The sequence below is a fragment of the Oryzias latipes genome, chromosome 17, assembly GCF_002234675.1.
Source record: "Oryzias latipes chromosome 17, ASM223467v1".
Lineage (NCBI taxonomy): Eukaryota > Metazoa > Chordata > Actinopteri > Beloniformes > Adrianichthyidae > Oryzias > Oryzias latipes.
Window position 1 is genome coordinate 2,222,029 of NC_019875.2, and position 72,089 is coordinate 2,294,117.

Here is a 72,089-nt window from a genome sequence, read left to right on the forward strand (position 1 = left end):
CAAACTCAAAACCATGACAGCCTGAATATTGAGCCCCTTGGTTGTACTGTTCATGGCACTGTTTTGTGTATCGTTTCTGATAATCATGCTGCTCATTCATTAGCTGGCTGTCCAGTGTTTCAGAGTAGGCTATGTGTGTAGATTGTGCAAAGAAACACACAACCAGATTCAGTCTCTTGATGTTTTCCAGGGCGACTTTAGTCCCAGGAGAAAACCCACCCATGACAGAGATGTACAGGATGTGATGTGGGGTAATCATTCCAGTCTGTGTGGTGTTAAAGGGGACTGTATTTTGCGAAGCACTCTTGATTATTTTCATCCAGTCACTGGCTTCCCACCTGATGCCCTCGATCTTTTAGAGGGCATACTGCCAGTAGAATTGGCCCTCTGTATTGATCGGATGAAAACCCTTTTAACACTTCAAAATGTGAAAATGATGATGAAAAAATGTAAAACAAAACAACCTTTTCTGTGAGAAGTGCTTGACACAGCAAAACACACATCACATGAAGAAAATAAATGCAAAGCAAAAAGAAAAAGGAATACTGATATGCTGGTCTTGAACCCTGTACCTCATGATGCACATTTCACTGACTTCTCCACTGAGCTATCCCTACTGCAACTGGTGTGCAGTGCCATTGTAGATTCATTGAAATATTTTTTGTCATACTTAACGTTCATAAAGTATTGTTTTATTAGGAGAAATCGATTTGAAACGATCCTGAGCCACAGTACGTTTTTTTTACAAGGAGTCATGGTAAAGTGCAATGAACTGAAGCTGATTCCGATGCAGGGGAAAAAATAGAACTGGTCGGGAAACGTTCGGGATTCATTTCATATTCCTAGAGAATAGTGCACCCAACTGCTTGAGAATCGAACACAAGTGACATCTGAACCGTGGTTCGACCAAACAGCACATTTGGCGCTTCACACGCCATCAATCACGTGATCTGCGCTGGTTGACACACGCCCCGAAACATTGTGCCGAACCACTCTGTTTTATGAAGGTGAAACGCGCGCCGAAGCATCGTGTCAAACGGACCATCCCTCCGCCTCATTGTGTGAGGACTTTGCAGACCACTTCAGGAGCAAGATCAATTCTGTCAGATCTAACATCATAAATGGACAGAAAAGCCTTTTTATTGGTAATGATGGCTTGATTTTACCTGAGGAAGCACTGGACAGTTTAGATCTGGTTGAAGCTGCAACACTTGGTCGAGTTTTCTCCTAAGTTAATCCAACAACCTGTTTTTTAGATCCCATCCACACATCACTTTTTAAATAATTTTACGGATCTTTTGAGAGTGAGATCTTAAATGTCATGAACTCCTCTCTACAGACGGGTATTTTTCCTGCTGCCTTTAACCCTTGTGCTATCTTAGGCACTTTAACATTGGGAGTTGGGTCATCTAGACCTACTAGACAGTGCTCTGAACCTTTTTTCTTCAATGATTTGTGATCTTCAATGGTGTCCATGGATCACATGAAATCTTTCCACCTTTATCCACCTTTGTCATGGTAGGGAGAACACGTCAATACAAGGGTGGGGTCATCTAAGATATATAGGAAATGTATGTTTTTATGTCTTATACATTATTAGGTTGCAGCTTAATCTTTAGTGTGAAGTGAACTCATTTTGAACTCTTAAGACTTATACTCCTGTGACATTCCTTTATGCTTTATGGTTGCAGCAGTAAACTTTCCTCCTGCAAACCCCTGTGAAGAAATAGGATGTTCTTTGTGCAAATCTAGGAGTTATCCAGAGAAGCAATAAATATGCCATGGACTACATTTCTACCATCTGGGTTGAACATCTTATCCTTGGGAAAGTGTTCAAATTCGTGTTCTCATGTGGAGTTTGGAGTTGACCTTTGCTCTGGATGCCGGTAATGGAACCTAACGTTATCCAGGAATGAATGATGGGGACTCTTTTCATCGTTGAACCGAGTGCACCCTCGTATGTGGTGCGACGGCAGGGCGGAACGAATCCAGAGGCTGATACTCCACTAATTGGCCAGAGGAAGCAGGCGGGCTATCGGCTGACGAATCAAAGCAACCAGAGGAGGAGATTCAACACACATGTTAAAAGGACTGTTTTGATAGTTTTCCATTGTTCTCAGAAATACCCCACGAGTAATTCGCATGCAACTTATGCGTCTGTAGGTCTTTTAACTTGAGAATCCAGATATCTTTTAATCTGTGTTAGAACTGTTGTCAGATCAATAAACTTTGTGTATTTTTAATCCGGTTGAATCCTTGGTTGCTTTACCACTCTCGAATACCGAACACGCATTGATGGAAAGAACTGAAAAGCGGAAGATTTCTTTCCTACAGATAGCACAAGGTTTACAACGGCAGTGATGAAACCATTACTCAAGAAAACAAATTTAGACCGTTCAGTTTTTAATAACTACAGACCTGTGTCCAACTTGCCATTTTTAAGCAAGGTTTTAGAAAAACTTGTTTTTATTCAACTGAATGAGCTTCTCTTACAAAACAACATTTTTGAGATAAACCAGTCTGGCTTTAGAACGAACCACAGTACTGAGACAGCCTTGTTAAAAATTGTTAATGATGTCAGGTGTGCCTTGGATTCAGGTCAGATGTCAGTACTATTTCTACTAGATCTAAGTGCTGCTTTTGATACTGTTGATCACATGATTCTTGTAAACAGACTTAAATGTCTTGGCCTTTCAGAGACTGTTCTCAAGTGCATCGAATCTTATCTCAAGGAGAGAAAATATATGGTAAGCATGGACACACACTTTTCTGGGGTCCATGAAATTAATTGTAGTGTGCCTCAAGGTTCCATTCTTGGCCCCTTGCTATTTAACCATTTCCATGCTTCCACTCGGGAATGTCATCAGAAGCCACAACATCAGCTTTCATAGCTATGCTGATGATACCCAGCTGTACATAGCTATGTCTCCTGATGACACAAGACCAATAAAAGCACACTTTACCTGTATTTCAGATGTGAAATTATGGATGGCAAACAATTTTCTGCTGCTCAACCAGGAAAAAACAATAATTTTAGTTATCGGACCTGAAGCCCAGAGAGAGAGAAAAAGTTTCTGAAGCTAAAAGAACTTTCATTAAGCTATTCAGAAACAGTTAGTGTCAGGTACTGGGGCCAGGGCGGTTTGGTTAGGCTTTTGTTTTTGCACTTCCGGGTTTACTGGGCTTTATTTTGACGTTTCCGGTTTTCGTGCTGTTCTCGTTTTGCTGTCTTTACGTTCTTTCATTATTTACACCTGTGGCAAATTACGCTGAAAGTATTTAACCTGTGTTTCCCCTGTCCTCATCACGGGATTGTTCTGCTTACTTTGTTAGTGATTTGTTCAGCTACGAGCATTAAAACAATTTTGTCTATGATCTCCTGCGTCCTGCGCTTGTGTCCTCACCTGCAAGTCCTGACAGTCAGAAAGCTGAGTGTTATCTTCGACTTTCAGATAACTTTTTTCCCTCATATAAAAACAGGTGGTCAAAACAGGTTTTTATCATTTATCAATATGGAGATGCTAATGCACGCTTTTATCATGAGTAAAACTGATTACTTCAACGCTTTGCTTGCTTGTCTTCCAAAAGATAACATTAAGAACCTTCAGCTCAGCGCTTTTCAAGATGGGTTTCAGCAACTCAGACATTTGTCAGCACTGTGACAGTAATCTACCCGACAATTACATGCATGCACTATGGTTCTGCACGCCTGTCCAGGCTCTCTGGCAGCAGGTATGTGCCGATCTATCAGTCTGGCTTAAGGTTTCAATCACGGCTTCACCGTCACTTTGTGTGCTTGGTGACATGAGTGCCATCGATGTAGAAGGAGGATTAGGCTCTATCATTTTCATTTCTCTTTGCATTGCTAAAAAAACTATTTTAATAAATTGGAAAAGCAAGAAAAATATAAATATAAGTCAACACAGAAATCTGCGGCTTGATCATATCAGCTTGGGAAAAAAAATGTCAGCCCAAGGTTCAAGTAACTTTGAAAGAATTCGGTCTCTCTGGTCTCCCATAGCTAACTCCATGACTTAGGGGGTGGGGGGGCCTGGTCGTCGTTGCTCCTTGCCCTTCTGCCGTGGGCCGGGGTGGGGGCCGGGGCCTCCGGTGCCTGGCGGGGGGTGGTGGGGGCTCTGTTGGTCGGGGGGTCGGGTCCGGCGCCTGGGTGGGGCGGGCTGGAGTGCTGCGTGGTCCTCTGGGCTTGGGTGTGGGGGGGTGGTCCCTTTGCCTGTGCTGGGGGGGTTGGCGGGGGGCCCTGCTCGGGGGGGGCCCAGCGGCGCCGGATGGGCTGTCCATCTACACCTGGGGCTGGGATCGGCCCTTCCCTGGCTCTGGGGCGGGACGGGACAGCCCTCTTGGGGCCCCCGGTTGCTCTGGGTGTCATCCGCTTCGGCTGCGGGGTCTGGGGTGGGGTGGGGGGGGGGTCTTGTCGGCCCTGTCCTGTGGGGGGGCATTCTGGGGGCGGGGCACTATTGGTACGGGGCAGGGGGGGTTGACGGGTCGGGGTCTCCGCTGAGGCCATCGGCGGTTTCCCCGGCCGGTTGGCTGCCTCGGTCCCGTCGAGGCCTGACCAGAGCTCTTCTAAGGCCGGCGCTTGGGGGTGGGGGCCTGGGCTTGCTCCGGGGGGGGGGGCGACGCTTTCTGGCTCCTCTCTCTCTGTGTGGGGTGGGTGGTGCTGGGCCTGGGGTGTCGGCGCCTCCGGGGGTGGGTTGTTCCCTGCCGGTTCCCGTGTGGCGTTGAGGGGATTCCGGCTGCCGCTGCTGCTGCGGTGGGGGTCTTGGGGTGGGGATGGCTGGGCACTCTCCCTCCTTCTTGTCACGTTCCACCATCCATTTTAGAAGAACATAAACACTCACCTGAGCACAGGTGTTAGCTCACCTTTGCACTAACAGTTTGCATGATTGAATGACTGACATATTTCACACTAGTTGGTTTTAAAGGCATAAGTATGCGTGTGAACACTATCTGTTTTGTGTACATGTCGACAGGTGGACATTTTTGCAGCTAGCAGGCCTATTTATGGACTGCTCACCCTCCATCCGACATCAGTCCGTCTGCTCTCAGCGGTAGAGTATTGACCCACGCTAAACTCTAGACAACGTCTAAGACAAGTTCTATGCCTGTGCCAAGAACCCTAATCCACTGTTTGTCTGCTCCTTCAGAAATTGCCTCTAGCGTCATCCTCACCGTTGATCTCATCTGCTCTCCAGGATCAGGACACAAAGCAAGACACCACAAGACTTCCCAGTCGTTACAAACCCCCTCAAGACCAGTCGATCTTCATTCCTTCAGACGTCCAAGCCACAAACTGTCAAAGCCAGAACTCTCCACCACCACTGGGACTAAATAAAGACACTTTCCCTTCAACCTTCTCTGTTCTGTCCTGCTTCTGGGTCCAGCCTCATTAATTCTGACAGAACGGACTGACCAAATATGGACCCAGCAGGCTCAGACCCCATTAACCAGACTCTGTCTACCCATGCCTCCACCCTGGACCAACAAGGACAGATGATTAACGCTCTGTCTAACAATCAACAGACCATCTCCCAGCAATTAGCTCAACTCCAGTCCCTGCTTCAAACAATCGCTGACGCCACGCACCTACCTACGTCTTCAGCTGGTCCTCCTCCTCAGCCGACTCCTGTGAGTTCCTCACCCGTCCATGAAGCACGTTTTCCTAACCCAGATCTATATTCCGGAACAACCGATCACTGTCATGTTTTTCTTCTGCAATGTACTCTGGTCTTCTCGCAACAGTCTGCCATGTATTCCTCGGATGAAGCCAAGATTGCCTTTGTAGTTGGATTATTGCGCGGTCGGGCTCTAGAATGGGCAGAACCCTTCTTTGCTAATCGCAGCTCCGCTCCATTGTATTTTCAAGCCTTTTCGGGGCATTTCAAACAAGTGTTTGAAACACCAGAAAAGTACCACGGCTCCTCCCGGAAACTGCTCAATCTCCGATAGGAGAGGCGCTGTTACGTCTGTGGCCGTATTTGGTTTTGTTTTGTTTGTTTGTTCTGTGTTTTGCGTGTTATTTCTGTATCAGAGTGGGACTTGTGTTTTTTGTGGATCTTTGTTTGTATGTCTATGATTATTTGCAGGTGTGGTGCATGAAAGTGTGTGGCCTCCATTTGGACAAGCTGATGGAGGCAGACTTTAAAGCACTACTTGGAACTCCAGTCTGTGAGAAGGAAGCCTTGCAGCAACAGTCTCCACTGCAGCTTGACCCTCTTCTCCATTTTGTTTTGTAATTCACCACCTGTTTAGTTGTGTTGAACTTTAGTGTTGTGGTTAAGTATTTTGTATTAGTTCTTTGTAGTTTTTGTGGTTTTGTGCCCACTCTGTTTAGTCTTTTGGTTTATAGTTATATTAAGTGAAGCTGTAGGGGCCAACTGCCATTTTCTTTTTTCTTTTTTTCCCCGGGTTGCCCCCCTCCTGGGCGGGGGCGGCGGGCCCCTGCGTTGCTCCTCCCTGGACCAACCGTGGGCCGGGTGGGTGGCTGCCTGGAGTGCGGAGCGGGTCTCCCTTGGGGGGTCCTGGCTCGTACCTGGGGTTGGGGCGGGGGAATGCCCGGAACTCCTGGGTGGTGATGGGGCGCTCGTCTGGGGCTGTGGGCGCCCTTCTCTGGTGGGGCCCTGCGTTGGGCTCTCCTTCCTTCTTTTCACATTCCTCCATCCACTTTAGAAGAACATAAACATTCACCTGAGCACAGATGTTAGCTCACCTTTGCACTAATAGTTTGCATGATTGAATGAATGAAATATTTCACACTAGTTGGTTTTAAGGCATAAGTATGTGTGTGAACACTATCTGTTTTGTGTACATGTTGACATGTGGACATTTTTGCAGCTAGCAGGTGTGTTGATAACATTTGAGTGTGTGTGTGGACAGGCCCCGCCCTTGGAGATTTGTACTACACTTGAACCTTACCGTAATGATAAACAACCAGTAAACTTGTTGCTTTATGCTGCTTCATGGTTTCACCCCCCTTCCCCTCCTATTATCACCCTCCTACCCCCCCCCCCCCCCCCTCTTTAACATCCCTCTCTCTTCTTCCCTTCTTTCCTTTTCCATTCGGTCCAACACCAAAGATTTTCAAACATGATTGAAATTAAAAAAGTTTGGCCTCAATTACAAAAGGGGTTTATTCAGACATAACTTTGGTTTGTCTGAAGATTAATAACCCCTGTTGCTAAAGCAAAATATGTCCAACACAAGAGGCCCTCAGTTCTCATCTGCCTGCCCAGCTGTTGGTCAGGACAAGTAAAAAAAAAAAAAAAAGAAACTCCACCAGTTTCTGGGGTTTGCAAACTTTTAAAGATGCTTTATCCGGGGCTTCAGCTCCATTGCTGCGCCCCTCCATGCCCTCACGTCTCCATGTGTGCAGTTCCAATGGACGCCTGCGGCCGAGGCCGCTTTCCGAACTTCCGAGCTTCATATCGGCTCCGCTGCTCACTGTGCCTGACCTGCACCGTCAGTTCATTGTGGAGCCTGTCTCCACGGCAATTACGAAATCTGCAACCGGGAGCTGCTAGCGGTCAAGGTGGCTCTGGAGACGTGGCGGCACTAGTTGGAGGGGTCAGAGCACCCCTTTATCGTCTGGACGGACCATAAAAATCTTGAGTAAATCCGGAACACGAAGAGACTTAATTCTCGCCAGGCCCGTTGGCGACTGTTTTTTGATCGTTTTTCTTTTACCCTCTCTTACAGGCAGGGGTCCAAGAACATCGAGCCGGATGCCCTGTCTTGTTGGTACGACCCCACGCCTGTTGCCAAAGAACCGGTACCCATCCTCCCGCTGACTTGTGTGGTTGGAGCAGTATCTTGGCAGATTGAATCAGAGGTAAAGCGGGCTAACAGTGGGGTGCAGACGCCCAGTGGGTGCCCGAGGAATCGCCTGTTCGTTCCTCCGAACCTACGCTCAAGAGTGATTCACTTGGCCCACGCTTCACTTCTTTCCTGTCTTCCGGGAGTGCAGCGGACTATGCATGCCATCTCCCAGAGGTTCTGGTGGCCACGTATGGAGCAGGAGGTCCGGGAGTACGTTTCCGCTTGTTCAGTCTGTGCCCGGAACAAGTCATCAATCAGACGTCGCATGGGACTCCTACAACCCCTTCCCATCCCTTCCAGATTGTGGGCTGACGTCTCCATGGACTTCATCACAGGCCTTCGTCACAGGCCTTCCCGTCTCACGTGGTCACACCACTGTTTTAACGGTCGCAGACAGGTTCTCGAAGATGATCAGGTTCATCGCCCTGCCTAGACTACCTTCAGCCAAGGCCACGGCTGACATAATCCTGAACCAAATAGTGAGATACCAAGGTTTCCTGAAGGACATTGTGTCGGACCGGGGCCCACAGTTCGTGTCCCGGTTCTGGAAGAAGTTTTGTCGGCTCATCGGTGCTAAGGTCAGCCTGACCTCAGGCTACCATTGGGAATCCAAAGGCTAAACTGAACGCCTCAACCAATAGCTGGAAACTGGCCTCCAGTGCTTGGTCTCCCAGAACCCTTCAACATTGAAACAGGCACCTGGTTTGGGTGGAGTGCGCCCACAACACCTTACCCACCTCGGCCACGGGCTTCTCGCCCTCTACGGCTATGAGCCTCCTCTGTTTGCTGCTCTGGAACCTGAGGTCGCCATCCCATCTGCTCACGGCCTTGTCCGTCGCTGCCATCGCATCTGGGCGGGCGCTCGACAGGTCCTGGTTCGACAGCAGGACAGGGTCAAAATGGCTGCTGACCGCCGTCCCGGTCAGAAGGTCTGGCTCTCGGCGAGGGACCTCAAACTGCATGTCCCGTGTAGGAACCTGGCTCCGCGGTTTGTGGGTCTTCGTCTGCCCCGGTCCCTCCGAGTCCATCCCAAGTTCCATGTCAGCAAAATTAAGCCGGTGGTGGACAGTTCCCTGGTGCCTCCCTCGGAGCCTCCTCCTCGGCCCAGAATGGTGGGGGGTGGTCCAGTGTACACTGTGCGGAAGATACTGGCTGTCAGGAAGCAGGGGCGGGGTCGCCAGTTCCTGGTGGACTGGAAGGGTTACAGTCCGGAGGAGCGGCAGTGGATTCCGGAACGCTTCAACGTGGATAGGTCTCCCCTGACGGACTTCTTCGGGTCCGGGGCTCCTGGACTGTCAGGGCAGGGGTCGGTCCTCAGGGGGTGGAGTTCTGTCATGTCTCGTCACGTTCCTGTCCGTCACTTGTGTTTTCTCATGTGGTACTTCCTGTTTTATTCTGAAGGTTTAACCCACCTCTCGTCCTTCCTCTTCCTGCCCTTGTCTGTTTCCCCACAGCTGAGACTGCCTCATCATCCCTGATCGTTCCTACCTGTGCTTCCCCTCCTTATGTTTTTATAGCCTGAGTTTCCCTTTGTCCTGTGCCTGTTTGTCATGTGTCATCACTTGTCAAAAGCCAACTTCTTGAATCCGAGAATTTAAATAATCTTTAACTCTGCGTCTGAGTCCAGTCCTGTGTTCTGCCTTGTCAGTATCGAGTGATTTGTTGGATGATTTGGACTTCAGGGCCACCGCACATATTTTTCCCTGCTTGTTGTTCCACATCGTCCAGTCTTTTCTCCAGAATGTCGACCCGGTTGTCTTTTTGCTCGTTTTGAGCTCGGAATCTTCAGAATTCATTCATTTGCTAATGAATGATGAAATACCTTCTGCAATTCACAAGTTGTATTTGCAAAAAGGTGACCTTCTTTCCCTTCAGCTGCTTGTGTCATTAGTCGCGGTTCCATGTTCAAAACGTTTTAATTGAATCAAAGATCAGATGGGCCCAGAAAAACTTTTTCCGATTATAACAAACGTTTACATGGGCCACACTTTGGGTCGGAATAAATCATTTGGGCATGCGCAGTACTCTTTAAAATACCAGAAGAGGAATGAGTTCCACTGTAAACAAGCCGAGCTGCCACATACATACATGCAGATATGTGGCAGCACCGTAATATATGAGATGATCTTCTAAATGTGTCAGGAACTGATGGTGGAGAACCCAAAACTGCAGGAGACCAGGCTTGGTGACAGGAAATAAAACATTTAATAAACAAACTGAAACATGACAAAACTATGAGGAGAACCAAACTGGTGACACAGAGCAGATGACCTGACAAAGATGAACAGAAACCAAGACACTTAAATAGGCTGAGGGTAATTAACTGAACAAAAGACAGCTGTGGATCATGAACCTGAAGGTGAAGTGACTGACAATAGAAAACCAAAAACATGACTAAGAACAAAACCAAACAACTGAATCCTTGCAAAATGTGCTTTTATTAATGTTATGGTTATTATGAAGTGCCTGTTCGCTCATATTATTTTTAATGCCTGTGGTCAGTGCTTTTCTGTGGTGGAACAGAGCTGGGAGAAGGGTTAGGAAAAGGCTAAAAGGGGCTAACAACATTAGTCTTGGATGAACATAAAATTCATGGTGGAAATCCTGCAATGTGCATCTGGGTTGCACGTAAATATGGTGGAATAACCTCAGCCTTTATTTTGTCGGGACACGACTGGAAACAAAAATCCACGTTTATTGTTTGTACGACATTTCTGCTTTGAAAGACTCACACACTGCCCCCAAAGGTGGCGGTCCGAGCTCTGCTCGGAGACACAGTTCTGCCAGGAGACACGGTTCTCCTGAGTTCGGCAGCTCGTTCACCTAGAGCTGCTGGAAGGATCTCAGTCCGAAGCCTCCAACACATAGCGCACACGTAACAAAGCATCCTCCCTTCCCCTCAAACACAAAGCTATAAGTCCGGCTGCTCTGCTGAGAGACACAGATCGCTCGGTCCACCGGCAGCTGCGCCCAGACCGCGCAGGGTCCGGTGTCGTGGTGAATACTAGTGAATACTAGGTAAGCGCCTGGACCTGATGGAACAGTGCATTTTTGTCCACTCAGTGCAGCAGTTGTGGTGGAAGATGAGGTTGATGTAAATCGCCTGACCGTCCTGGGGGAGGATCCCTCCTTCATGTGGCCACCCCTGAGGTTTCTTCGTTTTTTCCGGAATCCGTTTTTTTAGGAGTTTTTCCTTACCGCGAAGGGGGGTCTAAGGGCAGGGATGCCAGTATAGCTTAGTCAGTTTGTTAGTTCATTTTAGTATTTTCCTATTGAACTTTATGTATTCACGATCCTTTTGAGTTCATGTTTCATTTCGAAGCCCATCGAGATGACTGTTGTTGTGATTTTGGGCTATACAAATAAAATTGAATTGAATCAATTGTGACCCCAAGAAATTTATTTTCATAAATTCTTTCAAGTTTCACCCCATTTATGTGCATGTCAATGTTAAAATTTTAACCTTATGGTGACCAAATAACATCATTTTTGTTTTACTTAAATTTAGTGAAACATCAAACCACATCTTCAGTTTTTCCATCTCCTTCTTAACAATTTCTATGAGTTGCTGCAAGTCATCCCACTCACAAAAGATATTTGTATCGTCACCAAATAAAACTAGCTGTAATTTGTTAAAAACCTTAAATAAAATCATTTATAAATAAAATGAATAATATTGGTCCCAGAACCGACTCCTGAGGGACACTACAATGTCCAAACATTGGGAACAAGCACTTTCAACCTTTATAAACTGCTTTTTGTTGCTCAAATAGCTTCTGATCCAGTCTAATACTAACCACCTAATGCCATACCGTTCCAATTTATTAATAATATACCGTGGTTAATTGTGTCGAAAGCTTTTTTTAAATCAATAAATACCCAGATTACACGTTTTTCATTATCAATTGCATTTGTTATATTTTCTATTACATTCATCAGGGCAAGTGATGTTGATCGATTTGACCTGAACCCATACTGTCCTTCGTCTAGTATCATGTGCTTTTCGATGAAAGAGTTCCATCTAGTTATGAACATTTTTTCCAGTATCTTTGATAACTGTGGTAACATAGAAACTGTCCTATGTTTGTGAAGTGATGTTTGTTCCCGGTTTTGTACAATGGTATAACTTTTGCTATTTTCATTGGATTTGGAAATGAACCTGTTTGGAATAATGAATTAAAAACATATTCTAATAGTTTCAGAATTCCATTGATTATTGTTTTCACCAAAGCCATATCAATGCCATTAACATCAGTAGAGAATTTACCCTTCATTCCTCTTACCGTTTTTAATATTCCATTTTCAGTTACTGGCTTAAGAACCATTGAACTTGGATTTCTGTCAAGTAATATTTGCCCTTTCTTTCCAAATGTTCCTGGATCCCCGATTTGATTTTTAATTCAGGTCCCAGGTTTACAAAAAATTTTCCTTTTCCACTTAACTGTTGAAAATACTGTTATCCAAAGTCCTGCAGACATAAAGGCATCTATTACTGTTTCCATAGCCCAACATTTGAGAGGACTGAGACCAATTACTCACTGATGGCTGTTTAAAATGATGGGCATTATGGTGAGAGTTAGTTTGTAAAGAAAACACAATTTATTTGAACTATTGGAATTAAAATCAGAAGGAAAATGACAGAAAACTCTTAAAAAGACTCAAAGCTTATGTGATTTTTTTTTTTAAATGTGGGAAATCTCATTTTTTGCTCAGGCATCTTGTAAAATAGAAAACAAACTTCCTAAATGAAAAGTTTAGCTGTCAAACACATCAATAATCAAGACAATTAGAATGATATTTATATTAAAAGTCATAATTATTTAGACTTTGATTAAATCTATAATTTTCCATTCTTCTGCACAGGATCACAGCTCACATGACTTTTGAGGAACTCCTGGATCTTCTTCCACATGTGAACTTCAGCTGCTGCATGGGCCATTGATTCTCCCCCCCACAGAGCTGGCTTTTTTAAAAACCTGTTTAAGCTGGAGGAGCAGAACGGTCCATAAGGGGGCTCCAGAAAGTGTCCAGCTTTAGGATAACACACACTCTCAAAGTTTTTCTTCCCATGATGCTTCAGCCTCTCCTCCATCTCGATCATGTAAATGTTGCTGTCCCAATTAAGGTCGTCCTCTGGGGCCACAAAGAGGAAATGTGTGTTTGCTTGTTCAATGGGGATTAAAGTGGCTCTGTTCTCCTCTTTTAGAGGATCATGCATGGCGTACTTTGCAATGAAAGCTCCTGACTGTGTAGGAATGAGTTTCTTGGCCTCCACACCTGGGACAAAAGCAGCGAGAGAAAGGGCAACATCTGCTGCCTTTGATTTTGAAACAATACCAATCCGTTTACTGCCCACCTGCAATCACAGTAGAAGATAAGATACATAAGTGATGATAAAACTTTATACAATTGTAAAAACATAGAAAGATTCTTTTAAGCAGGACTATCCAACTGAATCCAGTCTGTGGGTCAGTTGGTTCCAGAAAATTATATACTATGTTATTTAGACCCTTAGGCACACTAGATTACAAGGGTCAATTTTAACAAACAGAGAATAAAACGGCTTTTTACATATATAAGGTGCACCTCATTCTGGGGCACATTGAGCAAAACAAAACATTCTCGTAATGTTTAGATGTCCAAAAGGCAGGCAAAAAAGCATTTTTAAGAAGGATTGATGGAAAGATTTGTGAGAGAGCTGTTATTCGTTTGAACCTCTTATATCTCCCTAACCAGCCTTTGCAGAAGGAGCACACACGTTACTTTCATAAATGAAACTTTAAAGAAATTGAGTTTAAAAAAGAACAATTTCCATCTCAATATCAACTAACTGGATAAATAGGAAAACTTTTAAAGGAAGAAGATGTCAAGTCCAGATGCCTTGACTTAACTTCAAGACATCACCTGAATAATCTTCATTGACAAACAAATATATCATACTTTACTTACAACTACCACTGTAATAAAGTTGCTGGATTCCCATTTAGCAATATACTACATTTTTGAGATGATTGTATTTATTTTGTTGGTATTGCCTGCCACACCTAAAAACTTACTTGACATGTAATGTGCAATAAAGGTTTCTGAACTGATGTAATTTCTTTTGAAGATAAACCAACACTTCTATGTTACTTGATATCATTATGAATTGATTTTACTAAATAATCTGCACTTGGACTCCTAAAGTGTAAAAAACATTTAATAAAACGCTGGGTATCGCAGCAAAAAATGGTAACTGTACAAACAAAAGAACTCTGCTAATAAAAAGAAATATTGTTGCTAATAAAAGAAATGCTACAACTAAAATGAAATGCAGCAAAAAATGCTTCAAATAAATAAGCAAACTTCACATCCATCCATATAACCAGTGTTACCCACACCTTAGATTGTTGTTGGCATGAGTATAAAGGATAAAAACAATTACAACCACAGCGTTCAGCTGCCAGAAAAATTTAACAGTCAGTTTTTTCCACTCTGATGTATTTTTGTTCCAGGCTCTCAGTACCTGTGAGTTGTGTTTGTCTGGGCTAACCAAATAACACATTAAAAATTACACAAACATCAAACACCAACATCTACACTTACTTTGTTTTTCATTTTACAATTCATTCTCCTGTTCTTTTTCTCCTTCTCACAGTCAGACATGGGTAAATACCATCCCCGATGATCATCTGCTTTGGCTTTTTTATTTGCATGATTATTTATTTTGGAGCAGCATTTCTTTGTATTTGTAGTGTTTCTTTTGGAAACTGGAAAATGGAAATGTCGTGCGTGTGGTAAATTTCTCATGAAGTATCCAAAAATACTTTAAGTTACATGCGCTTAAAGCATTCGGGTCATGCTGTTGTATGGTGCCCTTCTGTCATTATGTCATTAGCAGGGTGCAATACCAGTCCCGTTCTGACTGCGGGCAAATGCTGCACACTCAGGATGTGCCTGTGATTTGCTACTACCTGTCGGACGCCTGTAGGATACCCACACAAACTACGCCCTGATTGTCTGTTTTCATAAGTTTTGACAGGCTGCTTAAACCCATCTGTACACAAGCAAGGAGTAATAGGAACATTACAGCACTGAGAAGAAACAAGAGGCTACCAACTATTTCCAAAGGAGCCAATAAAGAGCCACATCAACTGAGCCAAAGAAAGAAGGAGAAGTGACAGAGAAACAACCAAGTCCTCTCGTACGAGTCAGTTGCATGCAGGAAACTCGAAAGGATCTTCAACTTACAACATCCCCTTTGATTTTAAACCACACATTGAGGAACACAACTAGCCTTTCATGTTTTTTTTAATATTTAGAATGTATAGTATTGAGGGTCTAAAAACTAGTTACCAAATATATTTCAAGTTAATGACATTTATAATTGTATATAACTCAAATATTTCCAAGATCACACTGTTCCTCATTAGTTTGAATTATTTTTTAAGATGTTACTCATTATTAGAGGAAATTTGTTACCTTTGGTTGCTGCAGTAAAAAAGTAATCGCTTCCTCAAAAGGGTCCAGGTGCAACATTTTCACGTTAACTGACTCTTCATTGATGACTGGAACTGTGAGAACCACAAATCCTTTATCTGCCAGCAGAGCTGCTCTTTTCTCTGACATGACGGTGGACAGATCCAACACAGCAGGGAATGGACCTTTTCCTGCAAAAGATAAAAATGTTCTTTGAAAATAGTTTTGCCTTTATTTTGGTAAAATGTACACTGTCTTTATGCGTCTGTCTTCAAGTTTCATGTTTTTTTTTCCATGTGGCACACTCTTGTTAAATTCCTGTTTTCCACATCCCTGTGCAACTGGTATTCCTATTTTACCTATTTTAATTATTATATCTATATAAATTGCCTAATAAACCCAGTAGGGTATTCCCGCAAAAACGCTGAATCTGCGAATGTGGAGAATCCCCCAGCAGGCATAGAATGTCCGTCACTGATCCTTACTAATAAAAACCCTTCTGAAACATTTATTAAAGAACATTGGAATATTGCTCAACAAAAATAGGATTTTATTTTATTCATAGCAATTGACTGTGTCACTCTGTGCCTTAAAACCAGGAGCCTGTGCTTCCTCCTCCATCAGTTAATTGCAATAGGGCATCTTCTTCCAGAAGAGGCTGGTTTCATCCATATTACCGTAAATTCCGGACTACAAAGCGCACCCGATTACAAGCCGCACCCACCCATTTTTACGTGTTTAATTAATTTTATACATACACAAGCCGCGTCAGAGTACAAGCCGCGCATGTGTTAGGCGATATTGTCATCCTGACAGATCACGGCCAGCATCCCAGAGTGAGTGCAGTTCATTAGTATGTTGTGGGTGTAGCCAGCTTTGCCTCTGACCCATGCATTTGAGTGTATCGACATCTGTCAAACAGCATGGACCTGTATTCTGTTCACAAGTTCCTCAGTTATGGTGTTTTTATTTCATTCTTTTTTTTTTTTTTTTTACTTATTGACAATCTAGGTATCATACATAAAATTACAAACAGTAACCATATAATCAACATTACATCCCTCAGTTATGATGAGGAAATTTACATCCGCGATTCCACATTTCCCATGAGTCTTAGGGGCTAAAGGCGGGGCCAACGCCCGGCTCGCCATACTGTTGTTCGTGTTTAAGAATGAGCAAGTATCAGCAGTGCATGGAGGGGTGAACGGGAAAAGCTCTCCTTCCGCTTGTGTCGCGGCAGCGTTATGGGAGTAACAGGACTGGTTAAAAAACACACCGGTAAAATAAAGCAGCGGCGACTGAAAAGCGCGCGCCTCAGTGCGGCGCGTGCGTCAGAATTCAGAAGCCTCTGCACTCCGTGGACACCTCTGCGCTCCGCGCTCCCGCGCGCTCCTTGTCTCCCCTTCCTATCTACTCCGACACCTCTGGCCAGGGCGGCTTCAAGGAGGAGCACTTCGTCCCCGTTGCGCCGGTGGAAGAAGCAAATCGTGTCTGTGCAAAGCAATCGGACTTAATACTGTACGTTTTGTGTATGAGGGGCGGATGCGTTGTTACGTGTGGGAGCCATCAGACTGTCATCGGCCCCGCAGCTCTATAAGAGCAGCAGGAGAAGATGTCTCCAACTCACACGGAGGCTGTGAGCTTTTAAAAGCAAAATTCCGCTTTTACGGTTTCCTTAGAAACCGTAAATGGAGTGTACATTCACTCCATGCGCTGTTCTCTCCGTCACGCAGCAAACCGGCTTTTCCAAACCCGTTGGTGATGGTGGACTTTTTTACGCTGCTTTTAACGATTGCTTTTAACTTAAAAGCTTCATCATATTGTAGCGGCGATCACGTGCACGTTGGGTCTAATGGCCCCAAAGGATTCTGGGATGCGGCCGGGCATGCGTGTTTCATTTTGTTGAACCACGACTGAAGTGTCTAAGACCTAAAGCCAAGTCCATGCTGTTTGGCTGCCAAGAGGTGTGTTGAAAAGAAATGCCTTGTGCTTGGAGTTGGATAGAGAGTTCAAACTATTCACTGAGTTCAAAAGTACGTACACGGTGGCTGTCAATGAAATCCATAAATTAGCCGCGTCACTGAAAAAGCCGCAGGGCTGTAAGCGCAGGAAAAAAGTAGCGGCTTGTAGTCCGGAAATTACGGTAATCACCTGCTCATGATAATTATTCTCTGCAATGATCTTCCTCATCATATCAGGATATTTTCTGGCTGCTTCTGAGTCAGCTGATGCCATTTCTGTGTGCAGGGGCACAGACTTCAGTTAAAGGATTCAGGAACCTGTGGAACCAGCTGTGAAATATTCTTCAGCATCCGGTGTTCGGTGTTCTTCATCTCCGCTCCTCTCCTCAGAAATTCCCACAGCTCCTCCCTCAAATGCCCAGCATGTAAGATGTAATCCATTTTTAAATCATCACAACCACTAAACACCAAACCAGGGGGGTATTCCAGAAAGCATGTTTAAACTACCCTGACTTTAACTCTGAACTCTGTCTGAAATCCGCCTGAACTTGCTTACTCTGAGTTAGAGGTAAGGAAATTCGGGTCGGGGACTAAAATGACAATTACGTTCGGGTCGGGCTTCTCTCTCGCTGACTTTTTTAATAAATATATGTTTATAAAATACTAAAACGATGTGTGGATACTAAACTAAGGAATACTTGTTATAAATAAATAATTTGGTTAAAACAGAGAAGGCACTGTAGGTAATTGGTATATAACTACTACTAAACAGGAAGTGCAGACGCAGGGCTGCAGTATTTCTTCGTCTAATTAAGCGAGTGTGGATCAAGATCTCTCTTTCACTATCTTTGTCAGGCCTCTTATTCTGTGTTCCAGCGTTATTTCGTTGTGCAAATGCATTTATCATGATCATAAAAATTTTAACCTTAAGAAATCTTGCGTTTTTTTCTGCCAAGAATACTATGGGATAAATTGAAATTTTGGGTTTGCTTCGGGCTTGGGCCTGCAAATCAAGTTAATTGGTCGGGCTCGGGCTGGGTTGGGCTTTAATGCCCACAGGCCTGGGTCGGGTCGGGCTGGATTTTTTAGGCCCGATCTTACCTCTACTCTGAGCATGTCTGTTCCAAAAGACCGGATAGGAGTTAGCGTAATTACGCTCGACTTGGTAACCCTGGGTTAATGCACGTGCACGACAAGAACATAAAGACATTCTCAATGGATCGCCGATTTCCAGAGTCACCATGGAAACACATGGAGAAAAAAAGAGAGCACTGTACTTGAGTGAGAAGGAGTCTGACAGCGGATGAAGATTATATGCCCATCAAGTAAGGGTTAATGGCCGACGAAGTATGCATTGTCACTTTTTAACGCACGCCGTGGAAGCCTGAACCGTCCAAAGCAAATATTAACCAGTTTTTAAGTCCTTAATTCTTGTTTTTTCTGATTTGGATCGCTTTTCTCACAAAAATCAGACTATTTTTTACGTGCTGCAGTCAGGATTGGGCAATATAAAGCGATATATATATGCTGATCTTATTCCGATGGGTTGAATAAAGCATCAGTTCAGAGAGAAAGTTCACCTCTTACCGCTTGTTTTTGTCCAAATGATGAAGCAAAAGGTTGTTTTAAAGAAGCCAGCTCGGTGATACGAAACATTTAAGCTAGGTGACTGGAACTTCTTTTTTCACCATGCGGTTATTATTCTCCCGGACCATGGTATAAAAAAGTCATACAGCTGCATCAGCAAAACAAAAGAAAAAGAGTTTCTGCTTGGAGAAAAATAACGGACAGAGTAATCGCATGAGTTTCTGTTCTAATTTCCAAATACATTGTGATGTTTATATATACAACTTATAAAACTTAATGAATTGATTCAATTGGTAACAAATAATTGAGTTAAATTTATTAAACCTAATTTCTTACGTCTATCCAACTCAATAGTTGTTTATAGAACTCAAATTTACATATTTATCTTACTAAATGTCATTTTACTCCAATTCAATTAACTGTTTTTCTATATTAATTTATTGCATTTCTTGAACTCTCATATGTGTACTGCTCCAAGGCCTTTGAAGCTTGCATCGACATGCAGTTCATAGGGCTTTGTAGTGTTGGCGAAGGCTAGTACTGGTGCATGGGTCAAGCAGTGAATGATCTGGTTGAAGGCTTGAGAACAGGCATCATCCCACCTCTCACCAAAGGGTTTAGACTCTTTCAAGTAAGTCTTAGAGGGATCTGGGCATTTTTTCTGCTCTTTTGAGTTGAGGCATAGCCTTTGGTCAGCTCTGTGAGTGGTCTCACAATAGCGGCATAACTGGTTATGAACCTCCGGTAATACCCACAGAAACCCAAGAAAGATCTCAGAGTCTTTAAATCTTTGGGCTGAGGCCAGGTGGTAACCGCCTCGCTTTTCTGAGGATCAGGAGAGACACCTTGAGCAGACACAATATGCCCGAGGTACTTCACCTGTGGTTGAAAAAACTGGCATTTGTCCCGGGAAATTTTTAGGCCAGCCTCTTCAAGTCGATCTAAGACTTTGAGGAGTCTTTCCTCGTGTTCCTCCAGCGACTTTCCAAAAACAATCAAGTCATCAAGGTAAACCAGGACCTCCAGAAGGTTCATGTCTCCGACTGTCTTTTCCATTAGCCTTTGGAAAGTCGCTGGTGGACCTGTTATTCCTTGAGGCATTCTCTCAAATTGGAAAAAACCAAGTGGGCAAATGAATGCCGTTTTCTATTTGTCCTCCTCTGCCATGGCTATCTGATAGTAGCCACTACGTAAGTCCAATACAGAGAACCACTTGCTTCCAGACAAAGAGTCGAGAGCTTCTTCTATGCAGGGGGTTGTGTACTGGTCTGGCACTGTCCGACTGTTTAGCAACCTGTAGTCTATGCACATCCGTATTGCTACATTCTTCTTGCGAACTATGACAATGGGAGATGCATAGGGGCTACGGGACTCTTTGATGATGCCAGCACCCAGTAGTTCTTGCATATGTTTCTCACATCCTCTATGTCTGCAGGAGCCAGTCGTCGTGATCTTTGACGGAAAGGACTTGGGTCCGATAGACGGATGGTGTGCTCTACATCCTTGGCTAGGCCTACGTCCCACTTTTGTACTGAGAAGACTTGGGAATGGGTAACCAGTTTTCGTCTAAGCCGATCTTTCCATTCCTTTGGAATAGGGGATTCACCAAAGTCGATCTGACAGCTATCAAACCTTGGGGATTCTAGATTTTGGATGGGCATGGAGATTACACTTTCAGTGAGATACACATGAGCCATGACAGCTCCCACTGGAACAATGGTCTCTTTGATAGACTGGTTTTGCACTAAGATTCTGAAATTGTTGACCTGTACGTATCGAATTACATAAATGCCAAAAATTGAAAGGGCGTAAAGACAACTGAGCGGGCGTATTTAGAAACTGAGTGAGTGAACCTTAAAACTGTGATGGCGCAATTCTAACCAAGCGACCCCGTATTTTACAACTGAACGGCTGAAATCCTAACTGAGCAGGGATCCTGCTCGGTCAGTTCTCCTTTGCGCCCTCACCTGGATTTACGCTCAGTGATAAGGGGGCGTTTTTGTCACTTGGGGGCGGCATTCAGGGGTGTGTTTGTCACTTAGGGGCAGGAACCTTTCTGGTTGATCTGATTGGCTGAAATTTGCATGTCAAGCAGCGGGGCGGGACTTTAATTTCAAATAATAATCCTCAATAGCTCTGAAGATGCCAGATTTTTTTTTTGCAAAATCTTTATTTTAGTAGGAAAATATAATATAATAAAATAAAATAAGGTCATGATTAATCAGTACAGGAAGTTTTGTGTCAGTAACTACAGCATCTTCAAAGCCATTGAGCATTTTTGACCATATCTGGTCAATATTTAAATATGAAAAATTCCTAACAATAAACAACGTGAATTATGACATAATCTTTGTTGCAGTAGGACAATGAGGTCATGATTACTCAGTACAGGAGGTTTGGTGACAGAAGCTTTAGTATCTTCAGAGCTATTGAGTATTTATGTTATGATTCATATCTCTATTAAATTATAAAAACTATAAGCAATAAAATGGAGGTTGACTTTCTAACAAAATTTAGTATAATAAATAATAATGTACCATGACTATGCTGACGAGTCTTCATTACCAGTTCATATAAATATAGACATTTATTCGCTTTTTAAAAGTTCACTGATTTTTACAGAATGGTGTTTCACAGAGGTTGCACTTTATTGACGGTCCCTTAGCAGCCGGCTCGCTGCTCTGTTTGCATTCACAGCTTGAAACGAACAATTCTGATTAAAAGGCAATAAAAACGAATTTTTTTCTTTAAAAATGCTTTTGTAGTTCACTCTCTGTGTTAATACAAAATGAGTGAGATACTTGCTGACACATTTGAACGTTTATCAGAAGAGTTATTGAAGCAGGAAGTCCGTCTGTGAAGATCTAATTTAACCGAACTGCAGCTGCTCTATTCCCGTGTTCCTCCGCGTAGCTGATAGCTGCAGTTTAAACTATGCCTCATAATCGTGTCTCTTTGCATTTCCAGGGTTTCCAAACGAAGTTGTTCTGCATTATTCACATATCTGCTCCTTTGTACTATGGGGGGGGGGGGGTGTCTTCTTTCACGGCCTTATGGTTGTGAAAGTAGTGAATATAGAAAATATGATAAAAGGCAGAGAGCCGCACGCAGCTCAAGAGCCGCCTGTTAAACCCCCCCCCCCCCCCCCCCCCGCACTGAAAATGAAGGTCCCGCCCCTCTGCCTCGCCGATAGGCCATGCAAATTTCAGCCAATCAGATCAACCAGAAAGGTTCCTGCCCCAAAAGTGACAAAAACGCCCCCTTAATACTGAGCGTAAATCCACATGAGCGCGCAAAAAGGAATTGACCGCGAAGATCACTTCTCAGTTAGAATTGCGCCTGCGCGGTTTTAAGCTTCACTCACTCAGTTCCTAAATACGCCTGCTTAGTTGTCTTTGCGCCCTTTCACTTATTGGCAGATTTGTAATTCCATATGTACGGCATTGGCTGGTACCACCATGGGCTGTAAAAGTACATCTCCTGGCAGAGGTGCCAATGGAGATGTGTCCACCATCAGAATCTCTTTGTCTACTGCTTTTTTGAGGTCAACTTTACAGGAAACTTGCAGGTCTTTTCCAGGAGGCAGAATCAAATGGCTCGGACCCTTCCATATCACACTGCCCACCTTATCACTTGAGGCTAAAGACACCGAGCCTGCCAGCGTGTGTGTCTTGTCACAATGGGCTTGGATACCTAGGGTCTTAGTAATATCCAACCCCTTGCTCTTTACATTGCGTTACCAGGTCACGTACATGCCTGGTATTTGTGCCCACAATGACTGGGATCTGATCTTCTTTTGGACTGGGGCAGATTAATGCAAGAACTGTCGCAGTGTGGCTGGTGCCCATTACTGCAGCTGAATACTCAACATCAACCACCACACAACCATGATAGGGGTAACTAAAACTGGGCTCACTTAAACCCCAGAGGCCAAGACCAGCCACAGGATGCACCGGGACCGAGGAAAGGTGCTTCTTGTACCATGGTTCAAAGATAATGGTGACCTTAGAGCTGCTGTCAAACAGTGCATCACAGGATTGTCCATTAATTTTTAAAGGCACAACACTTGGCGGTCCAATCAAACCTTCAGGGATTCCAGCTGGAGTTGGGGAAGTCAGTAGACCTTGTTTGACCTGACAGTTTGTGTCTGAGGTAGAATTGGTGTCTGTACTTTGACTCCCTTTCATCATCTTTACTGATTGAATGAGCTTTCTGATCACTTTGGTTTGGTTCTCACTATTGCGACACTTTGCCATGAAATGACCTTTCTCGCCGCATCGATAGCAAAACTGCTCGTCTGATTGTTGTCTATTTCGGCTAGGAGGGTTAGTTTTTTGCTTAACCTCCATGGCAGTGACAGACGTTGGTTTGGGCGAGGTCTCTGGAACCATCTCTCTCTGAGCCACTTTTTGTTGTAGTCTTTTGACTTGTTTTTTCAAAGCAGCGAGCTCAGTGTCACCACTGTGTTCATTTGATAATATTGTGGACACAGAAGTAGCACTATAACTCTTCTCTTTCACATCTTGAGAACTTGTCATGCAGGATGCTAACTTGGTCTTGAGTTCTTTAACTTCAGCTTTAAGACTTTGTATTTCTGTCGGGCTGACATCTATTGATTGCTTTGGTTGTATGGAGTGGACTGAAGTGTTTAGTCTTCTCCTTGAAGCCTCATACTCTTCTTCTGTACGGATTTCTCTTAAGAGCTGCAGGAAAGTAGGGGGTGCATTCTTTCTTTCTCGGAGATTAGCATGAGATCTGAAGCAACCGCCCCTCTCAGAAGCTGTTCTAAGCGAGCTCTCTCTTTGTAGTCAGCTGAGAACCCTCCCCTCTGTACAACTTTAGAGAGCGCTCTTTCCAGCCGTCTCAGAAAATCAGACAGTTTTTCTGTTGGTTGCTGTTGCATTAGCCGAAATGCAAAGTAGAGGTCATCCCCTGATTCAGCTGTGCCAAATGAGCTCTCTAGCGCCTCCAGGTAGACAGTGGGCTTTGCTTCAGGGTCTGCCTCTCTAATCGACTTTGCAATTCCCAGTGCGGGCCCCTTTGGCTTTCCATCAACCTGCGTCTTTTTCCTTCTCCGTGCCTTCACTTTCCTCCACCATGAGCCATGCCTGCTCAAGCCACTGGTCAAACAGCTCCTCATAAGGTGGGACCGGCATGTTCCCAGAGAAAAAACGTAACCGTCGTTATCCACCTTCAGACTGCGGCTTGTGAGCCTTTTGCAGGAAATCACCAACTGCTTGCAACATAGACTCCGTGGCGCTGACTTGTGGAACCAATTCTGGTAATAACCTTTTAATGTCATTCATAGTCTTTCCCTCAGCATCCATCAAAGCTTTCAACTTGAAACTGAAATCACTTGGGACTGGAGCTTCACTTAGGGTTATTATTGGCCAACTTGTCTCACTTCCTGCATGAAAAACTTCAGGTGGTACATTTTCATTGCAATCCTCTTTGCATTCACACAAAACCATCACACAGTTCTGGGTAGGATGGAACATTTGCCCTCTGGCACAGACTTGGCCCAAGCATTTAACAGTCTGTATGGTTTCCTCTATTTCAGCTGTTTCCACTTCTTCAGGAACCATGATCATGAGAGCTTTAACTTCTTCCAAACCTTCTCCCCTACACCACCTCTTCAGTTCTTCAGCCAGTTGGGAACGATCTGCCATCGTCTTACTGTCTTGCAATATTGGAAAATTTCAAAATCATTCACCTTATGAAAACTTTAAAGCTAAGCTATTGCCCCTTTAAATTTATTTATAACGACCCAAAATATCCCAGCGGTGCCTCCATTTTATGTAGCCCTTTTGTACTCGTAGATTAAATGAGTGGGCTCTGGGTTCTTATTCTCTGATCAATTTTACTGAAAGTAATAATATTTTGGATCAATGGCACTATTTAAAATAATCGTGAACTCCCCGGGGAATATGAAACCAAATAATCAATAAAATCCCAACACAAGTTATAATATGAACATTAACCCCTTTTTTTAATGAAAGTTAAATGAATATAAAATAAAGCAATAATAATATGTTGATTTTTACCAAATAAAGCAAAATATAGACTCTTACTGCACAAATAAAAATCACACACTCACAGTGTAGGCAAAACTCTCAATCACAGTTCAGTAAATTAGTTTTAAACTTATGCTAAAGCCGGCAAACCCTTTTTCAAATCCTACGTTGCAGGCCTGAATCGCTGCTTGGGTTCGTAGGGACCAAAAACTCCACAGTCGCTTCACTGAACCAGCAAAATAAAATAAAATAAGGTACCTTGTGCACTTTAGTTTTAATTCCAACCAACTTCTCTTCTCCTCGCGATGCTCCTGTCCGGGAATGGCACATTCCGACTCACAGCTCCGACTCCATTTTGAAACATACGTTGCCGTTAGCAGTCACCAATTCCTCGTCCTCGTCTCGTCTCCCACGTCGCCAGAGGTCCTCTGAGCTTCCTGGGTGGCTCAGAGTGCTATCTGGATCGAATCACTCGTTCTCCAGTCCGGGAACAGTCTTCTAGGAGTCTTTTGATTCAGCCGATCTTGTGGACACCAATTCAGTCCTTCGCTAAACCTGTTAACGTCGGCTCCTCACGAGGCTAACGTCACGATATATAACAGTCACAAGTCCTGAGCGAAGACTTACTGTAATTTACCAACGTTTTCAGCACTCGATCATTAAATGGACCATCTGGTGGATGAACCACGGCACAAACTTATATTATTTGGACATACGAACGAACGCATTCATTAGCTGCTCAGTCCTTCTCTGCCAAAACCGGAACTCTCCTTCGCTCTCTTTTTCCGCTCTCCCTCCAAACACCTCATGCACGTAACATCACGTCAATCAAATGTAACTACATTCAAACACTGTTAAAGCACTTCAAGTAGAACAACAAATGAGCTTCCATAAAGAAAATTAATTAATTGTAAAAAAATTATTTATTTATTTATTTAATCATGAACTTTTTTATTTGTCCCATTTTTACCCTGGCTACATATGTCTAAGTTTTAATTTTTAAACAATTAAAATAAATGATGCAGTATGGCTTGGCAATCTATAACATGTCACGGTTTAGGTTTTTCTGCTTTTGTGTTCCAGTTTTTTTTTTTGTTCTGTGATGTTTTGAGTTTAACTTCCTGTTTTATTTTGTAGGTCTTCCTGTTGGACTTTGGTTTGGAGTTTTACTTTGGTTCCCCTCTGTCCTGATTGTTTCCACCTGTGTCTCGTTGTCTTGCTTGTATTTAAATCTTGTCCTTCCCTTCCTCTTGTGCTGGTACATAGTTTGATGTTATGCTGTTCCCCTGTCTCTGTGTAGCTTTGATGTCTCCCCTTTTGAGTAATTCGAGTTTAGAGTATTCTAGCCTGCTCAAGCAGTGGTTTTTGGTTTTGTAGTTTAGTTTATTAAAGCCCCCGATCCCCTACAACCTCCTGCCTCCTTTTCTCTGCGCCTGGGTGCCTTCATCAACAGTGATGAAAGTCAGGCAAGGAAAAAATCCCTGAACTTTTCTTTGAGCGATATGGCGGGCACAGAGCGAAATTTTGGAAAAATACGTGGTCTTAGATGCATTCTGGTGCATTCTGGCAACTAGTTATTCACTTCTTTATCAAGAAACTAAGACTAATTGGAGCATCATGATTTGTCATTCAAACCCCTAGTTTGACTCTCCATTAAGGACTTGCTGGTCCTAAAAAAGAATTTGGAAAATTGCTCAAAGTAACACAATCCTACAATCTACGCTTTTCCTTAAAGCTGCAAAACATACAATTGCTAAAATATAGTAACATCAAAGCCCCAAATGGCAAAAAGAACACCAGTAACTATGATATTCTATGAAAATACCTCAGTTATTTATACATTATTTCTGCTTTAGAAATGACTGATGTACAACATCCACTTGCACTGTTTTCTCAAACTATAATTACATCAAAATATGGGATCTGCTTTAAACTATAATTCTATAACATAATACATCAATTCTTTAACACCAATACTAAGTAATCTGGGAAATATCAAAACAAACATACAAACTAAACTAAACATTGTAAACATTATTTTTTAAGGGAGTGCGGGTCCAAACCATCAAATACTTATAATTAATGTTAACTATACTGAACTAAATCATGGTAATTAGGAAATACAAATAAATTAGATAGAGAAATGTATTCAAAATAAAAACTGAAACTCAAAACTAAAATTGAAATTATTTCAAAATGTGGTTTTGAGATTATTTTACACAAAAAAGTATTTGACCTACACTACCTTAAAAATATTTTTTTTCCAGCCAAGACCACTTCAATTTGTTTTTTATCGTCTTCTCACAACTGAGGTCGTGACCACGCTCAATAATGACGATGCCTGCCATTATTTTAACACAAATTTGATCGCAAACTCTTCAGATGTGTTTGTGAAAATTTAGCGTGGGTCCGCCAGTTTTGGTCTCTAGGGAAGCGAGTCACGCTGACCACGTGGTGCAGACAGAGCCAATCAGACCCGTCGACGCATCCGAAAGCAACTAAAACGTCCCGTCATTGGTCAATTAGGCCGGGAAGACGAGAGATGGCCACGACCATAGAGGAAGCGATCTGCGGAGAAATATAGAAAATAAAGCTAAAATTAGCTGATTTCAGACCATTTTTTAATCCGGAAAGCGATTTGTCCGTAGAGATCAGGTCTTTATTTCCCGGAAAGTACGTTCGGTTTGCTCAAAAACCCGGATTTCCGGGAATTCCCGGAAGACTTTCATCACTGCATCAATCTCTCGTCGTAACATTATGGACCAGCCATACCTCTACCCAGCAGAGAGGGGCTGCCAGGAGGCAGAACGGACCTGTTTTCGGTGGACCCCTGACTGGTCCCAGATCCCCTACTCGGACTTCAAAGGGAGTCGCCTGGCCGTAAGAGGGGGCCGTTGTCGTCACCGCAGCCCTCAACGTAAGCCCACCCCTGTCTCCTGGATGGAGCTTGACGTTCTACAGCAACTGTCCTTCCTGGACCCTCTGGACCAGGATCTGTGGCTCTGGGAGGACTTTTACGAGGAGGAGGGGGTCGAGTTCCAGTGGGCTTTTGACTGTTTCCGGCTTCCTGCCTCCATCTTCGACGGGAGTCGTCTGGCTGTGAGGGGAGGACGCTCTACTTGACATCCCATCTTGGCTCCGGAGGTGGTCCTCGATACACCCCAACCCCTCCCTGCTCCCAGGAGGGTGCCGGACGCACCCCGACCCGTCCCTGCTCCCAGGAGGGTGCCGGACGCACCCCGACCCGTCCCTGTGCATATTCTCATGTCGTTAGAGCCTGATATTATTTCTTTAAATGAGACTCGTCTATCCAATTTAATACCGGAGCTGAATGGCTTTACTTGGATTGGACACAATCGGGTTGTGCACAGAGAAGCTGTTAAAGCATCTGGGGGTGTGGGAATATTTGTGAAAAATACTCTTTTGGACAGTTTTTCTTTGAGAATTAATAAAACCTATGATGGGATTCTGTCTATCTTTTGAGCATGGTTTGTCACAATTTTCGTTTATAGTAATTGTTATGTCTTGCTGCTGCTGCTTTGCTGCATCACCTGTCATTCTGCTCACCTGGCAGGTGTGGCTAATGATCTTGATCAGCACCTGCCAGGTATTTAATCCAGAGGAGGCCACAACCAGAGAAGGCATGCAGACAGAGCAGTGCAGGAGGCTGAGGAGCAGTTGTTTATGTGTAGGAGCTGTGCTGGTTAGTTTGTTTCCATTTTGATTCCCTCTTGGTCCTCAGCAGTCTTATACTGCTGGGTTATGTTATGTTAGTTTGGAGTTGTACCTTGGTAGTCCTAATTTGCGGGCTTTGTTTATTTATTTTCAATAGTTAGATTTTGTTAGGCGGCCTTAACAAGGAGATGCTGACTCCGACGGTCAACGTGGCTCATTCAGTTGTCTCCCTGAATTATTTTATGTTTGGCCAAGGCTCCAATCCCTTTGTCTTGTCTTTTGTTGGGACCAGCACAGTAATTATTTCTTTTTGTTTTACAGGACACAGGTTATTTCTACAACTTAATAAACTGTGTTCCTAAATGTATTTGATGTCCATATGTTTTGGCCCCTTTTGATTTCCCCTTGACTGGGACAGGTCTGCCTGTCGGGGCTTATCTGATAAACCTAATTGATGACAGAAGTAAACTCCCTGATCATTCAGTGCTCTATTTGCATCTTAAAACATTGAAACAAATATTTCAAATAATATGCAAGTTCATTCATTCATCTTCTTTACCGTTTATTCCCTTTCGAGGTCATGGGGTTGCTGGAGCCTATCCTGGCCACTTGGGCCCAAGGGATGCCCTGGAGTGGTCGCCAGTCTGTCGCAGGGTAGAATATCCTCAATCACACATCCATTCGCTCTCACATTCACACCTATGGACAATTTAGAGTTGCCAATCAACCTATGAAGCATGTTTTTGGACAGTGGGAGGAAGCTGGAGATCCCGGAGAGAACCCACAAATGCACGGGGAGAACATGCAAACTCCACACAGAAAGGTCCCCCATTGATGTAGTGTTTTTCATGTCCCCCAGCCGGGAATGGACCGGGGGCCTTCTTGCTGTGAGGCAAGAGCGCTAACCACTGCGCCACTGTGCAGCCCTAATATGCAAGTTGGTTTACAAAATAAAAAGCTAATCAGAAAACTGCCTTTTAATTTTCTGGGGAATATTCCAGGAAGCATGTTTAAACTAGCCTGACTTTAACCCTGAACTCTGGCTGAAATCCACCTGAACTTGCTTACTCTGGGTATGTCGGTTCCAAAAGACCGGATATGAGTTAGCGAAATTACGCTCCACTTGGTAACCCTGGGTTAATACACGTGCACGGCAAGTACATAGACATTCTCAATGGATCACCGATTTACGGAGTCACCATGGAAACGCGTGGAGAAAAAAAGAGAGCGCTACATTTCAGTGAGACGGAGTCTGAGCTTTTACTGACTGCGTATCAGGATTATACGTCCATCAAAAAAGTAATACGGCTGCATCAGCAAAATCCATTTTCCTTGTGACGCATATACATTTATATATATATATATATATATATATATATAAATAAATATAAAAAACTTATTCAATTTTGCCAACTTAACGTAAATGAATTACTTCTATTGGTAACAAGTAATTGAGTTAAATGAATTCAATTTATTCAACCTAATTTCTTACGTGTATAAAACTCAATAATTGTTTATACAACTCAAATTTACATATTTATTTAACAAAATGTCATTACTCCAATTCAATTAATATTTTTTCCATCTTAATGAATTATAATTCTTGAACTCTCATACGTCTCAGTTTGAGCTGGCAGATGTTCTCATTTTTTATATTAAAAAAAAATGAAACGCTATGCAAAAGTGCTCACAATTAGTTTATGAATTTCCACCATCATGGTCTTTATGTCAGCTGACCGTAGGGGTGCTATATAAACTCATCCTCTCCCTTCCTCTCACTTATGGTGCAGAGACATAGGCGTAATAGGACAAAATAACTCAACAAAACACGGTGAAACACAGTAAAACTTCTAAACACATTTGGTCAAAAAGCCACACTGAAACCCAAATCCGTCCAGACAGGCAAATGGAATGGTATCCCACAATCCTTTGCGGTGCCGATCTAACAGCAACATTTGAATGAAAGTAAAATAACTGTCTGAAAACTACGTGTTATTTTTAAACTGACTAAATAAAAAAATGATTTATCTTAACTGAAGCAAATAATTAAGTTAGATCAAAGTAAAAAGTTTATCTTTCCAAAATCATATGAGGTCTTATCACCCTCTCACGGTGGAAAAAGTATTATTTGAGCTTCTTCATCCACTAAATCCTCTTCAAATGGACACGCCATGCTGCTTCACCTCTCTGAAAACAAACTAACCTTCAACTAAACCTGCTCCAGACCAGGTTTCGTTCAGAGCATGAGTTGCCATGGAACTTGACCTACCCTGAAACATACCTCCATTTCTGGAACCGAAAGCTGAGGTTATCCACTTCCTTAGCTTCAAACTTACCGTGGGAGCTAGCATAACCTGCTTTCTGGAATACCCCCCAGGGGGGTATTCCAGGAAGCATGTTTAAACTAGCCTGACTTTAAGCCTGAACTCTGGCTGAAATCCGCCTGAACTTGCTTACTCGGGGTATGTCGGTTCCAAAAGACCGGATATGAGTTGGCGTAATTACGCTCGACTTGGTAACCCTGGGTTAATGGGCGTGCACGGCAGGTACATAAAGACATTCTCAATGGATCGCCGATTTCTGGAGTCACCATGGAAACGCGTGTGAAAAAAAAAGAAAACGCTGTACTTCAGTGAGACGGAGTCTGAGGTTTGAATGACGGCGTATGAAGATTACACGACCATCAAAAAAAGTAACACGGCTGCATCATCAAAAAAAAAGAGTTCCTGCGTGTAGAAAAAGAGCAGACAAAGTAAACGCACGAGTTTCTGATCTTATTTCCATTTTCCTTGTGACGCACATACATATATAACTTATCCAATTTTGCCAACTTAAATGAATTACTTCTATTGGTAACAAATAATTGAGTTAAATTTATTCAACCTAATTTCTTACGTCTATAAAACTCAATAATTGTTTATACAACTCAAATTTACGTATTTATCTAACTAAATGTCATATTAATTCAATTCAATTAATATTTTTTTCCATCTTAATTAATTATATTTCTTGAACTCTCAAATGCCTAAGTTTGAACCGGCAGATATACTCATTTTTATAACAATAAAAAAGACGTGGGGAATAATGCACGGAGTGCAAAAATTCGTTAAAGAATTTACCATGATTATGTTTACAAAGCTAAATCGTAGGGGTGCTATACAAACTCATCATCCTCTCCTTCACTCTCACTCATGGTGCAGAGACGTAAGCTCAGTACGGCAAAATAACTTGGCGAAGCATGGCAAAACACAGTAAAACAGCTAAACAACTAAACACATTTGGTCAAAAACCCACACTTAAACCCAAATCCGTCCAGACAGGCAAAAGGAATGATATCCCACAATCCTTTGCGGTGCCGATCTAACAGCAGCACCAAAGTTACACCTTCTTAATTGAATTACTTTGAATGAAAGTAAAATAACTGTCTGAAAACTACGTGTAATTTTTAACTGACTTACGAAAAAATTATTTATTTTAACTGAAACAAATAATTAAGTTAGATCAAAGTAAAAAAAAATATTTTTCCAGCATCCATATGTGGTCTTGTCACCCTCTCATGGTGGAAAAAGTATTATCTGAGCTTCTTCATCCACTAAATCATCTTCAAATGGACACGCCATGCTGCTTCACCTCTCTGAAAACAAACTAACCTTCAACTAAACCTGCTCCCGACCAGGTTATGTTCATAGCATGAGTTGCTATTGCAACTTGACATACCCTGATACATACCTCCATTTCTGGAACCGAAAACTGAGGTTATCAACCTTCTTAGCCTCAAACTTACCGTGAGAGCTAGCATAACCTGCTTTCTGGAATACCCCCCTGGAGTCAAAAGTCTGTTGTGAGTCTCTGTGAAATTGGTCTCCACCTGGGGGGTATTCCAGGAAGCATGTTTAAACTAGCCTGACTTTAAGCCTGAACTCTGGCTGAAATCCGCCTGAACTTGCTTACTCTGGGTATGTCGGTTCCAAAAGACCGGATATGAGTTGGCGTAATTACGCTTAACTTGGTAACCCTGGGTTAATGCACGTGCACACCAGGTACATAAAGACATTCTCAATAGATCGCCGATTTCTGGAGTCACCATGGAAACGCGTGGAGAGAAAAAAAAGAAAGCAGGACACTTGAGACGGAAGTGAGACAGAGTCTAAGATTTTAATGACGGCGGATAAAGATTATAAGTCCATCAAAAAAGTAACACGGCTGCATAATAATAAAAAAAAGAGTTTCTGCTTAGAGAAAAATAACAAAGTTTCTGATCTTGTTTCCATTTTCCTTGTGACGCAGATATATACAAACTTAAATAAATTTCTTCTATTAGTAACAAATAATTTAGTTAAATTTATTCAACCTAATTTCTTACGTCTATAAAACTCTATAATTGTTAATACAACTAGAATTTACGTATTTATCTAACTAAATGTCACATTACTCCATTAATATTTTTTCAATCTTAATTACTTATATTTCTTGAACTCTCATATGTCTTAGTTTGGGCCGGCAGATATGCTCATTTTTATAAGAATAAAAAGGACGGAAAAAAATGCTCCGAGTGCAAAAATTCAGCAAAGAATTTTCCATCGTTGTCATTTCAATTATTGCTGGTAGGGGTGCTATATAAACTCATCATCCTCTCCTTCACTCTCACTCATGGTGCAGAGACGTAAGCATAGTAGGACAAAATAACTCGGCAAAACACAGTAAAACAGCTAAACAACTAAACACATTCTGTCCAAAACCCACACTTAAACCCAAATCCGTCCAGACAGGCAAAGGGAATGATATCCCAGAATCCCTTGCGGTGCCGCTCTAACGGCAGCACCAAAGTTACACCTATTTAATTGAATTAATTTGAACGAAAGGAAGATAATTGTCTGAAAACTACGTGTTATTTTTAGGTGACCTAAAAAAAATGATTTATCTTAACTGAAGCAAATAATGAAGTTGGATCAAAGTAAAATGTTTATCTTTCCAACATCCATATGTGGTCTTATAATCCTTTTACGGTGGAAAAAGTATTATTTGAGCTTCTTCCTCCACTAAATCATCTTCAAATGGACACGCCATGCTGGTTCACCTCTCTGTAAACAAACTAACCTTCAACTAAACCTGCTCCGGACCAGGTTATGTTCAGAGCATGAGTTGCTATGGCAACCTGACATACCCTGAAACATACCTCCATGTCTGGAACCGAAAGCTGAGGTTATCAACTTCCTTAGCCTCAAACTTACCGTGGGAGCTAGCATTACCTGCTTTCTGGAATACCCCCCTGAAGGTAGTTAAACAAACACAGGAAAATCTGAACCATTGTTATGGTTGGTGTTGTAATGTTTTATATAAAGAAATGGATAAAAATAGACCAAAACAGAACTATAAAAGCAATAAAGGAATATGTAAAAGAAAACAGCCTTTTTGGAACAATGAATTGCAGAGTCTATGGGAAAAATTGTTTATCAGAGAAAGTATTTAAAATGCAAAGAAATGACTCTGAAAAGAGAGCTTCTATCTGGGTTTAAAAACTGTCAGTCATTTTGATAAGTTAAGATTATTTAAAAGACGTTTCAGGAGGGCTCTTCAGCTACAACTGCATTTGCAAAATAAGTCACAGCTATTTTGGAGGGAAATAAATAAACTTGGACCTAAAAGTAGAAGGCCAATTCCATATGAGATTCTAACAGACTCTGGAGAATCTGTTTTTCTAACAGAGCAAGTGTTAAACAAGTGGGAGTCAGATTATAAGAACTTGTTTACCTGTAATAGTAGTTCCCACTTGTTTGATTAACAGTTTTTTTCTGAATATGTGCAAATCCAAAAAAACTGCTTGAATACAGTGACATAAAAATTTCTCTAAACTCCCTTGACAGAATAAATCAAGATGTTTTAGACAATTGAGGAAGTTCTAAAAGTCAGTGAGAAAACTAAACTTCATAAAGTTGCTGGTGTGGATGAACTATCCAACGAGGTTCTTAAGTGTCTTAAATTGTTAAATACTTTACATTGTCTCTTTTGATTCTGTTTTAAGAATGGCTTTATACCATCAATTTGGTATCAATCGATCATCAAGCCGATTCCAAAATCCCCTCAAGCAGACCCAAGTGTCCCTCTGAATTATAGAAGCATTAGTCTTCTGAGTACCATGTATAAGGTGTTCTCTAGTATTTTAAATAATCGGTTATCTGAATATCTAGAAACAAACCAAGTCCTTGTAGAGGAGCAGAATGGATTCAGGAGAAATAGAGCGTGTATTGACAATATTTATGTTTTGTCCTCGGTGGTGAGAGCTAGACTGCAAAAAGGAGAAAAAAAGCTTTTGACTTGATAAAAAAAGACCTTCTTGAATATAAATGACTTATGTATGGTATTAATGATAAATTTTATAAAGCAATTAAAGCTCTGTACAAGGCTCCATTAGCCTGTGTACAGGTGAAAGTAAAAGTAAAGTAAAATAACTGTCTAATAACTACGTGTTTTTAGGTTGACTGAACTCAATTATTTGCTTCAGTTAAGATAAATCATTTTTTTAAGTTAGATCAAAGTAAAAAGCTTTATCTTTCCAACATCCATATGTGGTCTTATCATCCTTTCACGGTGGAAAAAGTATTATCTGAGCTTCTTCATCCACTAAATCATCTTCAAATGGACACACCATGCTGCTTCACCTCTCTGAAAACAAACTAACCTTCAACTAAACCTGCTCCAGACCAGGTTATGTTCAGAGCATGAGTTGCTACGGCAACTTGACATACCCTGAAACATACCTCCATTTTTGGAACCGAAAACTGAGGTTATCAACTTCTTTAGCCTCAAACGTGCCGTAGTAACCTGCTTTCTGGAATACCCCCCTGCTGACTCTGTTGGAGCTTTGTTTAGTTTTTCGAAAATGTGATGATTTCAATTATATGAAACAATAAAAATGGAAAACTTGACATTTTAATAATTTAGTATTTTTTCATAGAGGAGCTCCAAAATTATCTGCCCAGATTAAAAAACTGAGCCATGCTTAATCTTGGAGCAGACATCACTGTGACAGAGTCCTTGGTGCACTGATGCACCTGATTGGCTTCACCGGGGTATATCACAGGTTCAAAAGAAGCATCAATAGCTACTAAAAGAAAAACTGCTTTCCATTGAATTAATTTACTAAAGAGGAAAAGATTAGAAAATAATCTGGCCTGACTCAGTTTAAAAACTGCTTTTCAGCAGGTTCCTGCTCTGCAGTACATAACACTCAAATATACATAAAACAAACCATGACAAGCATTGACATAAAAAGTTAGTACATAAAACAGACATGCTCATCATTTCATTCATCTTCTATTCCGTTTTTCCCTTTTGGGGTCACGGGGCTGCCGGAGCTTATCCTGGCCACTCAGTGACGGTTTTTGATATGGGCGATGTGGGCGGTCGCCCAGGGCGGCACTTCGTGGGGGGCGGCATTTGGCGTGCCCGATGCGTGCGTTACGCACATATAGTGTTGTGCTACGATAGATGTCAACGATATTCAAAGAGGAAGCTTGCAGCTTTTAATTTGAAATTGCTTCAGCTGCCGACACTCAACACTTTTATTTTGATACATCAGACTGTTAAGAATGTCTTCATCCTATTTGCTCTTCACACTTATGGTGCAAAAAAAAAAAAAAATGAAATAACTCAGAGTGAAACAACGTAAAACAGGCACATGAAAAGGAATTGGGCAGAACAAACACCCGTGCTCAACCAAATTTCGACAAAAGCAGGCAATGGGGATTATTTCCCACAATTCCTTGCTCTGACACGGCAGACCCGACACGCACGTGACCACCGCCTTCTGCTGCAAGACATTTGCGGCCACACCTCTTTGCGGTAGTCTTTGGAACATAAGTCAAAAAACTCGAGAGGGGGGCGCAACTCACCGGTGGCTGGCTGAATCACACTAACAGGTGATTGGGAGTCTTTTTCTATCTGACAATCAACTCTGGGCCGCAGCTGCGCCTCCCGTCATAGAGACGGAGCCGCGTGTGTAAGAGGAAAGGGGAGGGGGAGGGGTGGTGCGGGCAGACCATTTTTTATGGATTGAGGTTTTTTGGAGGATTTCTACTGTAGGTGTTGCACAAAATTAGAGAAATGCCAAATATTTTTTGAATAATCCCACTGATGAGTTCTATGATTTAGTCTTTAATGTTTTATAAGACCTAAACATATTAATCACAATAAGTTTTTTTTTTTAGATCTAATCCCTCTGATATGTTTCACAAAGACACACACAGGACGTCACACATTAAGAAATTATTGCTAAAAATGAAGCAGGAGACCAGCTCTAAAAAAATGCTCTAAAAAATGATAAAAGAGCAAAAAAAACCCCGGAATTATTTGATTTGTAATTTCTTATTAATATTTCCAGGCTTTCTTTGTTTTGTTCAGAAGCATGTTCATATTTGTATAATTTTGACAGAATATATTTCTATGGAGAGCAAAATATTACAAGTTATTTAAGGTTTAACTTGTGTTCCTGTTTTAATTCATATTTATGTTCAAAAAGTTCAGTTTAAAAGGTTTAAAAGTTTAGCTTTAGTGTGTTCAGTAAATGTTTATCTTCTTCGGCCCAAAACCTTAAGCGTGTTTTTAACTTAGGCCCCCTGTGTGACTGAGTTTGACCCCCGCTGTAATACGAGTCAAGAAAAGTCATGCATTTTTTTTGTAAAATGGCTAAATAGAATATAAGGAACACAACAGGATGTTGTTGTCAAATTTTGTATGTGTGCGGGGGGGGGGGGGGCGCTGGTGGGGTTACTCGCCCAGGGAGTAAGTCAGTGTAGAACCGCCACTGCGGCCACTTGTGGGCGAAGGCAGGGGACACCCTGGACAGGTCACCAGTCTGTCACAGGGTTGAGTGTCCACAATCACACACCCATTCACACTCACACCTAGGGACAATTTAGAGTTGCCAAATTACCTATAAAGCATGTTTTTGGACGGTGGGAGGAAGCCGGAGATCCCGGAGAGAACCCACAAATGCACGGGGAGAACATGCAAACTCCACACAGAAAGGTCCCCCACTGAAGTTGTGTTTTTCATGTCCCCCAGCCGGGAATGGACCGGGGGCCTTCTTGCTGTGAGGCAAGAGCGGATTTTATTTAACCTTATAGATAGAATGTTATGTCAGTTATGCAACTATCCATACCTGGGGGAGTAAACAGAGCTCCATGAAAGTTCCCTTCTTCCACAGAAACTCGGCTGACCCCGTCTGCCATCAGAAACCTCTCATTGGTCGCCTCTGCCAGCATCCGGTCCTGTTCCTCTTCATCGTGCACAGAGAACTTCACCATGTGAGGCTCTAAAGCTTTGTCCTTAACAAAAAGTTTGTTAACAATGTTTGGTTTCAGCGTCGTCAGTAGACCCATCGGTTCAACTCCAACGTAGCTCCCGCTGAGTGAGGCGTCTCTGACCAGGTCAATCTCTCCATTTTCATCAGCCCTGTAAGTGGCTGAAGAGCTGAACAGAACTCCTCTTTCATCAGTCGAGCTGGCTTTAATGCGGACCACCTGCCTGGATTTCAGATGTGACACTTTTACCTGAATGGGTTTGTCGTACAAACACCTGGCACTTGGAAGCAGCCTCAGTCTGACTTGAGAGCTCATCTCGTCTGAGGAAAAACATATTTAGATCATTTATGTGGCAGTTAGTACGGTGGCCCAGAAGGGTCACAACACATTTACTTACTACATAACACAATAACTCATAACACAACACACTAACTCACAAAACATTAACTCACAACACAATAACTCACAACACATTAGAGGTAAGATCGGGCCTAAAAAATCCAGCCCGACCCGACACAGAGCCCGCGGGCATTAACGCCCAACCCGATCCGAACCCGACCAATTAACTTGATTTGCGGGCCCGAGCCAGAAGCAAACCCGAAATTTCAGTTTATCCCACAGTATTTTTGACAGAAAAAAACCCCCAGATTTCTTAAAGGTAAAATAATCGACATATTTTTATGATATTGAAAGTTATTTTCTTTCAAACAGAGAGTGGTCACTGCAGCCACGCGCAGAGTCAAGCTCGCTGCTGTGGCATAGAGTTCCGCCGGAAGCGCTGCGCATAGGTTCCTCCCTACATGATAAATGCATTTGCACAACGAAATAACGCTGGAACACAGAATAAGAGGGCAGACAAAGAGAGTGAAAGAGAGATCTTGATGCGCACTCGCTTCATTACGCGGAGAAATTCTGCAGCCGCGGCGGTGCGCGTTTGCCTTTTCAGTTCCCCTGTCTTAAGTTTATCCTTGACTTCTTGCTGCTTCATATCAGGGATACCTAAACAAAATAGATGCGGGCTTGCGGAGGGAAGATTACATTCACGACACGTGCGCAGAGCTGCGGGTGGCCGGCGCCCCCCTCTTTGTGCCAGTTGCTGGACCACAGTGTGTGTCAATCAACGGTGGGCTGGTGACTGGTGGGATAGAGGGGGCGGGGTCTACCTGTGTGTGTGCGTTCGGTGAACGTTCTCCCTCTGAGTAAGAAGAAGCTGGCTGTGCCTTTCGGTTCGTGCGGTAACCATTCTGACATACAGGATTAATAAAGAGCTGTTTGACAACCGCCCGCCTAAGGAGCTTCTTTGCAGCCATTTCAATATATTTATTAAAAAAGTCAGCGAGAGAAAAGCCCGGCCCGAACGTAATGATTGTCATTTAGATTGTCGGGTTCTGACTCGGGCTCGGGCTTAAGATCTTACTTCTACAACACATTAACTCACAACAAAACACATTAACTCACAACAGAAGTAAAACTCCAATGGAAGTGCTTTTATTCTGAAATTTGGGCTGAGCGGCTAACTATCTAACAGAAAGTACCGTCACAGTGAGCTGTGGAGGGAACACGTTTTTTCTACAAGAGAAGCTAGCAGCAGCGTTGACAGATTGGGCGGTTTTGATTCTAAATTTGAGGGTAAAAATGGCTTTGGGCGGGTGTGCATAATTTGGGCGGTTTTAGGGTCGGTTCGGCGGGTTTTTTCCCCTCGTGAATACATATGATAGCGGACTAAGCTAGACCATGTGGCTGTTGGAGTTCTATGTACTGAAGCTCTGTGAATGAGCAGAGACGCTTAATGGACCGGGCTCTGTCATCTAACCAGTTGTTGGGGGTGCGCAATGCCCCGCCCCGCCTCTTAGAAATAGTGCTCTTTAAAGCTTTACACTGAGGCTGCGTGTGGGAGGAGCTACCAGCTAAAGCAATGGTCTGATCGCTACATGGAACTGTGTCTGTTTTTATCAATGTATGGTAGACACGGAGAATGTGGAGAGATCAGGTTTATTATTTTGACAAGTTCTACTTGGTAATCATGTTTCCATGTTTGAGTTCATGAGATAATCCCAGAGAAAGTATCTGCTTCAACTCCCGCATTGAAAGCTGCGTCTGAATCTGACGCCCGTGTTTGCATCTCTCTGACAGAGTTTGAAGCCAAAGCCCCTCCCCCGCCTCTCTACCTGCTTTTCCTCTCTACCTGTTCACCTGTTCATATTGTAATGACCCAGATTGTGTGTCACTATAGCCGAGATGCTTCTTAAGTGGCTTCATTGGAGAGCAACATTTTGATGGCCCAGAAATTCGATGTGAAAAAATTCGATGGGAAACAGGTCGCTTTGATTGTCTCACTCGAACAACTAGTCAATCTACAGTACGAACACATCGATATCCAGCCAATTAAATCGTGAAACAGACGTGACGTCAGTGTTTGCTACGTTCTACTGAAGGCCAAGATGGCAGCAAGCACGGCCGGCGGTTCATCGGTGAGTAAATAATCCTTTATATCACTCTATTATCTTCTCATTGACATTGTTTGATAGAGCATAAAAACTAGCATTTTTTTTTGTGGTTTTATTTTTTTATTTTCCCCTCCGTAAAGTATGTTTTTGTGGTAAGATGATAATCACAGTCATCATGGTGAAACTGTGGTCAGTCCGGCGCTTACTGCACCGGACTGACGGAGTGGCATGGCCACTAAGACTCATGGGAAGGGTTTATTCCCACTCCATGAGTTAGGTGGCTGTGAAGAGAAGTGACGCTCATGTTGTTATGCTGAATACTCGACATCGTCTGTGAGCGAGCTGCTTACCCCTCCCTTACTGACTTGGTTGAGAGTTATGAAGTAGAAGAAGCATGTCCAGATTTAAATTGCAGACAATGTCACCGCAGTTGGCTTTACGTCTTTCCCCCTTCCTCACTTCATCTTCTTCTACGACCCACAAGTACACATTAGGCGCATCGGCTCATAGGGCGCCCCTGCTGGCGGACGAAAATGTATGACTCTTAAGTGCGCCTTATAGTCGTGAAAATACGGTATGTGAAAAAGTACAGTTCAAAGACGTATGAATGAATCTGATCTTTCTGTGACAGGACTATATATAGAACCATGTCAGATGAAGACCCCACTGAAGTTGTGTTTTTCCTGGATCAGTGTGTACCCAGGCAGCCTATTTCTGGGTATCAAATGATGAAGGCTCTGCTGCTAGCCCAAGAACAGAGAGTGCAGTACAAGATAGTCAGAGCATCCATACATCGTCTAGACACCTCAGGGTCCTGTCACGTATGGTCCATCTAGGATGCATTGTTCAACGGACGTTTTCTGTTCAAGGCCCCAAGTCCTTGATGCATATAGATACCAACCACAAACTAATTCGGGATGTTGTATCAGAATTATTTTTTCTTGATAATCTGAAAGTGAATACAAAGTTTGCATTGAAATACAGTTGCAAATGATATGCATGTGATTTGATCATGTGCTTTGTTCATGTTATTTAACATGCAGCAAAAAGAAAAACACATTTTAGTTGTTTTCAACTTTTTTGGTTCCTTTTTAGTTACAGTTTTTTCACGCAAGGTACCGGTAAGCACGCTTGTCGATACAAATGCACAAGTTTCATTCCTACCTCACTCCATCGGACTTTATAACTTAACATCCATTCGCTGATAAACTCTTGATGTCTGTTTTTCCAGAGCTGTTATGTGAACTGATTGTTTTTTCTGATTGTCGCCCATTGTTTGTGTGTTTGTAATGAGCCTGTATGCCGACACTGCAATAACCCAATTTCCCAAGCTGGGATCAATAAAGTATCTTTATAAGTGGATAGTTCTTAAATTGTTTATATTAGGGTATGAGCTGATCACAGGGGGGGAATCGTAGACGTGGCACTGCTTATGTTTACGGTCTGTGGTACTGGAAGAAGCAGCTTCATCTCTGGAAAAAGTGTTTTCAACCAACGGTTTGTTTTAAGAACTTGATATATGAGTTTGTTTGTATTTTTACAACAAAAAGTAATAGGACAACTGCACTGCCAAGGGATGTGTCACTTGAAGTTGGGTTTTAGCACACATTTAATCATAAGGAAAATTTCTAATGTTAACACAATAAATCTCGTATGGGTTAACATTACACACAATAAATCTTGTATGGGTTTAAGGTTTGGACATTTCAATGGTCAATTCATATGTAAAAGTGTTTGCCCGAACCAGTCTTTATTGTTTAAGTTTGTTGTGAATTTGGACTGGCATTTTTAAAATTTCTGTTCACATGCTAACCTTTTCCTGTGGTATAATGGATCACATGCCCATGTTTGAGTGTTCATTTAAAACCCAATTTCTTTTTTTGCAATTTCCTACAAGGCTTTTAATGGAACGCTCTTACCATTTACTGAATCACTGTTTTCATAATGTACGAAGATTGAGCTGCTTTGGAGAGATCTGTGGGTTGCTGTGACCAGCATCTACTACAATGTTCTCCACCAACTTGAGGAAGAGGGCTTCCAGCGTTCAACACCTCTTCTGCTGCCACTATGTGTTTTTGTCACATCTACAGGATGACCTGGACACTGTTGGGATACTCGTCCTTTAAGAACCGAGAGTAACATGACCCGCTGGGGGTCCTGGGTTGTGCACGTCATTCTATTCCTGAACCAGAGAACATGGACGTATATACAAATATATCGAATAGTTTATGATGTTGGTTTGTTTGCTCTTTACTATTTATTTCTTTGTGTGGCTTGTGTTCCTCAGGACATGAAGATTCCCCATATTGAGTGGGAGGAGAGTGGACTTCCACGTCAGGACTATTCAGATGTATTGGGCCAAACTTCCAACAGCCCACTGACAGGTCAACTGCACTTCTTAAAGCTGCCATTTGTTCATCTAAGAGCGGAATAAGACTCCTTTGGCTGGGATGTTTTTTTGCAGCTGTTTAGTTTTGGGAACATTTGTTTCCACAATAAGGGAAAAAAACATTCTGTGAAGAGGCTAGTGAGGAAAGCTGAAAAATAATTTAAAAAATGTGTCAAACAAATTAGTTATTAGTGTTTTTTTGTAATATACCAGAATTTTAGATGAACACTAATGTGGAAAAAGTCCTCATACAACAAAAAACAAACAAACAAAAACGACCACAGTGTGACTTTAAAATCATTTCATTACCAAGAAAAATAAAACAAAAATGCTTAAACATCTTTTTGCATCAGTGGTTTATTTGAGAGCAGAAAACTCAATGTATTTACAAGAACAGTAAAATAAAACCATGAATTCACAGGAGCCCAAATCCTGTATGACAGTGGTCCCCAACCAACCGGTCCGTGGGTCATTTGGTACCGGGCCGCACAGAAAAAATAAAATAACTTACATGACTTCCGTTTTATTTATTTAGGAATCTGAAAGATGTTTCATTTAAAAATGACCTTATTCTCCTCACTTCTGCGCCAAAATTGAACCCTTCTAGCAAAATGAGTAAGAAACAGGCATCATTAGAAAGTTTCTTGAGAAAGGTAAAAGGCACAATGAAGAGAGAGAAGAGCAGACAGTACCAGGACTCCTACTTGAAGTATGGATTTATCGCGACAGGTGATTCCCACACACCAAGCCCGCTCTGCATAATATGTGGCGACCGGCTCTAAAATGAGGAAATGAAGCCTTCACAACTGCTTCGCCACTTAGAGACCAAACACCCAAGAATCAAAGACAAGCCCCCGGAGTATTTTGAAAGAAAAAAACATGAACACAAAGGACAGAAGAAATTACTGAGGGCATCCACATCAGTAAATGAAAATGATCTGAGAGCATCATACTTAGTGGCGAATCGCATTGCTAAGGCTAGAAGTAGATGTGTAGGAGACCTCTTTATGTGGATTTCTTTCAGAACACTATTGATAGACCTTTAATAGAGTAACAAAATGGAGAAAAAGGCATTTCCAGAGAAAAAGAATTGTGCTTTAGTTTATTTGTTTTTTGAATCAGAACAGCACTCTCCTGCTGCTGACAGAGAGACAGCAAGAGACGACTGCAAAGGGAGAAGATGATGATGAAAAAAATAGCAAATCCCTTGCTTCCAAACAACCAAATATATAAATTGTTACATTGCTATGAGCGAGGCATGTAAACTCATCATTATACTACAACAATTTTGAAAGAAATCCTTTTTTTAATGGAGATTTGAATCACATCTGATCAAGAAAAGCTAGAGTCAACAAACTTCCTCAAAATTACCAAGGAACAATTGATTCGATTTCTAAACTTTCTCACATTAATAATTACGACCTTTTATGTTTTTTTAGTTAATGCAGTAGTTGAACTAATTTTACCTGATTGTTGAAACAAGTTCACAGATCTCCTGATGACCTTGAACCTGTTAACTCTCTTTTAAACTGTATTTTAGATATAAAGTTTTGGATGGCAGAAAATTTCTTACAGCTCAACCAGGGCAAAACTGAAGTTCTAATCATCGGTTCTGAAGACAAGAGAGAGATGATTTTACCACATCTTCATAATTTTAAACCTTCTCAATGTGTGAGAAACCTGGGAGTACTTTTTGACTCTGAGCTAAATTTTATCCCACACATTAAAAATGTCGTTAGGACAGGATTTTCTCATCTTGAAAACATTGCCAGATTATTAGATTATTGTAATGCCCTGCTCTCTTGTTTAACCAAAAAGTCTATTTCAAATCTACAGCTATTGCAGAACTCAGCGGCACGAGTTCTGACGAGGACCAGGGGGCGGGAACACATTTCACTGGTTTTAAAATCGCTGCATTGGCTCCCTGTGCATTTCAGGATTGATTTTAAAATTCTTTTAATGGTTTATAAATGTTTTTATGGTCTTGGGCCTTCTTATTTAAATGATATTATTTTAAAATATGAGTCCTCGCGGACCCTGATGTCCTCTGGTGCTGGCCTCTTAGTTGTCCGTAACCCTTGTGCTATCCTAAGCACTTTACCATTGGGAGTTGGGTCATCTAGACCAGTGGTTCTCAAATGGGGGTACGCGTACCCCTGGGGGTACGTGGAGGTACTGCAGGGGGTACGTGACGCTTTTCAATATATCTATCTAAATCAGTAGGCTCATCCTAATAATAAATCTTGAGAAAAATTATTTTGTAAAAAGTTCAATAAAATATAAATATGCGTTCATGCACTGAATTTTATATTCAGTAATTAGTTTCAATATCCTTTGAAATAAAACTGCGCCCCCCCCCCCCCCCCCACACACACACACCAAGTTAGTTTGACCCACTGACGGCACGCACTCATCAACGACCTGCCGTGACCATAACGCTGTAACTATGGAGGAGTGGTTAAAGCGCAGCAGCCATGCTGCTGAAAGTACAGATGGACAAGTGAAAAAGAAAACAAAACAAGAGGCGACGAAGTCCAGAAAGTACAATGAAGATTATGTTTTAATGGGATTTACGTCCACGAGCTCTGACCCACCCCAGGCACTGTGTTTTTTTTGCGGGGAAAAGTTAGCAAACGCTAGCATGAAGCCGGCACACCTCCAGCGGCATCTCACCACAAAACATGGATGTCACGTTGGTAAGGCACCAGAGTTCTTCAGGAGAAAACTTTCTGAATTCAAGTCATCCCAAGCCACAATGCGAAAAGTCTCCACTACATCAGTCAAAGTGCTGGAGGCTTCTTACGCGGTGTCTTTGCTTGTTGCTAAAGCCAAAAAACCCTTCACCATAGCGGAAGACCTACTGCTCCCCGCCGCTGTGGTATTGGCCGAAACTATGCTGGACAAAGAATCAGCGGATACATTCAAAACTGTGCCTCTGTCCAATGACACCGTTTGCCGCAGAATAGATACCATGGGCACAGACATTATCGAACAAGTTTTTTTTTTTTTTTTTTTTTTTTAACTTGTCCTGTCCAACAGCTAGGCAGACAGATGAGAGCTGAGGGCCTCTTGGGTTGGACATATTTTACTTTAACAAGAGGGGTTATTAATCTTCAGACAAACCAAAGGTATGTCTGAATAAACCCCTTTTGTAATTGAGGCCAAACTTTATTAATTTCAAACATGTCTGAAAATCTTTGGTGTTGGACCGGACGGAAAAGGAAAGAGGGGAAGAAGAGAGAGGGACGTTAGAGAGAGGGGGGGTAGGGGGTGATAATAGGAGGAGAAGGGGGATAAGACCATGAAGCAGCATAAAGCAGCAAGTTTACTGGTTGTTAATCATTATGGTAAGGTTCAAATGAAAAAAAAAAACAACAACAAAAAAAAAAAGGGCGGAGCCTGTCCACACACACACTCAAATGTTATAAACACACCTGTTAGTTGCAAAAATGTCCACCTGTCGACATGTACACAAAACAGATAGTGTTCACACGCATACTTATGCCTTAAAACCAACTAGCGTGAAATATTTCAGTCATTCAGTCTGTTGAGCTAACACCTGTGCTCAGGTGAGTGTTTATGTTCTTCTAAAATGGATGGTGGAATGTGAAAAGAAGGAGGGAGAGTGCCCAGCCATCCCCACCCCAAGACCCCCACCGCACCAGCAGCGGCAGCCGGAATCCCCCCAACGCCACACGGGAACCGGCAGGGAACAACCGCCGCCCGGGCGACCAAGCCCGCCACCCAGGCCAGGGCCAGCAGGGCCGCCGCAAGGCCCCCAGAGCCAGAGAGCAGGGAGGCACGGAGGGAAAGAGGGCGCCGCCCCAGCCCAACCAGGAGAGCAGCCCCCCCGCCGCGCCGGGAGAACCCAACGCAGGGCCCCACCGGAGAAGGACGCCCACAGCCCCAGACGAGCACCCCACCACCACCCAGGAGTTCCGGGCATCCCCCCGCCCCAACCCCAGGTACGAGCCAGGACCCCCCAAGGGAGACCCACTCCGCACTCCAGGCAGCCATCCGCCCGGCCCACGGTTGGTCCAGGGAGGAGCGAGGCAGGGGCCCGCCGCCCCCGCCCAGAAGGGGGGAACCCCGGGGAAAAAAGAGGGCCCACAAGGGGTGTTGTAAATATGGCCCGACCAGGCTCGGCCAATGTTGGAAATTTGGCGGGGCCCAGCACTCAGGAGCAAGGACCAGAACCCACCCCCCAGGGACACGAACACCCCCGGCTCAGATGTAATGTGAACCCCCCCACCGCGCGGAGAGAGCACCGCCGGGCCCAGGAGGCCAGCACCCCAGGGACACAGCCGCCGTTGCAAAGGGGCCCGTACCCCCCACCAGGGAAGAGGCAGGGGACAGATGGTCCTAGGTCCCACCTTCCTTGCAAAATGTGTGTGCGTGTATGTGTGTTTGAGAGAGTGTGTGTGTGCATGTGTGTGTGTTTATGTTGGGATGTATATATTGAGGGGGGAGGGGTGTGTGTACTAAGGGGGGTGCGGTTAAAATTGGCGGGTAGGGCACTAAGGGGACGTCTCCTGATTACTCACAGTGACGTCCCCTCACCCTCCCCACCAAGGGGCCCTAAATGTCTAAGGTGCGGTTAAAATTGGCGGGTAGGGTGCTAGGAGGACATCCGCTGCTTGCTGGCAGTGATGTCCAAGCACCCCCCCTACCAAGGGCCCTACATGTCTAAGGTGCAAATAAAACCGAAAGAGGGGGGGCCCACTCCATACGGCAACCACAGGAGGGGGGTCACTGCCTAGTAAACCCCCCCCCCAAGGCTCATCGCAGGCTAAGCCCCCCACCCCCTCACCCTATTATGAGGTTATATGAGGAAGGGGGTAAGTTGGGGACAGATGATAGACTGTCCCCCGGTGGTCAAACAGCCGTCCCCCGCCCCCCCCCCAGCAAGGGGGCCAGGCCCACCCAGCCCCGGGGCCCCACCCCCGGAGGCGCAGACACCCCAGGCCCAGCACCACCACCCCCACACAGAGAGAGGGGAGCCAGAAAGCGCCGGCCCCCCCCGGAGCAAGCCCAGGCCCCCACCCCCAAACGCCGGCCCTAGAAGAGCTCTGGTCAGGCCTCGACGGGACCGAGGCAGCCAACCGGCCGGGGAAACCGCCGATGGCCTCAGCGGAGACCCCTACCCGTCAACCCCCCCTGCCCCGTACCAATAGTGCCCCCCCCCCCTCCCCCAGAATGCCCCCCCACAGGACAGGGCCGACAAGACCCCCACCCCACCCCACCCCCAGACCCCGCAGCCGAAGCGGATGACACCCAGAGCGACCGGGGGCCCCAAGAGGGCTGTCCCGTCCCGCCCCAGAGCCAGGGAAGGGCCGATCCCAGCCCCAGGTGTAGACGGGAAGCCCATCCAGCGCCGCTGGGCCCCCCCCCCGAGCAGCGCCCCCCGCCAACCCCCCCCAGCACAGGCAAAGGGACCACCCCCCCAAGCCAAGCCAGACCACCACCCCACCCCCCACCACGCACCCCCACACCCAAGCCCAGAGGACCACGCAGCGCCCCAGGCCGCCCCACCCAGGCGCCGGACCCCACCCCCCGACCAACGGAGCCCCCACCACCCCCGGCCAGGCACCGGAGGCCCCGACCCCCACCCCGGCCCACGGCAGAAGGGCAAGGAGCAGCGACGACCATGCCCCCCCCACCCCCTAAGTCACGGAGTTAGCTATGGGAGACCAGAGAGACCGAATTCTTTCAAAGTTACTTGAACTTTGGGCTGACATTTTTTCCAAGCTGATATGATCAAGCAGCAGATTTCTGTGTTGACTTATATTTATATTTTTTTTGCTTTTCCAATTTATTAAAATAGTTTTTTTAGCAATGCAAAGAGTTATGAAAATGATAGATGCTAATCCTCCTTCTACATCGATGGCACTCATGTCACCAAGCACACAAAGTGACGGTGAAGCTGTGATTGAAACCTTAAGCCAGACTGATAGATCGGCACATACCTGCTGCCAGAGAGCCTGGACAGGCGTGCAGAACCATAGTGCATGCATGTAATTGTCGGGTAGATTACTGTCACAGTGCTGACAAATGTCTGAGTTACTGAGACCCATCTTGAACATCCTCTGTCCAGTGTAGTAAATTCTGTGAAGAGTTTTGAAATGGATTAGCTGCAGATTTGGATTTTTTGTCATTTTAAAGGTGTTTAGACAAAGTTCTGACCAGAAGCTTTCATCTGTGCTGATGCTCAAATCCGCATCCCATTTTGTTGTCGGAAGTGAAATATTGTTATCTAAATTACATAAAAGTTTGTATATTTTGGAGAGAGTTTTATTCATTGAGAAATTGATCAGAGTGGTAACTACATCTGGTAGCTTTAAATCGTTGTCTCTGTATTTAAACTTTTTAGTAATAATTGATTTAAGTTGCTGATATTCCAAGAAGTTATATATTCCGTGTTTGTCTTGAAGTTCCTGGGGAGTTATGAATCTTCTATTAATAATTATGTGCTCTAGTTGTTTTATGCCCCCTGCTTGCCAAGCTGGGAAGTGGATAATTTTTTTGTTTATGAGGATGTCTGGGTTGTTCCAGATGGGTGTCATTTTGCACGGTTGAATTGATGATTTTGATATTTTGAGAAATTCCCACCAGGCTGTTAAAGTGGCATTTATATTAATACTTTTGAAACAATCCTGTCTTTTAACTATTTGACTAATAAATGGAAGATCTGACAGGTTGATCTTTCCACATAACGCCTGTTCCAAGTCTAACCATGAGTTGGTTTCTGGATTATTTTTTAACCATTTTAAGATGTATTGTAATCTATTTGCAAGAAAGTAATTGTGGAAGTTAGGTAATTCTAATCCTCCACAGCTTTTTGCAGATTTTAAAGTTTTTAGACTAATTCTTGCAGGTTTATTGTTCCATAGAAAGCTTGATATGGATGAGTCTAATGTTTTGAACCATTTTAATGGCGGTTGTGTGGGAATCATTGAGAAGAGATAATTAACTTTGGGTAAGATTTTCATTTTTACCGTGGCTACCTTGCCCATAAGGGACAAAGGCAGGTTGGTCCAGCGTGTTAGATCGTCCTGTATGTTTTTCAGTAATGGGGTGTAGTTTAGCAGCACCAGTTCTGATATTTTGGGGGAAAAATAAATACCTAGATATTTTATATTGCCTGATTTAACTGGTATTGTGAGTCCTTGCTCCGCATTACTGTTCAGTGGTAATAAAACAGATTTATTCCAATTAATGGAATAGTCTGATATAGAAGAGAATTCATTAATGATTGTTGCCGTTTCATTTACAGAATGTATATTACTTAAAAACAGTAATATGTCATCTGCATAGAGACTAATTTTATGATGGCTGTGTTTGGTTTTAATTCCTTTAATACTCTCATTCTGTCTTATTGCTGCAGCTAGAGGCTCGATAAATATTGCAAAAAGAGAGGGGGAGAGTGGGCAACCCTGTCTAGTTCCTCTTCCAAGAAAAAACCTGTTGGAAGTCTGTTTATTAGTTCTAACTGATGCATTGGGGTTGTGATATAATATTTTGATCCAATTGATGAATGATTCTCCAAACCCAAACTTATGGAGGGCAGCAATGAGGAACTTCCAGTTTACTCTATCAAAGGCTTTTTCAGCATCCAGTGATAGTATAGTCATTTCCTGGTTTTTGATGGTGGCAAAGTCTATTATGTTAACGAGTCTGCGGACATTGTCATCCGAGTGTCTGCCTTTGATGAATCCAGTTTGATCAAAGTCAATTATGTGAGGAGTGACTTTTTCTATTCTCTGTGCTAGTGCTTTGCAGATAATTTTTACATCTGCATTAATTAAAGAAATGGGGCGATAGCTTGAAGGACTCGTGGGGTCTTTGTCTGGTTTTAGAAGAAGGATAATGTTGGCAGAGTTCATGTTAGGTGGTAGAGATTGGCTTTCATTGATAAATTTTACCGTTTTATAAAACGTTGGTGCCAGTTGTTCCCAGAATTCCTTATAAAACTCTGCAGGAAAGCCGTCAGGCCCTGGTGCTTTACCATTAGGCATAAGTGACAGAGCTTCATGAAGCTCAGACAACGAGAGCGGAGAGTCTAAATTTGTGATTTGATCTTCGTTTAACTTGGGCAGGTTTATATTGTTGAGAAATGAGTTGATGCTTTGTTCTGATGGATTGATCTGTGGAGTGTATAAGTTTTGATAAAAGTTGTGGGGAAACTTGGAGACTCATTTTCACTGCAGCTGGATGAATCCACAGATGTGAGTGGACATGCGCAACTTGTTGCATTTGTGAGATACATCGACACGGATGACATCTGTGAACACATTCTATTCTGCAAAGAAATGGAGGGGCGAACAACCGGAGAGGACATTTTTAATGTCGTTAACATGTTTTTCACCAGAAACGCTATCAGCTGGAAATCCTGCAGCAGCGTCTGCACAGATGCGGCTGCATCAATGACGGGCAGCGCGAAAGGCCTCATAGCACGGATTAAAAAAGAAAATCCCGACATCAAGTGGACGCACTGTGTGATACACAGGGAAGCGCTAGCGTCCAAGAAAATGAGCCCTGCATTGCAGGATGTTTTGAACGACAGCATTAAAGTTATAAACTTTATCAAGTCAAGGCCACTTAATGCACGTTTGTTCTGCAACCTCTGTGAAAATACGGGAGTTGAACACACAGAACTGCTCCTGCATACTGAAGTTCGCTGGCTGTCCCGTGGGAGAGTACTGAGCAGGCTGTTTGAGTTGCGAGCTGAAGTTCACACCTTCCTGACAGAGCACGGATCTCCCCATGCCACCATGTTTGAGAACACGGACTGGCTTGCAAAGCTTTGCTATCTGGCAGATATATTCAGGAAACTGAATGAACTGAACATGTCCCTGCAGGGCAAGAACACCAGCATCCTGAACCTGTATGACAAGGTGGGTGGTTTCCTGAAGAAAGCAGAGATGTGGAAAAGGGCATGTGATCAGGAGGATTTCACCTGCTTTCCTCAGTTGGATGTGTTTCTCTCAAATGAGGATGTGGCGACAGCTCCGGTGAAGTTAGTCATAGTGGGACATTTGGCTAACTTGATCAGTGGTTTTCACTCCTACTTTCCTGACACGGATGAGAAATCTGTGCAGCTGGATTGGGTGAGAAACCCATTTCTCTTGTCTGAAGCAAACAGAAGCAAGCTTCCTGTCACTCATCAGGAAAAACTGATGGAAGTATCATCTGACCGTGGCCTGCAGATGAAGTTTGGTGCATCCACTCTCACACAGTTTTGGCTGTGTGAGAGGCAGGAGCACCCTGAGCTGGGACAGAAAGCTTTGGAGCAGCTGCTACCGTTTGCATCCACATATTTATGTGAGGCCTCCTTCTCAGCAATGATGCTGATCAAAACGAAGCAAAGAAACAGACGGTGCCTGGAGAAGAGCTTGATCACTGCAGTTGCCTCCTTGCCACCAAGAATGACAAAGATCCTCAGTGAGGTGCAAGCTCATATTTCTCATTGAAATGTATTGAGTACCGTAATTTCCGGACTACAAGCCGCTACTTTTTTCCTGCGCTTACAGCCCTGCGGCTTATTCAGTGACGCGGCTAATTTATGGATTTAATTAGCGGCAGCCATGTACGTACTTTCGAACTCAGTGAAAAGTTTGAATTCTTTGTCTAACACCAAGCACAAGGCATTTATATTCAACACACCTCTAACCAGCCAAACAGCATGGAGTTGACTTCAGGTCTTAGACACTTCAGTCATGGTTCAACAAAATGAAACACGCATGCCCGGCCGCATCCCAGAATCCTTTGGTGCCATTAGACCCAACGTGCACCAGATCGCCGCTACAATATGATGAAGCTTTCAAGTTAAAAGCAATCGTTAAAAGCAGCGTAAAAAAGTCCACCGTCACCAACGGGTTTGGAAAAGCTGGTTTGCTGCGTGACGGAGAGAACAGCGCATGCTCAGGAGTGAATTTACACTCCATTTACGGTTTCTAAGGAAACCGTAAAAGCGGAATTTTGCTTTGAAAAACTCACAGCCTCCGTGTGAGTTGGAGACATCTTCTCCTGCTGATTGAGCTGCAGGGCCGATGGCAGTCTGAAGGCTCCCACACGTAACAACGCACCCGCCCCTCATACACAGAACGTACAGTATTAAGTCCGATTGCTTTGCACAGAAACGCTTTGCTCCATCCACCGGCGCAACGGGGACGAAGTGCTCCTCCTTGAAGCCGCCCTGGCCAGAGGTGTCGGAGTAGATAGGAAGGGGAGACAAGGAGCGCGCGGGGCGGGAGCGGAGCGCAGAGGCGTCCGCGGAGTGCAGAGGCTTCTGAATTCTGACGCACGCGCCGCACTGAGGCGCGCGTATCGCGCCGAGGCGCGCGCTTTTCAGTCGCCGCTGCTTTATTTTACCGGTGTGTTTTTTAACCAGTCCTGTTACTCCCATAACGCTGCCGCGACACAAGCGGAAGGAGAGCTGTACCCGTTCACCCCTCCATGCACTGATGATACTTGCTCATTCTTAAACACGTACAACAGTATGGCGAGCCGGGCGTTGGCCCCGCCTTTAGCCCCTAAGACTCATGGGAAATGTGGAATCGCGGATGTAAATTTCCTCATTATAACTGAGGGATGTAATGTTGATTATATGGTTACTGTTTGTAATTTTATGTATGATACCTAGATTGTCAATAAGTAAAAAAAAATGAAATAAAAACACCATAACTGAGGAACTTGTGAACAGAATATAGGTCCATGCTGTTTGGCAGATGTCAATACACTCAAATGCATGGGTCAGAGGCAAAGCTGGCACCACCCACAATGTGCTAATGAACTGCACTCACTCTGGGATACTGGCCGTGATCTGTCAGGATGACAATATCGCCTAACATTTGCGCGGCTTGTACTCTGACGCGGCTTGTGTATGCTTAAAACTAATTAAACACGTGAAAATGGGTGGGTGCGGCTTGTAATTGGGTGCGCTTTGTAGTCCAGAATTTACGGTACATTTTTTTCCTGTTATAAATCACTGCCTGTTACATGTTGTTCAATTCAAGTCAAATGTTCAATGCAAAGTGATTCAAATGCTATCTTCTTTTTTTATCCTTAAAGAGTTAACATTAATTATTATTTGTGAGCAAATCTTTATTTATTAAGTTAATTTATTTTGTAAACTAAATATTATTTATTTATTATTAAGTTATAGATTTATTTCTGTGAACAGATTTTTGTTATTCATCTATATTTTTTATTTTATTTATTATTAGCAGCATTTTGCACATTTGAGTTTTAACTGGTTTTATGCCTTCTGGTGGGCAACGTCTTCTGTTTTTCTTTTTTGTTTGTACATGCAATGTTTGCCATATGAATGTTTTTGTCAGGTTCACTGTTGTTTGGCTTGAATACATCTGACTTTACAGCACTGTACCACTGTTTTCTTCCAAAAATGTTTTGCCCGTGTCAGGGGGTACTTGGCTAAAAATATATTTCTAAGGGGGTACATCACTGAAGAAAGTTTGAGAACCACTGATCTAGACCCACTAGACCAGGGGTGTCAAACTCATTTTGGTTCAGGGGCCAAGTGGGCCGGACCAGTAACGTAAAAGCAAAATAACAGCTTTGTTTTAGTTTTTTATTCAATTGGAAAAAATGCCTCAACCAACATGGTACCTAATCACTTGCGGCCAATGGATCTAAAAAAATTATTTTCACTTAAAAAAAGGTTGGTCTATTCAATTTCACACAGACTGAATATTTGACATCTGACACTGAAGCAATCCTGATAATAAACTCAAGAGAGGCTACAGAAAAAAACGAAACATCGTGCCTTAAATGTAGATCTCCAAACCATTAAAAATTAAACTAAATTAAACCTGAGAACATTTCTGAAGATAAGAATTTATCTCCTTAAACTTCACCCGACTGTCAATATCAGAATTCAGATCCTGTGCAGCAACACATTTACTGTGTAAAAAGCACAATGAAATGTCCAAGAATCTTTTCCTGGTTTCTGCCTTAATTTTGTGTGAATTTTCAACACCTCTAATAAATATGCACAGCTGTATATATCTGTTATATATCTGTGATGCCGGTGCTTTCATCAATAACGAACGAAAATACAATAAATGACTGGATTCTTTCATTTGGCTGTTGAAGTCTCCTCAGAGATGATGGATCTGCAATCGGAATACTTGACAGACTCATGTTGGCAAAGGTCGACTGCTTTTTGGGGCACAAGTTCACCTCGGAAAAAGGTTTGGATGATTGCACCAACGTGTTTACAATCAGGTGTCTGTCACTGCTCCGTCACTGATGTCAATGCTGCAGTGAATGCAAACGGTTGTTTTTGTTTGGGAAATCCTCTCTTTTCTTAACTGCAAATGGTGTAACTTTTCTTTATGGTGAGTCTCGCTGAATGTTGTATTCTTTGAACACTGCAACCTGTTTATGACATGCCAAGCATGGGGGTTTTGCATTCAGCTTTCTAAGGCTACGTTCACACTGCAGGGCTTAATGCTCAATTCAGATTTTTTGAAAAAATCTGATTTTTTTGCTAGACCGTTCACATTTCCAAGTAAATCCGAACTTTTGTGATCTCCAGTGTGACCGTGATACGACCCAAACGAGACCCGCATGCGCAGAAGCCAGAAGAATACTCAACGGTGAACGACGTCACTTGTTTGCGGAGCAGATGTCAACAACAGTGTTGTCAAAAGCGGAGCTCTTTTTGTAATATTAAATTTATTTTCACGAATGAGCAGCACAATTACATTCTTCTCATTTTAAGAAGGCATTGGAGTCGGGATCGTCTTTACCCACTGTAGTGGAAGAGGAATGTGTATGTGTTGGGGCCGCGCGCCCGCGTGTGTGTGTGTGCAAGCGCGTGCCGCGATAGAGAATAGGGGGGGGGCAGTGTGAGCGCGCATTCATGTTGTGTGTTACGGAGGAAGGATGACAGTAATACAAGAAGATTTCCCCCAGAATAAATGCTATGGACTCTTTATTTACCCGTTCTGGAGAATCTAAGGATCAGAACAGGGAGGAGGAGGAGGAGGAGGATTGCCTCGGGTCCCCCGCGCTTCTGAGCACGGTCGGAAAGGGGAGAAAGAAAAAAAAGTTATCGCGGGAAAGGTTCAACACCACGCTCTGCCATTTATCTGGAAATTTTTTCACAAACCGTCCAGTTGCGATCAGAGCCCTGGAGTTTGGCCTGAAAAGAGCGATCACCCCAAATATTAATCCAATCAGTGACCTCCCTTCCCTTCCACTGTCTGGTCTCAGCAGCATCGTCCACCATGGTTGATGTTTACGTTCTCGTTCCCGCCTACTTCAACGCAAAATGATGACGTTTGTTGCGTGTCGATGACGTACGGTTCGGAATCAAGTCGCCTGGCCGGTCAGACGGCGGTCGCAATTGAAAAGAACGGCTACAATTCGGAATCAGGACGGCAAACCCACGGGGCCTGGGTCGCAATTGAAAAGATCGGATCTGTGTCATTCAGACTGTCATGAAAAGATCGGAATTGGGCCGCTTAGGGGCAGAAAATTCGGAATTGGGTCGTTTCAGCCTGCAGTGTGAACGTAGCCTAAGAAACACAAAGAAAAAAGTATTTTACCATCTTTCATATTCCTAACTACTGAAAGAATTTTATTATATTTTTGGTCCTCATTTTATTAGGGTTTTCATTCTTACTTTTTATTACATTGAATCTTAATCTTGTGCTGAAGTGTGTGCTTTAACGTCCTTTGAACTTTGAAGAAGCTTCCTTAAGTTGCAAATGTGAGAAGGTTTTTACTGCAGCTCCAAGTTCACCCCCTGCAGGGACACTTCTAAGCCCATTTGGAAGGCTGGGCTGTAGGTCTGACATGGACCATAAATTAAGCATATCTGGGGCTGATTCAATGTATGGGAACCTCTCCAGGCATCCGTTCATGTGTGGATAAACAAAGCTCTAGGATCGACTCCCTGCGGGGAAAGATCCTGCCACCTGTGTTTGACCCCCGTACCGTGTCCATCTGTTAAAAGGCTCCCCAGACATCGCATGCTGTGATTCCAAGTATGGGCTGAAGGAAGTAGGCGGGCTCCTCTGTCAGCCAATCTCTAGCGACCAGAGGCAGAGATTCGGCCACCATGATGTTTTCAGGAGGAGGGACTCTGACCACATCTTAAAAGGGCCATGCTTTGGAAGAAGCGTGGTTCCCAGACAAGCTGCATGTAAATTCGGATTGTAATTTCTTACGTATTGCAGGCCTTGGATTTGGGAACCCAGATCGATCTGTTTTATTTTGTTTAGAGCTCTTTGTTAGAGACAATAAAAACTCTTAATTTTATTCCGTTTGCATTTTCTGGTCATTCTCCCGACTTAAGAACACGCATGGAAGAAATCTCAAAGCGACAGATTTCTTTCCTTTACTACTCAGTGTTTTATCAGTGTTTGGATGAACACAGAGCTGATGTCCTGGAGATGGAAAATGTTTTTAAATCAGTTAATGAGGGCAATTTCCCACGGCACACTAGTGTGCTGCGGCACACTGGTTGAAAAACACTGATTTAGACTTTACAACTCATAATCCAGTGTTGAAAAAGAATGTTAAACTCTTGCCCAGCAGATGGCGTACCACCATATGGTAAAGTTTAACTCACAAGATGTTCATGTCTGGCCAGGGCAGCCAGAGGAAATCTGAATCTGCAATGTCTGCTTCTCCTCCTTGCCACCCTGTGCTCCATACCAGCTCGTTTTTGGATTGATCTCACAAAAATCAATCGAATAATTGCCAACAGGAAGATGGACAGATTCATATTCGCCGTTTTCAGTACGGTGGAAGAGAAAAGTATAGAACAAATGCCTCCTTGCAGGAGACAGTAAAGGGTTCAGCAGTGCGAAAATGAATATAAACATTGCCATGGACTGGTAACTTTTCTGAACCAATACATAAAATCTAAACCAATGTGTTTGTAATTTTATTATTTATAAATCAGTCACAGTTTCCATCAGCAGAACACAGCAGATTCAAAAATAGTCTTCGTGAAATGTTTATATTTATTGGGTCTTTACTTTGAAAAATAGGTTTTGTCCTAATAGGTGTTAAATAGAAGTAGTTCACCTCCAGACCAGGTGGTGGCGGTAATGCACCACTTTGTTTTCTGGTCAAGCCCAAAATAGAAAAGAAGTAAGCATGGGTGTCCGAATTGCATTTAAAAATCATTGGAACTATATAGTGCCGCACTATATAGGGTTTTAGTAGTTAGGGTTTGGGGTAGGAATTCTGACACAGCCATAATGTAAGGTAGCGCAAGGAATTGTGGGAGACCATTTTCTTCTCCTGTCTGAGCAGATTGGGGTTTAAGTGTGAGCTTTTGTCCATGTGTTTTGTTGGCTAGCTGTTTTACTCTGTAAACTGTTATGTTTATTTTTTCTGCACCATGAGTTAGAGTGTAGGACAGGATAATGACCAAGCGCCTTGTGCTGAAAGACACCGTACCTCCAAATATTAAAGACAGAGCTCATGACACGTAAGCTCCTGTCCTGTAATGTGAGACATTGCTAAGTGATTCATGTCTTTAATATGGAAATTACAGACTATTGGCCTAAACTTTAATGCATGTAATATCAATAAAATCATAGTGAAAAATTAAAGATTTAAGATCCAAAGTAAGAATTACATCGTATTGAGTGGGATAAATGTATGAAATAAAGTTAGAAAAATAAGACGATTTGAGTTGTATGAACAAAAATATTAAATTAGATCCAAATATTAGATTTAGTTGGATAGACACAAAAACTAAGTTGAATAAACTTAATTCAATTACGTTTTACCAATTGAAGTGATTCATTTAAATTGGATCAATTTTTTTCTTTTAGAGTGCAGTGATGTCCAAGCACACCCCTACTCCTACATGTCTAAGGTGCAATTAAAACCGAGAGGGGAGGGGCCCGTTTCCATACGGTAACCATGGGAGGGGGCCCACTGCCAAGTAGCTCCTCCCCCCAAAGGTGCATACCAGTGGTTTGTCAGAAGATTCATAACACTCTGTGGTAAAAGTAAAATATGTCCAACACAGGAGGCCTTCAGCTCTCATCTGTTTACTCAGCTGTTGGACAGGACAGTACGAGACAACTGCAAATGCAGGCTCTGGGAGAAGATGATTAAAAAGAAAGACAAATCCGTAATCCCTCAAAAATGACAAAAATCTGTTTCATTGTTACATTGCTATGAGCGAGTCATAAAAACTCATTATATACTACAATAATTTTGAAAAAATCTCTCAGATGAATAATTACAACATCTTTTTACTAGTTTAGTTCACTTTATTTCAGACTCAGATGCGGTCCATAGAAAAAGATTCAAATACAACATACATAATAAAAATAAATAAATAAATAGATATAAATTAAAAAGAGTATAATTGCAGTATCCAGTGTTTCCTCAGGGCGGAAGTGTAGCGACATGAGCTTCTTTTGGGATCAGTCAGAGACATGATAATTTAATTCTTGGATTTGTCCAGGCGTTCCATGAGGCTGTATGTAAGCTTATGCTGTAGTGCATCACAGGTGGGGATGTGAGCATCTACAAACAGCTAACTGTCACTGTACCACCTGGGCACTTGTAGCAGAACCCTAAAAGCATCGTTATAGGCCACTAAGAAATACGGAATGTCCCAGGTCCATAGTTCCACCACAGAGGAGACGTATACAGAGGGGTGCAGTAAGCTCTGAACAGCGAATTCTTCACTTGAGGAGAACACATACTGAATTTTCTTATTAGCATATTTGCCTGACCATAGAGTTTACAGTACTGTCTCTGAATGTCTATCATCCCTTCAATCATCAGTAATGAAATGTCCAAGATATTTAATAGCTGAGGTTTGTTCCAGAGACGTTCCACAAAGCTTAAAAACAGGAAAGTTTACATTTTTGTCATCTTTGGTCCTTACAACCATTACTTTGCTATCAAAATATCAAAGTCTCTGCCATAGTCAGAGCAGACTTTTAACAGTGTTTGTATCCCAGCACTGTAGGGGCTAAAAATGACAAGGTCATCAGCATACATAAGATGATTAAAAGTTTGACATCCAACAACACACCCAGTTTTGCACAGATTCAATTTAGTGGATTGATCATGAATATATACATTGAATAAAAATGGAGAGAGAATCCCTCCCTGTTGAACACCATTTCTTACATAAAAAGGCTCATATAAAACATTGCCCCATTTGACAACCATCGTTTGATTAGCGTACCAGAAAGCCAGGAATCGTACCAGATATTTGGGCACATCTCGATTAATTAGCTTCTGGAATAGTTTGTGGTGGTTCACCCTGTCAAAGGCCTTAGTGGCATCAATAAAACACAAAAATACAGACGTATTCAGATACAGGTATTTCCCAACGATTTCCTGTAACTCGTAGATACACATATCAGTGCCGAGGCTTTTTTTAAAAACCAAATTGATTCTTACTTGTTAAAAGATGCACTTCGAGTCTAGTCAATAAAACATATTCTAAAATTTTTGAAATGTTGCTGGCAAGGGCAATCGGTTCAACATACTATTTAAACTGGCAGTCTTGTCCTTAATGACGGGAACCAGTACAATTAAGATAACTGAATCAGGCAGGACTCCATGGGTTAAAAAGCCAGTGAAACACATGGTCAACAGGGGCAGTAATTTAAAACTTGAATATTTTAGATGCTCGACTGTGATGTCATCTAGACCACAGGCTTTGCTTTCTTTTATCTTTAAAATTGCATCTTGAACCTCCTTTGCATGAATCACCATTGTGTCAGGAAGATCCACATTGTCAATAGAAACTGCATGACTTTTTACCGAATTAAGCAGGTCAGAAAAATGCTTTCGCCATAAATCAGCAATGTTATCAGCACCACATACACCTCAATGCTGGATGGCAATGAGGTTTTACGATTATTCATAACATTAACCTCCTTCCAGAATTTATGGTAATCATTATTTTGTAGACCTCTGGCCAGTGAATCTGCTCTCATCATGTTTTCATTCCTTTTGATAATGCAAAGTGAATATTTGAATCAAGCAGTAGTCACTTTCTTGCTCTCGAACAATGCACCTTGTCAAGGTTTCCCAGCTTCATGCCAGAGTGTAAAAGCATCCCTGACTGTAGCATGATGTTCAGCTACAGTCATTCCAGCCTGGCTTGACAGTCCAGCTTTTATGACTCCTGCTTCGTAGGCAAAGACTACTATCTTTTACAGCTTTCACTATATTTTCATAGAGTTCACACAATTCATCACAATGAGTAGCGTTTTTGCAGTTTGGATCACAGCATGCCAGTGCATCCCTGGGTAATTTTACAGCCTGCAGCTGGGCATCTGTGGTTGCTGTGTATTTATTGTTGTCCTCATTTGTAACTTTGGACCAATCAAGTTTGTCTATAAGATCATTATTTTCTTTAGTCACAAGGGATGGTATATTTGACACATTTAAAGAGAAGACTACTGGTATGTGATCTGAGGTAGCCAAATTATAAAGGATATCTATATTTCTCAGAGAAGCATGAGCATCTGCAGTTCAGATACAGTGGTCCAGCCATGAGGTAAAGTAAAACTTGTATCTGGGAGAAGTATTCTACTTGATAAAGTGAGATTATTTTCTTCACAATAAGAGAATTTATAGTTGACATTTTTTTTCTAAAAAAAACAAAAACAAAAAAACAGGGACCAACCTGGATAAGTTAAACTTCTTTTCCCTTTTTTTTTTTTTAAACTTTATTTTAAAGTATTGGATCGGGACCCTATATAAAAATGAAATGACTCTGAATCAGATTTGGGAGAAAAAGTCCTGATCGGGATATTCCTGGTTTTAACCATAAAACATCAGTTAGTCTATAAAGTAAAATTAGAAGGATTTCATGTCTGTAGGCATGTCGATCGCATTTGAAGCATGGGGGTAGATCGTGGGCCTTCAGAAATAAAAAAAACCTGTCAGGTTCCAGGCTGTTGAGCATGAAGGACCCACAATGCAGAGACGGGAGGCACACGGTGCCAGTTCAAGGGATTTGTTCTCCAAAATCAAAAACTCAATGTGGTAAACTGATAAACGGAGCAGAAGACGGACAGGGAAATGATATTCAGGGAAGAGACGTTAATGGACCAGCACAAGAGGAAGGCAGAAACAAGACTTAAATCCAAAGAGGACTGACAAGACACAGGTGAACATGATCAGGAGAGATTGGGACCAGGGAAGTAAACCCACAACCATGACATAACAGGAAACCTTTCAAAATAAAACAGGAAATGGAACTCAAACATGACAGAAATAAAAAGGAAGCACACATTACAGTTTTTCTCAGTCGCTTTAGTACAATTTTCAGATCAGAATAAAATTCCCAAAACTATTTGTTCAATCTTCACATCATGATGTCACTTGTGCACATTATATAAGCAGTTTCTCACTTCTTTGAACAAGTTGCAATTGCTTTGGTACATCCATGCAAATGATTATGTACAATTCTCTGCTCTTTGCTACATTATCAATTGTTTATGTCATGTTGATCAAAATGTATCATATAGTTCACTGTGCAATAGTCTTACTCCTCAAAACACCTAGTCATTAGTTCATCGTATAAGTCATTAACTGCAAAATGGTTGACCAAGTTATCATAATGTGACAAACATTTTTCGCTGCATTGCAAGAGAGGATATTCACTGTGATGTGGATGAGAATTTGTGGCCTAACATACAGGAACGACAAGAGGTGTAGGAAAACCACACCAATTCCTACTGCACTGCCTGTACTGTTGGACAGAATATTTCCCTATCTTTTTTTTCCCTTTGTGTTACTGTTTGCAGTGGGTTTTTTCTATGTTGGTATGACATGGTCTGTCAACAAATTACAATATGAACAATAAAAGTGTAAATAAGTGTAAATGTGAATCTTGTCCAGTCTCTTGCAATCAAACAAAAAAGGTGTAACTTCCATTTTACAATAATTGTCATCAAAACTTTAGCCACAGTTTACATCAGAACCTCCCTCTAAAGAACACAGTTATATTGACAACATGACTAAGTCATTTGACTGTCTTGTTCGTAGACAATGACACAAGGACTTGACATTCTGATGGCACTGACATGTTCAATGACATAAAGACTTAGTTTTGAGAGATGAACTAAAGATTTTGAGCAAGTTACAGGCTTTTGCAAGAACTCCATAGTGTTTTGCTGTTTGTACAAATTGTTTTGAGAAATGCACACACGTATTTGCAAACTTCAATTCTGATCTGAAAATTGTACTAAGGCGACTGAGAAAAACTGTAAGGCAAAGAAACTCAAACCATGACAAAAACAAAAAGATATATGTATGTATATGAGATAGATAGATAGATAGATAGATAGATAGATAGATAGATAGATAGATAGATAGATAGATAGATAGATAGATAGATAGATAGATAGATAGATAGATAGATAGATAGATAGATAGATAGATAGATAGGTCGGTCCGTAGGCAGGCAGGCAAGCAGACTGACTGACTGACTGACTGACTGATACCAAAAATTGCCGTCACTGCATGAAGTATGTCACTTGGTTAACATGAAGAAAAGCCAGTCGAACATATGATACACAAACGTCACTGCAGATAAGTGTTTAACTACACCGAGTACACATTCTGCCTGCCATCAGAGAGCCTCTGCTGGCCTGACTGCATGCTGGCTTCACGACGGAGGGCCCCTTGGTTCGCAGGAGTGCTTAGAAAAGGAACACTACTGTAAGGACAGTAAAATAGGCTACCTCATTGTTAGTTATTTTACAATTGTTTAATTTAAAAGCTGTTAATATTATTATTTTGTGGGTTTATTACAAATCTTGTAGTACTCTATATGGCCAGCAGGTGGAACTAGCGCCGTCGAGGAAGACTGACGTCATGCTGGAGCTCGCAGGGCAGCGTGAATGAGAGAAAAAAAAAGGAAGTGTTTTGAGAAGCGCTGACAGTTAGTGTTTTGAAAAAGCCACATGTATGTGTTTGCATACACGGCTGTAGGTAGGAAAACCCGTGAGTAAAACACAGGCAATGTTCAGTGGTCTACTGTTCATTTAAAGTCTGCTACTGTTCCTTTTCTTTCTTTACTTCTAGTGATGTGTCTAAACAAATTCTTGAGTTTATACACCTAATACTAAATTCAAACAATATATCGGATAAACATTGGAATAAATGGACAAAAGTAATTGGATTAAACATCTTATCAGAAAAAAAATGTGTCATGTAAACACGGCATTCGGAATACTCTGCCCCGATCAGACTCTTTTAATTTCCTTCCAGTCGAGATAGGTGGGTTATGCCGATTGTTGATCAAATCGCGGTGCATGTAAACAATTTATTCAGATTGTGAATCATTACTGCACTGGCTGTTATGTCATGCATAGATGGTGTGGAGCTCCAGAGGAGGCTTTGGAGCGTGAACAGGACTGGCTGGCTGCTCTGTTCGAACAAACCATGTCTCTGAGCAATGCACCTGGACTCGTTGTTTGTATTTTGAGCAGGGGAGGGTGCTTTATTTCTGTGTGCGCTCTGGAGGAGGCTTCAGACCACAGTCTGTCTGGGTGCTCTGCATGAGCGAGGAGCCGGAATCAGTAGAACTCCTGGGAGAACTATTTCCAAGCAGAAGAGCGGCTTCGGCACAGTGTGTGAGCAGGTGGAGGCGGCTGTTAAAGGCAGAAAAGCCAATCCGCACAGAAACTGTGTAAACAATCATGTGAGTTTGTGGATTTGTGTTTTCAATCGTGTCCAGACAAAATAAAGGCTAATGTCATTCCCACATATTTACGTGCAGCCAAGATGCACATTGCGGCACTTTTGAGGACACCCAAGGCAAAATGTTGTGATTCCAAGTATGGACTGAAGGAAGTAAGTGGGCTGGCTTCTCTAACAGATGCTGTGATTCCAAGTATGGGCTGAAGGAAGTAGGCGGGCTCCTCTGTCAGCCAATCTCTAGCGACCAGAGGCAGAGATTCGGCCACCATGATGTTTTCAGGAGGAGGGACTCTGACCACATCTTAAAAGGGCCATGCTTTGGAAGAAGCTTTGTTCCCAGACAAGCTGCATGTAAATTCGGATTGTAATTTCTTACGTATTCCAGGCCTTGGATTTGGGAACCCAGATGATCTGTTTTATTTTGTTTAGAGCTCTTTGTTAGGGACAATAAAAACTCTCAATTTTATTCCGTTCGCATTTTCTGGTCATTCTCCCGACTTTAAGAACACGCATGGAAGAAATCTCAAAGTGACAGATTTCTTTTTCCTTCAAAATATATATATGAAAACACCCCTCTCACCCTTTCTGCAGGGGGTTTTCCCTCCAAGTTCGGGTCTTCTACCAGAGGCCTGGGAGCTTGAGGGTCCTGCAGTGTCTTAGCTGTTCCTAGCACTGCACTCTTTTGGACTGAGAGTGCTGAGGTTAGCATTCTAACAGAACCTTGTTCTCACATCTATTCCGTTTCCGTCGTGTTCCAGTAGCCCACTTTCCATCATAAATAAAGATATATGTATATATATATATATATATATATATTTTTTTTTTGTGTGTATATAATATGTGCACAGTCCAGAGAAACATTGTAAACGATCGTGAATTTTTCCAGTCGCGTCAAGACAAAATGAAGCCTGATATTATTCCCACATATTTAATCTATGTTACAACCTATTTTAAATAAATCCAACATATAATATTTTTTGTCCTTTGGATTTTGTAGATACTCAAAATTAAATGACTCAGAATCGGACTGGGGCCAAAGAAACTGATCGGGGAATCTTTATTTTTAAAAATCCTGCATATCATATTTTTTGTCCTTTTTAAAAAAAACATTGTTTATGTGGCAGAAATAATGTTAAAATAGGCTTCAACCCTTTAACATAAGAGCTTTAGCCACTGCATCTCTGGATTTTTCTACGCACCTACCTTTTTTAAATTGAGCTTCATCTGACATCATCTTATTAAACATTAAACTTTGGGATCGCGGTGTACTGATATGTACTGATATGTGATATTCTCTGAAGAACAGGTTGTTTTTTTCCTTCACCTTAATGAGGTTTCTTGTTACAGATGCAGCTCAATGTCCTGCAGTTTAATTTGGTTCCAACTTGATAACAATTCAAAAATCATTCTAATGTTTAACTTCTCTTGCTCTTTCACCAACAAGGATGTAATAAAGGAATAGTGTCAGCCAAGGTAGTTACAATAAAACATGCACCACTTCAAAGTCCTCTGAATTTTTTCTGGCATTTTACCCTTCTTTCCTTGGTGTAGTGTCTTGTTTATGTAAATATTTCCAGAGACCCTAATTATCCTGTTTAGTGCTTTTTTAAATTCTGGCGCTTCCTCATGGGGAACCATTCTTCTGGGGCAGTAGCAGCTCCATCTGTGTGTGTGTGTGTGTGGGGGGGGGGGGGGGGGGGGGGGGTTGCTGCAGCCCTTGTCCTCACTGGAGCGGTTGGGGTCCCACTTTTAGGCTTTCTTTGTTTCCAGCGCTTCCCTGTTTTGGGCCTGTATTGCGGCGATGGCCCCCTGGTTGGGCTACACCAGGGGTCGGCAACGCAAAATGTTGAAAGAGCCAAATTGTACAAAAAAAACAAAAAACAAATATATGTCTGAAGCCACAAAATATTAAAAGCCCTATTTAAGCCTTATAATGAAGGCAACACATCCAATATGTTTCTATATTAGCTATATTAGCCTACTATCAAAATGACTAAGTTGCTACAAATACATAATGAGCATTAACGATTAAATGTTTATTTGCCCTGGAGTGCATTCTGCGGAGAACGACGCGTCACGTGACTGCCCTTTGTTCAAGTTTAACTTCATTACAATACCAATGAATTATGTTTCATTGCTTTGATAAAATTAAAGAAATGTAATAAAGAAATCAGATTTTTGATGTCATTTTTGTTTTGAGTATTCGAACAAAAAACAACAAAATGGAACGTGCATGATGATGTGCCCCTCTGGGAACTAAAGTGCAATAAAATGCAGCCTGCGTTTATTAAAAAAAAAAAACCATTTGAAAAGGTAAAGTATATAAAATCGAATTAATAAAGTTAAGTTTGATTTCTGTGCAAATGCCAAGCAAGTCAGTGCAAGGGTAAAACACAGCAGCATCCTCTTCTTTCGCTGTACATCTCTAGCAAAGACAGTCAGCCTGCGCTCGAATGACAGAACAGCTTCAAGCATTTGCAGCGCCTGCAGACTTTCATTGAGCTCGTTTAGGTGGTCACAGTCATATCCACCAAAAAGTGTCGCTTTTCGTGCCACTTAGTATCTTCCAGTTGCGGGTAGTTCAGGTCTTTGCTTTTCAGGAAGGTTTTCACGTGTTCTAAACAGACGACAAAGTGACACAAAACGTCACCCCTGGACAGCCATCGGACTTTGTTGTGTAGCAGGAGGTCAGAATATTCGCTTACAACTTCATCAGGCAATGCACAGAACTGACGGTGGTTCGATTTACATTATCCACCTGCCTAGCGGTCCGCTAAAAGTAAAAAAAAAAAAGCCCTGCTGGTAGAAACGTGTGTCGCAGGCTATGACGCAAATCTTTGTTGACAGAAATGTTAAAATTTAATATTGTAGTGGCGGTCATGTGCATTTTAGGTCTGTTAGCGGCAGGGGATTGTGGGACGCGGTCTCCTGATCTAATTAGGGCTCAGCATGAGCGTTTCTGTTTGCCCACGTTTCTTTTCATATGGCAGTTTTGTTGTTCCACCTTAGTTTATTCTTCCTGTTATGTTGTTTCTTTATGTTGCACCATGAGTTTGGGAGGGGTGAGGTTGATGTCCGCTGTGCAATGTTCAATGTGGTGTGTGTTCAAAGTAAATAAACTTGTTATGCTGGAAAGGAGACTGCGCTCTCAACTTCTCTTTCTGCCTCCTCCTCTCTGAGACTTTACGGAGTCGTGCAGTGTTTGGGACACGGACAGTTCTCTAGCACAGCCAGTTGATTGACAGTTCAACTTGTTGACTGCTTGGCTCCTGTACTTCCCGCTGCAAGTGATGTACAGGCTGGGCGTTACAATATTAATTCTACACATTCTTTCAGCATTGGAAAACATTAAGAGTGTTTGTCTTGTTTTTCCTCCCACTGAAACCAAATTAAAACCAAAAATATATTTCTCTTCCCCATCTTTTTACATTTTCAAACATTTTTGAAAATGCTCCAGGGAGCCACTAGGGCAACACTAAAGAGCCGCATGCGGCACCTGAGCCGCGGGTTGCCGACCCCCGGGCTAGACCCTGGAATGAATGGATCCCCAAAATACAGATTCCTCATAGCAGTACCAAACCAGTCTGTTTCTTTAGAGCTGCAGTTTTAAGTCTTTCTTTAGTTTTAATATGAGGATTAAACTGGGAAAACCGGGTGGGTGAAGGGATGAATTGGGGGGAGGTAGGTGTGTTTCCTTTGTGTGAATATCCTGTTTTTTCTTTTAAAAAAACTGTGCTAGACACATTAGAACTACCAGGAGAACCGTTTCTAAGCAAAGGATCGGCTAGTAGTAGTAGCTACTTGTCTACAGGGACAAAGGTAGCAACTCTACAAAAAACTGCCTTAAATTGTGGAATTGCTACATTTCATTTTATCAATTATTTTCTATGAGCCTTCTCAGGATCACGTGACTTTTGAGTTTCTTCCCTGAACGAAAAACATGGCGGATATTTTTGCTTTTTTGATTTCTGGATCCTCCTCAGGATGTAGCAACTCAAAGGTGACAGGATGAGCGCTGTGATCTTATTGGGTTTTTAGTTTTGTTAGAAATGCTGATCTGTGAGCCAGTTGGGGCTCTTCAGAGCTCCCGCACTTGTTGGTCGAGTGCCATGGTCAGCTGGGTTTTCTTCAGTGTTGACATAATGCCACTGGCTTGGATCAGATGACCCTCTGATGAGTGTTATTCTGTTGGACACATACACATAAAATCTTTGAGCGGTGTTGTGAATGGAGCCCAGCACTATCCTACTGTCTGTGTAGAATCTGACTAAATTGATGTCAATGTCTATTTCATCTGTAATAATTTTTGCCAGCTCTGTAGCTAAGACAGCTGCACAGAGTTTCAGGCGTGTTAGCTTTAGCATGGCTCGTAGGTTTATTGCCTTCAGTCGTCAAAAATGACTGGCTTGTGCAACTTTCTAGTGGACTTGGAAGCAAGGCAACAGTGGTTGAATGCAGTTGGCATTGAATCCAGCAAACTGTCTCCTGGTAATGAGATTTGCTATGAATGTTTATCTCAGGATAGTTTGCTAACACAATATCCTTATTAGCTATGATGCTAACGTCATCCGACACCAGTCCCTATGTTTTTTTTTGTTTTTTTTAATTTGTCTGAATTAAGTTAAATTTCTTTTACAGAAAGATTTTTGTATGTTTAGTGTTTTTTAATGTTATAAAGTTTTTTTATGCTTTGTGGTTGTTTGTGTTAAAAACCTTCCACACTTTAGATAAGGTGCTGCAAAACAATTTGTAAACTGTTAACAAAGTTATTTAATACATTTGTTAAGCTTATAAGCAGTTTAGTAATATGGATTTCGAAGACAATGGTCTGACTTTAGATGTTAATGAATCTTATTAACACTTTTAGGTATTTGCAAGACATCTGTAATGCTAATAAATATTTTTCCTAACATCTTACACATTAAAGCCTATTAATTTGTTAAGTTAGTTGATAAAACTTATTAAGCTTTTTAACACTAAGGCTTGTGTGAGACATCTATAATGCTAATAAATGTCTTACTAAAACCCCAAACAATAATAATACTTCTTAATTTGTTAACAAGGGTTGTTAATAAATCTTATTAGGCTTACTAACACTGACACATTTGTTAGGCATCTATAATGCCAATAAATGCATTATTAGCATTTTATAAACATTCTAATAATAATGCTTGTAAATGTGTTAACTAAGTAATTTAATAAACCTTATTAGAATTTTTGTACTAATAAATGTCTTACTAACACCCCAAAAAATTATATTATAATGCTTGTTATTCAATGCCTTAAAAATTCACTTGTCACTTTCTCACCAACATAAAGGTTGCACAGATATTGGTCTTGCTTTGTAAGGCTTGGTTTAGCTAGGCTTGGCTTGGTCTTTTTTTGCCAGGCTCGGTGTAGCTTGGCTTGGCTTGGTTTGGTGGTGCTTGGCTTTGCTTCAACCAGCAGGGATCAGTCGTCTCTTCAATAGGACAAAACAGACAGCCGACAATGGCCGGAGGGAGTGAAGGACTAATAAAGGCGGACTAATTAGATGCAGAACAGGTGCGAGAACCTTAGGCAGGTGTGCGAGGGCGACCTCAACACCTGACACTCGCGGACCCTGAGATCCTCTTGCACTGGTCTTTTAACCATTCCGATTGTAAAAACCAAAACATATGGAGAGGTTGCATTTCAGCACTATAGCCCCCGTTTATGGAACAGTCTGGCAGAGGACCTGAGAGCCGCAGAGAGCATTAATGCTTTTGAGAAAAGGCTCAAGACCTATCTTTTTACCTGGCTTTTAGTTAATTTTTTATTACTTTCATTCATTTATTTATTTATCCATTTTATATTGTTTTATGGGTAACGCTTTCTTTTACAGTACAGTACTTACATTGTCATCGTTGGTCCATTGTAATCGATGAGGACCATCTAAGATTGTCAGTGTCAGGGAGCGTGGGTGCGCAGATGGCTGGTCAGTCCTATGTGCGCACGAAAGGTTCTGGGACAGTGAGGGCAGGGAATGGAGGCTGTTGTTTGGGGATTAGCCCAACGGGTCTTCCTGGCTTGGCGCTGCAGTTGAGCAGCAGCTGTCCTGTTGGCTTCGCACCATTCTGTGCCTCTTTGGACTTGGGAGCGCCAGCTGCTTTTGTTCATGGCGTCCTTTTCAAAGCAGGCAGGGTACAGGTTGAAGGCTTTCAGGGAGTATTTAAGAGTGTCCTTGAAGCGCTTCTTGGGACATTCCACAGAGCATTTCCCTTGCAACAGCTCACCATACAGGAGTCTCTTTGGCAGCCGGTGGTCTGGCATGTGGACGACGTGGCCTGCCCAACGTATTTGATACTGCATCAGGATGGTATGGATGCTGGGCAGGCCGGCACGGGCAAAGACTTCGGTATCAGGGGACCTTGTCTTGCCACCTGATGGCCTGGAGGCGTCTGAGGTATGAGGTGTGGAAGTGGTTCAGCTTCCTGGCGTAGCGCTGGTACACTGTCCAAGTCTGGCGGGCATACAGTAGTGTATGGGAGGACGATGGCACGGTACACCTTCAGCTTGGTGGCTAGGCTGATGCCTCTTCTGTTCCAGACATTGGAGTGAAGTCTGCCAAACGTTGCACTGGCTTTCGTAATTCTTGCGTTGATTTCGTCATCAATCACAATGCTATGGGACAGTGAGCTGCCACGGTAAGTGAACTTATCCACTGTGTTCAGTTTCTGGCCGTTGACGTAGATGTTTGGTTCTACGTAAGGTTTTCTTGGGGCTGGCTGATACATGACTTCGGTCTTCATGGTGCTGATGGTGAGACCAAAGTTGGAGCAGGCCTCTGCGAACCTATCAACAGAGTGTTGCATGTCAGCTTCTGAAGTTGCGTTGAGGGCACAGTCATCGGCAAACAGGAACTCTCTGATGAGGTTTTTCTTGACCTTGGTTTTTGCTTGGAGCCTCCTCAGGTTGAATAGATTCCCATCCATTCGGTAACGAATAACAATTCCTGTATCGCCATTTCTGAATGCATCAGACAGCATGGCCGAGAACAAGAGGCTGAAAAGAGTTGGGGCCAAGACACATCCTTGTTTAACACCATTGGTGATGGGGAATGGCTGGGATGCTTTGCCACTGTCCTGGACTCTGGCTTTCATGCCATCATGGAATTGGTGCACTAGGGTGATGAATTTCCTGGGGCAACCGTATTTGGCCATGATTTTCCAGAGGCCTTCTGTGCTGACAGTGTCAAAAGCTTTGGTGAGGTCGACATACGTAGAGAATAGGTCGATGTTTTGTTCTTGGCACTTATCTTGGAATTGTCTGGCGGCAAAGACCATGTCAATTGTTCCTCGCTTTTTCCTGAATCCACATTGGCTTTCTGGCAATAGGCCCTGGTCAAGATGCGCTGTGAGACGATTTAGGAGAAACTTGGCGAGAATTTTTCCTACGATGGACAACAGAGAGATTCCTCTATGGTTGTCGCAGGCTTGACGGTTGCCTTTGCGCTTGTACAGATGTATTATGGAAACGTCTTTGAAGTCTTGTGGCACTGTCTCTGTTTGCCAAATGGTCACGAATAGTAGGAGAAGCTTGCTCGACAGTGCCACTCCACCTTCCCTGAAGACTTCAGCTAGACTTCTTTTAGCGACTCAGCAAGTGATTCTGACACTATACTGCTCTTCAGTTTACTGATGTTTATGTGCTTGGGTGGTTTCACGCCTTGCGGACGCCGCTTTGGTAAGATGTGAAGATTAAGTTTGGAGATGGTGAGACGG

General features: G+C 42.7%; 1 protein-coding gene across 1 annotated transcript; it reads right to left on the reverse strand.

Annotated features, from left to right (window-relative positions):
- Positions 1 to 12,526: 12,526 nt before the first annotated feature.
- LOC105356120 (acyl-coenzyme A thioesterase 3-like) lies at positions 12,527 to 38,175 on the reverse strand. The gene is made up of 3 exons (XM_020710652.2): positions 37,689 to 38,175; positions 15,295 to 15,482; positions 12,527 to 13,189 (listed from the first exon to the last, which is right to left on the reverse strand). Exons 1-3 carry the CDS (start codon positions 38,143 to 38,145, stop codon positions 12,671 to 12,673), a joined length of 1,164 nt encoding a protein of 387 aa, XP_020566311.1. The 5' UTR covers positions 38,146 to 38,175; the 3' UTR covers positions 12,527 to 12,670.
- Positions 38,176 to 72,089: the final 33,914 nt, after the last annotated feature.

What these genes read in the sequence shown, in the direction of transcription:
- LOC105356120 (XM_020710652.2), bottom strand. Translation starts at nt 38,145, where the DNA reads ATGAGCTCTCAAGTCAGACTGAGGCTGCTTCCAAGTGCCAGGTGTTTG. An exon ending in AGCTCTGTTTACTCCCCCAG is followed by an intron (nt 15,483 to 37,688) that starts GTATGGATAGTT and finishes TATCTTTTGCAG; the next exon opens with GAAAAGGTCCATTCCCTGCT. An exon ending in TTTTACTGCAGCAACCAAAG is followed by an intron (nt 13,190 to 15,294) that starts GTAACAAATTTC and finishes CTGTGATTGCAG; the next exon opens with GTGGGCAGTAAACGGATTGG.